A 60,832-nucleotide genomic window follows, 5' to 3' on the forward strand; every position below is an offset into this window, starting at 1 on the left:
AAGGGTTTGTAGATGCTGATTTTGTAAGTGAAATTTATCATCATATAAACACCATCAGGTATATATTCACTGTTGGCACGACAGCTATTAGTTGGATGTCACAGATACAAAAGATTGTTATTTTATCCACTATAGAAGCTGAGTATGTAGCAGTGATAGAAGCCAGTAAAGAGATTATTTGGCTTCAGGGTTTGTTAACAGAGCTTGGATTAAAGCAGGAGAGAAATGTTTTGTACAGTGACAGATAGAATGCGATACATCTGGTAAAGAACTCAGCATTTCATTCCAGAACTAAACATATTGGACTGCGTTATCACTTCATCAGATCTCTGATAGAGGACGATGTGTTGACACTTGAAAAAATCCAAGGTAGCAGAAATCCGCTAGATATGTTAACAAAGGTGGTGACTATAGAGAAGCTAAAGTTATGTTCAACTTCAGTTAGTTTTCATGCCTGAAGACATATTTTGAGTACATCATATATTCATATACTGATACTGGTTGAGGAGGCGTCTCCATCTCAAAGTGGGAGATTGTTGTGTAGCTGGAGTCAGGAGACGCAAGTTGGAGACATGGTAGCTGGAGCCAGGAGATGCAAGCTGGAGACCGCAGCTATAATCTGCATCCATTTATTGTAGATGAATGTAATTCCTCAATTTTTATTTATTGTGATTTACTCCAGCTATCTATAAATAGAGGAGCTATTGAGAGGTAGATATAGAGAGGAAGAAGAGAGTGTAGAGGAGTGAGGAAGAGAGAAGAGAGACCTGAGAGATTGTATTTTCTTTTCCAGTGGTTTAGTGAATTGTGGTATACTCTGTGGACGTAGGTCGATCTTAACCGAACCACGTAAATTTCTAGTGTCTCTAAATTTCTGGTGCTTGTTTATTGCTCACAGGGTTCTAACAGCTCCAACTTGATTTAATTTAAAGTACATATGTTCATGATCGATTGCTATTCAAATAGACTATAAATACAAGTGTTTAATAACCTTGTTAGAAATTAAATTATCTATGCTCATGCCGATTGATATTCAAATTGACAACAAACATGGGCGTTTGATAACCTTGCTAGAAATTTGTACTACGTAAAACTCAAGCTTGATTTGATTTGAGTTAGATAATAATATAGTTAAGTTATAAACTATAAGAAAGTATAATTAACCCACCAAGCTAAATTCAAGCCTAGTTTTAAACTATATTTAGCTTTGATTGTGTGTGTGTGTGTGTGTATTAGTTAAGTTACTTAGCTTAAGATTCAAACAAAATAATCTAATTTAAGACTTGAGTTGAACTTGATTTATGACTCGAATTTAGCTTAAAGCTTCATTGATTGAGTTGAATTATATTTTGGTTGAGTTGAACCTAAACTGCACACAAAACGATGAGAATTATTGAATGTCATTTTTTATAGTTTAAATTGAGTGCATTATCCATTATACTTGTAACTTAAACATTGCGATTACGAACCTTTTCTAATTTTTGACATTAAAATTAATAAATTTAAATTATGCGAGTCACTTAAAAAATAAAACTTTATGGATTTTATTGAATTGTTTTTTGGATGATCTTCTTTTTTTATCAAATTGATGTTACTGCATTATTTTGACTATAATAAGGAAATTATTTATGTATTAATTGCCATAAATTTATTTATACTCAAAATTGTCTTGTTCTTTAAAAAAAATTCATAAAATTTTAAGATATATTTATGAAACTTTGTGATGCAATGCACTTTTTATTTTCTCATAATATATTTTCTTTCATACAATGTACTTGAAACGAAATTCAATGTCTAGGGGTTAAACCGAAATAAATCCAAAATGGAAGGGAAAAGTGCAAATAAATATAATTCTTATGTTCCAAGATTTGCAGTCGCAGCCCCGTCGCCTCTAGGATAAGGCCTGCCGAGCAGAGAGAGAGAGAGAGAGAGAGAGAGAGAGAGAGAGGCGGAGAAGAAGACGTTCGATTCATGAAATAGCTTAATCGTCGACATTACACTCATACTCATCCAAGGTATCAGTTACACTCGAGTCCTTGACAATTTTTTTTTTTTCTTTTTTGAATTATGCACATATAGATTGATGCATTCATTGAGAAGGGTTTGGAATGATTTCGTCCAAAACTAGATTCTTATTTGGGTTCTTCTCAATTTACTCCTCTCCTTTCTAAATGTGTTTCAGATAGTTCTGCCTTTTCAATAAGTGGGATTGAAAAGAAATGAAAGTGATTTTTATCATCTATTTCCATTCCCGATAGTCAGAAGAAGCACATAATTTTTACTACTGTGTCTTCCAACTTCATTTTTCTTCATTGGACCTGTTTTAACAAGCATTTTTTTGCTGCCACACACTGTCTTAATATCAATTTGGCCATTATACACGAGTAATCTAAGAATAATTCTTGCCCGCTACATAATTTGCGTTTTTTCTTTTCGTTTGAAGTTGGATTGAATGGGTTGTATGTGGAAAAATGATTTGTGATCATACTAGGTAGCCCAAATTTATGACTGAGCTATTTAGGAACACAGAGCTTGGGAAGTACATTGAGTTGATTATGTTTGACTGATTGGGTAAGTAGCCAATTTGGTTATAAGTGACCAGAGTGGTGATATAACATTGTTGTATGTGTCTATATCCTGAATTATTTGGTTATAAAATAGGGATGTACGCTGTGGTAGACCGGTAGTGTAGCATTCTTGAACAAATAGATATCATATTAAGTATAGTCATTACAGAAATCTAAAACAATAAGATACAAAGTAGATACATTTTAAATATTTCACTATAAAATTTCTAGAACAACTAGAATTATCTCTCAATTGTCCTAGAATATTTGAGTTTGATCCCTGCAATTCACTTGGGTGGGGGAAATTTTAAAAATTTATGATACTTGTTTGTTGGGAAAGATACACACACACACACACACACACAAACTTGCCTATATCTGTACTATTAATTGAAGGAAGGCATGACAATTTTCAGTCTGCATTTTTTCCCATTATATTCCAAAAATGTTCTACAACAAATTTTATTGGAAATAAAATTTTTGTTCAATGGATAGTTTCTACACATCCTTATTGATATTCATGACTGCTGAAAAGTGCCTGTAACTAGTGTGTGTGTGGGTGTGCCAAAGAAAGATTTCCAAATAAGGCAATTGGTCACGTTGGGATACACTTAGCTGAGTAGCTCCGCCCTTGGTGCCTGAGATCTATTCTTGTGATATAGTCAACATTGGCTTTTCTTGCAATACAATCACTCTTCCGGCTAACTAGGGTTGGGCTTGATTGCATGACGGAATGAGAATAAAAACTGAAATGGGAGTGAGAATGTGAAGTGGGAGATTCATGTCTCATGATACTACCTACATTTTTATTACCATTACAAAATTTGCACCCACTAATTTGCAGTTCATTAAGATCCATCCATATTCTTTAGCTTAATTTAGTCCAAATTTTCAGGGGACATGGAAAGCAGCAGCAGTCAAAATGGTGGCATTTTGTGGTTCTTCAAAGATCGTGGTTTTGATGATAAAAGTATCTGTGAAATGTTTAAAAAGTGCAAGCGCTTAGAAAGTGTGCAGAGGGAAAGGGCATCTGAGAACTGGGCTTACTTGAGAAGCATTGGCGTTCAAGAGAGAAAGCTCCCTTTTGTTGTCTCAAAGTGCCCAAAGATCCTCACTCTGGGCCTGAATGAGAAACTTGTCCCCATGGTTGAGTGCCTTGCGACGCTGGGAACAAAACCTACTGAGGTTGCTTCAGCAATAAGCAGATTCCCTCATATACTTGCTCATAGTGTTGAAGAGAAGCTTTGCCCACTCCTAGCTTTCTTTCAAGCACTGGGTGTCCCGGAAAAGCAACTCGGGAGGATGATATTGCTCAATCCTAGGCTAATCAGCTACAGCATTGAATCAAAGCTTGTACAAATTGTGGACTTTCTTGCTAGTCTTGCCTTTGATAGAGAAGTGACAATTGGGAAAATTCTGGCAAAAAACCCATTTATTATGGGGTATAGTGTTGATAAAAGGCTACGCCCCACAACAGAGTTCTTGAAATTACTGGGCCTGACACAGCTGGATCTTCAAAGAGTGGCAATCAACCACCCTGAAGTTTTGTGTAGAGATGTAAACAAGATTCTGAAGCCCAATTTTTCTTATTTGAAGAGATGCGGGTTTGAAGATAGACAGGTAGCGACTTTGGTGACAGGGTATCCACCTATCCTGATCAAAAGCATCAAGAATTCTTTAGGGCCTAGGATCAATTTTTTGGTAGATGTAATGGGGAGACAAATTGATGAAGTTGTTGATTATCCCGACTTCTTTCGTCATGGTTTGAAAAAGAGATTGGAATTTAGGCAAAAACTTCTAAGCCAGAGGAAAATAGATTGTAGCTTGAGTGAAATGCTGGACTGTAATGAAAAGAAGTTCTTGTTGAAGTATGGTCTGATCGAAGGAGTTGTCTAAGGCATGACAATTGCATCCTTCTCTGGTTGCCTTTTTTCCCCTAGTCTGTAGATCAAATTCTATTTATCAAAAGCATATAAAGACTGTATTTCTCCAGATGCTGTTCAAACATTTATATATCATGGGTTTCAGGGAATGCAAAAATCTTTAGGTCTATGAAACTGAACTTTCTGACTGATGATGTCTTATCCTTGATTGCATATTTTGGAGGTGTGGAATTTTAAGTGTGACAGTGGGGATGTCTGATGTCCATTTGACTACTTTCTGGTTGCTTTGCTATATGATACTCGGTCACACGAGTTCTGGATCAGGAATTGATTTTGAGAAAATATCATGCTCATTTATGCCATAGATGAGAATGGACAGGAAATTTATCTTAGAACCTAATGAAATTTCACAATCAAATTGATTTTTGTCTAAGCTATTTGGGAATTTGAGTAAAGACTTGAAGGTGCACCAATTTTGGTCTATAAATTTCCCAAATAAGGATTCCTTTTGGTCCTCCCAAGCATATGAAACCAAAAAATGAATTTAAAATGTACGTAGAGTTGGTAATTTCTGCTTTACAAATTTGTATTGCTTAATTGGTGGTTTCTGCTTTACAAATTTGTATTGCTTGTAACATATTTTGTCTCCTTTTTCTCATAAATATCAATCTAAATGTGAAGTGGCATCAAATGATAATGTCTTATCTGCAGGGAATTGTGAGGCCACCCAGAGGATGATTGAACCCAAATTCATTTAGCATGTCTTGAAATCAGGGCTGCCCCAAAATAATATATTGAAATCATAATTCACTTCTGTTGGTTCCCCTTCCAACATAAACTGCAAACAAACCTTTGGGAACACCTTGCTGAAAGCTGCTTGGATTAGACTGCTGTTGAAAACGGATTTGAAGAATTTTCTTTTCATAAAAAATGCTAAGCAAGTGGATAACCATGATTTTCTATGGATGGATGTATTTAATTAGATGATTAAATAAAATTGGAAGCTTTTTGCTGGTTGGATGGCAGATGAGAGGATATATCGGAAATGCTCCAAAAGATGAAGCAAGTGGTAAAGGCGCATACGGGTGCAATCTACTTGGAGGGATCGCATGGTTCTGTTTTCCAACTCAATATCACAGGACCTTGAGAAATTGAACAGACATGCATGGGAGGAAGCCTTCTGTGATCTGCCATAGAAACACATAATGATCTTAGGCATTCTTGAAACATTTTATCTGAGTGTTAAATGGAGGGGTAAAATCATTGGAGCACAACATTTTGTTGGCACACGATGAATAATTCTGTAACTGAGGGCTTCTAAGGATAATCAAGCTTCTGGTTATGAGTTAGAATTGAGGGTTTCTAAGAATTTTCTTTGCCACTATTCTAAGACTGATATTCTTAGTCATCATGACCAACATTTAGCATGAGCATGAAAAAGAAAAAAAAAATTAAAAAAATTTGAAGGGACAGTATGCAAGTCTCCTCAGGATTGTATATGGAACCTAGATTGCAGCTTAGAAAACATAAAGTTGATTCAATTGTGAGCTTTTTTGACAGAACATCAGTTTATGTTTGAATTTTTACTGTGACTGTTAATTTGAAGCTTTTCCTGTCTTTCTGATGCTTCTTGTTCCTATGGAACCTCATGCATAAGTTCAAATTGTTCCATCAGTTTACATTTAAAGTTTTACTGCGACTGTTATCTTGATAGCTTCTTCAGCTAATAACATATTGTTCCATAATTTCACTCTTTTAAAGTGAGCTTTTTGAAGCTGATGCCTGATTATGACTAGTCTAAGAATCTTTGATTTTAGATCCTGCTCTCCTTTCTCGGTGCAGTTTAAGACAAAAGCTTTGGAAACGTAATCAGACCACCAGTATCATCTTCATCAGAGCATTGTATAAGAAGAGAATTAGTATCATCTTTGTCAATTCCTGAGACCAAAAGTTTCATTTCTAGTAGCTGTTGATGGAGAGAATTTCCTCTCTGACCATCCATTTACATGGGAAAAGTATATGCACAGAAGTTCTGATGGGACAAAAAACCCCAACAGAAGTTCCGATGTGGGACAACCAACCCCCACCCCCCCCCCCCCCCTCTTTTTTTTCTCCAAGAAAAAACCACAATGGATGAAAAAAAAAACATTCAAATTAAGAAGGCTTATATCTGCACAGTAGAGAAGATGTTCTTTGTTCTTCATGTTTCAGGCCTGACTCAACTGAGAAATGAGTTCCAAAAAGGCATCTTCTTTGCATGGAATCGTTAGACCTCCCATTGGATGGTCAAACCCAAATTCTTCCTCAGCTCGATTAAGCAAGTCCAGGAAGGAAGGATGGTTCAGGTAAGTTATTGGAACCACAAACCGCTTCCTTTGGATTTCTCCTACATAAACCACAATATGGCCTTTTGGAACGCTAGCTTGGTTTCTAGTGAGAGATTGTAGTTTGAGACTCTGCTTGGCACCAAGAATAATGGAAGGAAAATGGATACCCATGATTATATATACTGAATTGTTTCAAAGGAAAGTTAACGAAAGGATCGAATTGGTTTGTGCTGATGTAGAACTTGTAGTGAAAATGCTAGAGCCCTATATGAAGATTTTGGACCTACCGTTTCTAGTTTTCATATTTATAGAGAGAAGTTACTACATCTTCAGTAGAGCTAAATGGGTCAATGTGGTCTGGGGGCTGGTAAGCAAGTGGATGTGCTGTGATCCTGTGAGGGTCCTCATCCCATGAATGCTCACATGGGTTTGCCCATACAGCTTAGTAACTCTGGTTCTCTCTCACTATCTCATCCATTCACCGGCCAACGGTGCAATTGCCCCACATGTGCCCTGCAAAAAAACAAACAGGCAATTTTCCACTGCTTATGATCTGGCTTTTTGCCTATGATGATGGTAAATGCAGCTGAGAAGATGATAAAACTTTGGAACAACTGCGTAAGGTGTCACAGTCCGACTATTTTCATACCATTGTAAAAGAGCTGTGGGACACTAGCTAAAACACTCTTGTTTAACTAGCCAGTCTATCGTTTATCAACATTCATGCACGAAATACTTTCATTAGCATTCAATCAAATGACAGTGAAAATAATAAGCATTCATGAAAGCAGTAACAAGCAAGCAGTAAACATTGAATCTAAGCAATTCATTAAGAATACCTCTGTTTACATTGTGTGTTTAGCGAGGGAGACAAGTATGCTAAACACGTTGACAATAGCTAGTGAGTTTTACAATGACTGATGAACACTCACCCTCCCTTAAAAGTGCTTTCTAGGACATTCTCACTCTAGCAATAGGAAATATCAAAGTGATCGAAGAGTCATATTGCCTTATTTGGCATACAAAGACACTACTAGTAGAAAATAACCCTACACTAGTATTTACATGATGGAAACCCATCCCAATCACATGAGACAAGCAGTCACAGGCAAGCATAATGCCCTGAACAAGCTTAACTTGTGACACAAGGCCAAGGAGACGAGTGGCAAATGCAGAGGTGGACCGTTTTGGGTGATGATTTGTTTGAAATATTCATCGGTCCATGCATGATAGTACTACCATCTTATGAGAAATGGAAGGTCAAATTGTCCAGCAGGTAGATCAATGTGTAGTTTTAACTATTGATCTATGTTGTTAGCCTACTAAATATTCCAACACTACATCACTATATGCCTTTATATCTTCTATAGGGTCAAGAGTGGTTACCAAAAATCCATTTCTCCCCTCAACACAAGATGAAATGTAAAATAAAGAATCATCCAGTGAGAATTTTTTCGATTTTCCCCCTTTTTTCGCTAGGATAATAGCTAATGTGTTTAACCTGCTACAATCCTATAATGTCATAAAGGTCAGTGCCTTAGTCCATTAAAAAAGAATTTATATGATAAATCTTGAAAGGGGAATTGTTACACTGCACTATTTTAACCAGCACCAAATCTTAAAGGCGATCCGGAATCAATCATCCACCTTAAGGTTAATATAATTAAAGGTGGCTCTCCTTTAAGGTTAATATCTATTAACACAAGCGATCTTGTAAAGTCGGGGATGAAGTTGAAACTTCAAGTTCAACCTTTTGATGGCTTTGTTTAAAAAAAATTTCGTTCTAATTACAAAATACATTTAGCCAGTCCTAAAAGACTACCCGGAGTTTGAAAATTACCTGAATGCTTTCTTTCCCATTTGTTGTTAATTGTAAGAGATTACAACATATGTCAAAATGCTAAAAAAGATTGATTAGTGGAATCACAACATTAATTATTACTGCCAGTGACATCAATCTCAACTTTAATGACTTTAATATTTATCACATTCAACTTCCTTTTTAGCAACTCCCAATAATATAGATAGGACATTTAAGAGGTGCAATGGCCTAAGGCTTCCTACTAGAAGTATATCTTGCCCTTAAAGAGAATAGGTGAACATCTTGACTCAAGTGGCTAATGGGTCAAGTCACATCTAGAAGGCTTCTTAAATTGAGGGGGAGACTCTAGAAGGATGACATTTTTAGTTCATTTCAATGAGGACTAGGTTACAATCGGGTCTAATCAAGTTTTAACATATTTAGATTTGACTTATCTACTAAATGAGCTTTAAGATTAATCCTAAATAAGGCTCATTAATTAAATAAGTCGAGCTCATCTTTATTTAGGTTTCACTCATTTTCAAATAATTAAGTTTAACCTTGTTTAAATTCTAATTGTTTATTCATGAACTTTAAAATTAAATCCAAAATTGCTCATTAATATAAACTGACAAACAACTTATCCTATGTTTAGGTCCATGGATATCAAGTCAAAATATACTACAAAATTGTATTGAATTTTTTCTAAATCCATACAAATCTAAATTTAAATCCTAGAAACTATGCTTCCAATACCTTAGATTATTTACAACTATGAATATAATGCTTTCTTTTCTAACTTATTGTGTTATGAATTTTTTTTCTTAAAGATGGTCAAATAGATATGATTTGTGATGCCTTCAAAGAAAATACTTTAAATATATATATATATATATATATATATATATATATATATATATGTCAAACTATGTAAACTTAAAATTACTTATAAAATAGATCGACAAGTGAGCCTCTTAACGATTCAAAAAGTGAGTTAATTTTTTAGTTTATTACACTAACAAAAAACAAATTTATGAACTTAAATGGGTTAGTTCCAGGTCCTATGAACAAGTACATTTTTTTTTACTTATATGCCAACCAACTTGCAAACTAATTAAATGAGTTAATTTATGAGCTTGAGAATTCAAGTATCCCTCAACTCAAGGTTGACTTTTTTTAATTATTTTTTGAGATTTAAGTCTAAATTGTCTATGTTAGTGAAGAGTTTAGATGAGCAATTAATAAGTTGAGCATTGAGCCAACATTTAGGTTTATTTCCAAGCTCAAGCGATAGAATGATTAATCAACTAGATTTCATTGCTCTAATTTTTTGGTGATCAATGTTACGATAAAAGATGATGATTGCTGAAAAGAAAAATAATAATAATTTGTAAACACCCCAATTTTAACCAAACCCACCTAAAAAGACCCGACATAATGAAGCTGACTTTAAATCCAAGCACTGGTCATTGGAAGCCCGCTTTGTTTTCAAGTTGAGTCCTTTATTTTGTGCATTTCTACATACTTTTTGAAAGGGAGCAATTTCAAGGGATTATTAAATTTAATTTTTGGGATAATTTTTTATTAATTAGGTACCGTTCATAAAAACGGACATGTAGAGGGTGCTAATACCTTCCCTTACGTAACCGAACTCCTGAGCCCGACTCTGGTATTACAGATCGATTCTACTGTTAATTTGGTAGTAATCAAGTGTTCTAACCACACTCCAAAAGGTTAGTGGCAACTCCATTACACCATTATTTTTTCACAAAAATATCATTTTTAAAAACACTTCTGTCCAAGTTTGCGTCCGGAAACGTCTCAACATAATTGATGATTAACAAAAAAAAAAGACAAATTAAGAAATAACTGATCATACAATAACAACAATGTCAGCGATGTGAAGAGGCTTAAATGGCTAAAAGTCCATAAATTAGTAGTAACTGCAACTAGAAAGAATAGGCTAATGAAGACTTGTGACATGAAACAATAGCAATGAAGAACTAACAATGGTAAGAGAAAATTCGTGACTAGTCGATGTCCGTGTGATTAATAATCGTTAAGAAATCACGACTAGTCGTGATGGTTAAATAGTGATTTGTAAAAATCCTAACCTTATTTGAGATTTGGCCAATATATATATATAAATTTTTTAAGTTCTAAAATTTTCATAAACCTTCCTTAAAATTTGAAAAAAAATATCTTAACTTCCATTAAAATCTCGAAGAAAGTCACATGAATCTCACTTAAAACTTTAGTAAAAAATTGTGAATTTCCTTAATATTCAAATAATAATAATTTTAAATTAAAATTAATTTCAAGAATCACATAAATCTCACTTATAATTTAATAAAAATATAAAATTTTCAAAATTAAAAAAATGTTAATTTCAAATAGAAGATATAAAATTATATTTGAGAGTACAAATTTTAAACCTTAAATTCAAATTTGGATAAATTTAAATAAATTCTAATATAATTTTATATTATATTATATTTAAATTTAATATAAATTAAAATCCAAAAATCCTCCAAAAAAAAATAAATATAAATATTTCAGTTCTATGGTTTTAACAATGACCAATGACCAAAGCACGTATAAAAATTACTCTAATCTATTGACAAATTGCTAAGAAATAATTACTAAAACTTCAAATTTAACATTCAGTGTGAGGCTTCTTTGGAAGCCTCCTCCAAAAATAGACGTATGCCGCTATAAGCGATGAGCACACGGTATTCTTTAGTAAAAGGCGAAAGAATAGTTCGCTTTGTGCTCATCGCACGACTTCGTGATTTTTTAACATACCGCTTGTATGCTTTTATATTCACTCTGGCGTCCTCAGTCTTCTTCTCTCTCTCAATGTGGGACTCCTGCTTTGTCACTTTCCCAGCACTTCTCGACGCTTCTCTACCTTTGTATCCTTGCGCAGGACCATGCTCTTCCAATAGATCATATGCGTGGTTGCACAAAGATATCCAGATTTATTTTTCGTTCGTTTTCTGGAACTCACAAGTTAGGGAGAGATTATTGAGAATTCTACTTGTGAATTTGACTCACATTGAAAAAATTGAGTGAATGAAAAGGTTTAAAATGTCAAGCCCATGTGGGGCTCCTTTGTTGCTAACAATTTTTTTAAACTTATATGCTAGCCAACTTACAAAGTAATTAAATTAGCTAACATACGAGCTTGAGAAGTCTAGTATCCTTCAACTTAAGGTTGACTTTTTAAATTATTTTTTGAGATTTAAGTCTAAATTTAAGTTTTTTTTTTTTTTTTGTCTAAGTTAATGAAAGAGCTTAGATTAGCAATTAATAAGTTAAGCATTGAGCAAACAGTTAAGTTCATTTCCAATCTCAAGCGATAAAATGATTAATGAATTAGAGTTCATTGCTCTAATATGTTGGTTATCAATGTTACAAGAAAAGATGATAATTGTTGGAAAAAAAAAAATAATTGATTATTAACTATGCATATACCAAAAAATGAAAATAAAAACGGACAAATTAAGAAATAATTAATCATACAATAACAAAGACGTCAGCAATATGAAGAGGCTTAAATAACTAACAAGCCCATAAACTAGTAGTAATTGCAGCTAAGAAAGAATAAATAGTGATTTGTAAAAGCCCTAACCTCATTTGAGATTTGGCAAAGAAAAAATACAATTTTTAAAGTTCTAACATTTTCATAAACCTTACTTAAAATTTGAAAAAAATATTTAAACTTCCATTAAGATCTCCAAGAAAATCACATAAATCTCACTTAAAATTTAGCAAAAAAATGTAAATTTCCTTAATATTCAAATAACAATAATTTCTAATTAAAATTAATTTCAAGAATCACATAAATCTCACTTATAATTTAATAAAAACATAAAATTTTCAATATTAAAAAAATTGTAATTTCAAATAGAAGATATAAGGTTATATTTAAGAGGACAAATTTTAGAACTCAAAATTGAATAAATATGAACAGATTCTAATACAAATATTACATAATTATTAAATTTAATATAAACTTCATAAAAAGTGCAGAAACATTTACAAAAATTTCTCCGTCTAATTTTCATTTAGATATGATATTACTAAAATAAACTTCCACATTTAATATTTATTGGGAGGCATTCAAAGAGAAAGCCTCCCTCCAAAAATAGGCGTATGCCGCTGTATGCGGCGAGCACACGGTATTCTTTAGTAAAAGGCGAAAGAATAGTTCGCTTTGTGCTCACCGCACGGCTCCGTGACTTTTGAACTCCTCACTCGTTTGGTTTTATATTCACTCTGGCGGTCTCAGTCTTCTTCTCTCCTTCGATGTGGGACTCTTCCTTTGTCGCTTTCCCAGCCCTTCTCGACGCTTCTCGACCTTCGCATCCTTGCGCAGGACCATGCTCTTCCAATGGACCATATGCGTGCTTGCGCAAAGATACCCAGATAGATTTTTCGTTCGTTTGCTGAATGGAGCAGCGACTAGGATCCCTCCCTCTCCCTTTCTGTTTGGTTGGTGAGATTTTCTTTTTCTCCGTTACTCTTCGGTTTCGCTTTCTGTTTGGCGATAGTTCATCGGTTACCTGGCTCGCTCGTGTTGTGTTTCATCTGAATTTTTGTTCTCGTTGTGATTAAGCACAGGAATTGTGTGATTTTTCTCTGTTCCCCAGTTTGCTCGGCACATATTTATCATATTATCTTCATTTTCCCCTGTGATGCTGCTCTGTGGTAGTTATTTGGTTCCAATTATTATTAGAAAAAAAAAAAATGAAACAATTTGAATTTAGAATACCCACAACATTGAGTGAATGGGCTGTCGAGAAACTCAATTGAGTTTCTCCCTTCCTAATGACAAGATTGGTCAGTGTGGGTGATGAAAAAGAAGAAAAAAAAATTTGTGGCAGTTGACATTTTTGCCGGCTTCTGTTTATCGATTTTTTTTTTTCTTTTGTGTTTATCAAACTGAATCCAGATAACAGAGAACATAAATATTAAGGCTAGTGAGAACTCCTGTTTCTTTTCTGCACACCAAGTCATCCTACTAACTAGTTTGTACTAGATTCAAACGATATAGCACTCTTGATTTCAGGTACTACTTCTGCTACGATTTTTTCCCAATTACGCTTTTAAAACTCAATGACAGTAGTATGGTATAATTGTAGTACAAGAAATATTCTTGATCTTATGGTCTTTTTCTCCTCTCAGTTTCCTTCAATCTATTGGGCAGCCCTGCCTTTTATTTGGCCATGAACTCTCAGTGTAATGCTCGTATTATTATCCGTCATCCTACATGCCCTCCTAACATGATCCATCTCATTTACTACACTGTTTCAATCTTGTCGTATACTTGTTGCTCCAGATGTAGCTCATCTTTTCTCCTCTAAACTCTGTTCCACGAATATCTAGTCATCAAACTTGATTAGTTACTTGGTTTATTTAATTGTGTCGGTGTATTGAATTCTACTCTAAACTTATAACACTGTCAAGTTTTGATCCTGCAAGAAGATGGGGATAGTCTCCAGCCATGGGGTTGCTTGCTTGAATTTGAAATGTACATAACATTCAAAGAATCATTTTTTAAGGTACTATAGAATACTGAAGACATATACCCCAAAATAACTGGATGATTTTCACATACCAAATCTTGCCCTAACTGACCCAGCAATTGCCTGGTACTTCTGATAATCCTTTCAGGAGAGTGAAAAACATTATTCTGCCACATTCACAAAGCAGTATGCTTGTGAGAGTTTCCTGATCATGAGAGCAGATATATCAAATACCATAAATTTGGTGTATTTGTGATGCGAGAAACTGGCGTGAAAATGTAGGGTTATAAACTTTGAATACGCAGGTATTGTTTCATTATATGCTTTCCACACATTTAGTTCAAATTTATTGTTTAAAAATAAATTAGAATACGCAGGTACTATTTTGTTATATGCTTCATACACAATTAATTCAAATTAATTATTTAAAAATAACTTAGAATAGGCAGGTACTATTTTGGTTACATGCTTCAAATGTTTAATTCAAATTAGTTATTTAAAACTCTGCTTGTATTATGGTGATTGGTTATCAGAAAAGTTAGAAGGATTTTAATCAATTATTGTTTTTATTATTTTTTGGGCTGCTGTTGGGGGGGGGGGGGGGGTGGTTAAGAGAACTTCATTAAATGATCAGGAACAAATACAACAAGGAAGAGCTACAGATATTAGGTATTCTATATGTGACAGGTTTTTTTTTGTTATTCCAAGAATGATAGTGGCATGAGTTATATTAATTATGCCCAGAAAAAGAAAAAGAAGCGACGGCATTGCAAGGTTTCAAAAGGTCCCAGAATTTGAAGATGAATGCACAAAGGATCCTAGGTTGCAGGTTAGAAAACATTAAGTTGATTTTCTCCTACGGGGGACACATCAATGGTTTGACCATGGGACTTCTGTGTTAGACGGTTCAAGTTCAAACCTTAAAATGGGCTAGGGAAGAGTTTCAGGAGGGGGATGGCCTACCTCCCATTATGCACCACAGACCCTGATGACCTGCACCTCTTTCCTCCCTCCAATGAAAGAAAAAAAAAGGCTCAAGAGTCTGCTGGTCGACCCATGAGTTTATGTTCACAACATTACTGTGACCATTCATTTGATGGCTTTTTTGGGCATGTTTCTAGTACCTAACCACGTGGATGTGTTCAAAATTTCCCATTGCCCGTCCATAGAGACACCCTGTAAGATTATATCACATTTACTTCCTGTCTAATTTCTGTAAGTCTGCTTAAAACCTTATCATTTTCGCATTATCTCTGGTACCCCATGGATGTGTTTAAATTTTCCCATCACCTACTCACAGAGACATAAGATAACATCCCAAGATACTTTCTCTGTTAATCTGTCTACAGTTTACTTAAAACCTTACCATTGTGCCCTAAGGTTACATTTGGTTCACATAATGCCTATTTCTAGAAATAAAATGGAACTAATGTTGAAAATGTAAGAAAATTGTTTAGGGATTAATAATTTGGAAAAAGTCACTCATACAAAAACTTGTGTTACTCCCTCATGCTAAAATAGACATTCTCATGCTAAAATTTAGAAATGGTCATTCATTTTATATTCCATGTTATGGATTAATAAAAATTTTTGTATTGTCATTTGCTTTATGATGACAATACATCTTCTTTTATAGACTATCAAACTCGTATATTATGATCATTCTATTCCTACAAATAGACATTTGGCAAACCATACATAACCTAACAATATTCTCTAACAATGACTTTTTTGAAGGTGACTGCCTAATCATTAGCGAGTCAATTACTTTTGGAGACAAAGAGTTTAAGAGTGTGTCAGGATGACTTGGGAAAATAGCTTATGCGACTTCTAACTAAAGTTACTTTTTAAAATAAAATAAAAAAGGGTAAGTGAAGCTTGTTTTAGCTTTTACCAAAATAACTTATTAAAATGATGTAAGAAATTCCAACTTGTGAGGGTCAAAAGTAGAATTTTGCATAAGTTGTGCCAACCATCCTGAAGAATCTCTGCTGTTAATTTCCTGTCGCCTTTTCTCCTGTGCAGTTTCAATTATACTTTTCATGAACAAGTCAGAGCAGTTTATTTGGGTAGAATTATTATCATCTGCATCAACTGCTGAAAACTAAAAATGTCATTTCTAAAATCTGTTTTGGCGGAGAGGATTTTTTCTCTCTGCTCACCCATTTCCAGAGATGGGGGAGGGGTGGGGGGAGATATACACATATTTGGATAGGGTGTAAAATCCCAAAGAAAAAAAGAAACAAATGGTGAAAGAGGGAAAAATGAAATTAAGCAGGCTCCTATTAAAATTTTTGAAGCTACTTCTCTTTGTTCTTCATGTTTCAAGATTGATTCAATCGAGAAGTGAGATCGATGAAGGTGTCTTCGTCGCATGGAATTGTTAGACCTCCCATTGGATGGTTGAAGCCAAACTCTTCCTCTGCTCGGTTAAGCAAGTCCAGGAATGAAGGATGCTTCAAGTAAGATATTGGAACCACAAACCGCTTCTTCCTCTGGGTTTCTCCTACGTAAACCACTATGTGACCTTTCGGAATGCCAAACTGGGTTCTAGTGAGGAGAGACTGCAGTTTGAGACTATGCTTGGCACTAAGAAGCATGGATGGCAAACGGATACCCATGATTATATATTCTGTGAATTGGAGGGGAAGTTCACTGAAAGGATTCAAATGCTTTTTGTTGATGTAGAACTAGTAGTGTAAGTTCTAGCTAGCAATGTGATGTGGGTCATGTCAATTTCTTCATTCTTGTGTTTGTATTTATAGAGAAAGCATTGCAATTTGAAGAAGAGAGCAAAGCAAGGTCTATGACAATGCTCAGATGACTGGAATGCTGTTGGGTGTGCTGTGGAGGGACCCCATCCATTGAATGCTCACATGGCTTTGCTCATACAGCTCAACAAGCCCCTCTCTCTCTCACATATATATTCATGGCAAGTAGCCCCACATGTACCCCTACAAATAATCAAATAGGCAGAGGCAGTTTTCCACCACTGTTTCTCAAGAAAACAGACAGCCGAACACTGGAAAGCATAGCAATTGAATGTTAATGCAAGTAGAGAAGAAGACGATATGAGATTTAGACCCTCTACTCCAAGAAGTAAACAAAGAGTGACCTTTTGTTGTAGTCTTGTTCTGTCCGTGCATGGTTTTGTCTGATGAGAAATGGTAGGGACGCAGGTCAATTAGTCCAGCTGTGTTTGATAGATATTTGCTCAACCATATTGCGTTCTATCACCAATTATCTTTAGTATTTCTTGTTTTTGTATAAGAAAGAAGGTACGGCCAAGAGTACCTGTGATCTATGTACAGCCCGTATTTTACAGCTTGGTTTTTGGTATGTGTGCATGATGATCTGTGTGTGGTTGGGGGTGTGTAGTCCTGCTGGGTTTGATAAATATGTGGTATAACCATATTACGTTGTATCACCAATTATCTTTAGCATATCTTGTTTTTGTTTAAGAAAGAAGATACAGCCTACAGCCAAGAGTACCTGTGACCTATGTACAGCCCGTAGTTTACAGCTTGGTTTTCAGTACGTGCGCATGATGATCTGTGTGTGGGTGTGGGTGTATGCAGGCACACAATTATTTGTGTCATTGGTCAATCATTTATGGAAATCTACGGGGTACAGTATAGATAAGAGGCTACATTGACAGCTGAGTTTTTTAAATTACTTGTCTTGAGACAGCCAGCTGGATCTTCAAATGTTGGCATTCAACTGTCCTGAGGTTTTGTGTAGAGATGTAATGCCCCATTTTGCTTCTTTGAAGGGATGCAGATTTTAATGACAGGATATCCTCCTATCTTGATAAAGAATATCAAGAATTTTTTTCACATAGGACCAAATTTTTGGTAGATGGAATGAGGAGACAAATCAATGAAGTTGCTGATTATCTCAGTTTCTTCCAGCATGGTTCAAAGAAGAGATCTGAATATTTTCTATCGAAAGAAAAAGGAAGAAGGATTGTCTCTTGAGTGAAATTCTGGAACTGAAAATAACTTGTGGTTGAAGCTCTGTTTGATTGAAGTTCTTACCAAGTTACCATGGTTGCATATCTCTGTTTGTCATTTGACCCCTAAATCTGTATATTAAAGTCTATTTATCAACATCATATGTGGAATGTTAGCTCTCTCTTGGGCTGATGTTCAAATAATTATCTTTAGGATACAAGCAATGCAAAAGTCTTCACCTCTATGAAGCTGAACTTTCTGTGCTACAATTGCCTTGATGACAAGTCATCCATGTGACTGGGTTCTAGATTTTTTATTTTTATTTTTAGGTGTGGGAATTTAGGCTTGCAGTTTGAAGACATTTGAAAATTTTTAATCTGAAATGCAAACACTATAATCGAAAGTTTTTATACTGATGAAAGTGTATACTGAAGAAACCAAAACCCCAATCTGAAAGTACAGATAATGCATAAGCATTTATACCAATGATGCCTTGCTGATGTCCACGTGACTAATTTTTGGTTGCTTTGGTATATGATTCCTGATCACACATCTGCAAAAGCATGAGCCTGTTCCCCATTCTCCCATTTTTGTTAACAAATGATTGACCATGATCAATTAAGGGCTGCAATATAGAATTTTGAGAGATGAACCACCATTTTGAAGAAATTCTTGTTTCATTTGCACAAACTGTCCCCTTTTTTTTTTTCATTCAAGGTTTATCAACATTCTTGAAGAACTCAAGCATTTTTCTCCTTTAAGAACAAGACTTGTCCCGAGATGGAATGATGAAACGACCATAAATTTTTTTATTGCACTGCCCAAGGAACAACGGGGTGAAGAAGAATTGATTTGAGAAAATCACTTCTCATATTAATTTATATAAAACATGAAAAAAAAAATTCATATTTTGTTTTAAAGTTGAATGTCATTGAGGGGCTGTTTGGTTCGGTTCCCAAATAAGTTTATCATCTTGTGGGAGTATGTTTGTCCGCTTCACTCGTGATTGGAATATAAGATGCTTGTTGTTCCTCGGATGTGCTCAAATTGTTCCTTCGATTGTCCGTGTAGACACTTCTTAAGATTAAATCACATGAGACATCAACAATTAATCCCCCCATCTAATTCATTATGATTCCATATTAACGCTCTTTAGCAATGAGATTATTTAAAGCAATTGCCTCGTCATTAACTAGTTAGTATTTTTGGGGCACATTACAGTGCTATTAGATCCCACCCTTTTTTGTCCAATTCTGTTAAAGAGAAAGTGTCAAAAGCTAGTTGGAGAAATTAGTCAGAGCAGGATATCAGAAGAGAATTACTAGCATCTGTATCAGTCACTGAAGATCAACAATTTCATTTCTGAAATTTGTTTTGGTGGAGAGGATTTTCTCTGTGCCTACTGATTTACATAGAAAAAAAATTATATACACAGAAGTTTTTATGTGGGACAGAAGCCCAAAATAAAAAAGAAAAGGGGAATTGTGGGGGAGGAAAGAATGAATCAGAGGATCATGTCAAATCTGTGGAGGGTGCTCTTTGTTCTTTATCTTTCATGAGTGACTCAACCGAGAGGTGAGTTCTGAAAACGCATCTTCTTCGCATGGAATAGTCAGACCTCCTGTTGGATAGTTGAAGCTGAATTCTTCCTCGGATCGGTTAAGCAACTCCAAGAATGAAGGATGATTCAGGTAAGATATTGGAACAACAAACCGCTTCCGCTTGATTTCTCCTACATAAACTGCAATGTGGCCTTTTGCAACACCAACCTGGTTTCTATTGAGGGATCGTAGTTTAAGAATCTGCTTGGCACTAGGAATCATGGAGAGCAAATGGACGGCCATGAGTATATATTCCGAATTGTTGCAGAAGGAAGTTCACTGAAAGGATCCAAGTAGTTTATGCTGATGTAGAACTTGTAGTGGAATTGCTAGAGCCCTGTATGTATGGAAATTTTGGACCTGCAGTTTCTGGTGTTCATATTTAATTATTTATAGAGAAAAGGTAGTTGGATCATCAGTAGAGCTCAATGGGGTCTATGTGGTCTGACTGATGTGTAGTTGGGTGTGCTGTGATCCTCTTAGGGACCTCAGCACATGAATGCTCGCATGGGTTTGCCCACGCAGTTTAGTAAGTCCAATTCTCTCTGCTATCTCATCCGTTCACTGGCCAATGATGCAGTAGCCCTACATGTTCCCCTGCAAACAAACAAACAGAGGCATTTTCCACAGCTAATGATCTGGGTTTTTGCCTGCTGAGATGATGATAAAAGCTTTGGACCAACTACACAAAGAACAGGGAGACCATAGTGATAAATGCAGAAATGGAACCTTCAGACAGTGCTTTATTTGTAATATTCATCAATCCCTGCTTCCAGTCATTACCATTGTCAATCACCCCAGTGATTTCCTGACAGTCACCATGGTAGCTAGCTTGAGGAATTGTCTCTATATAATAAATTATTGTCTCAAAGGAGAAACTCTGTATAGAAGGAACACATTTGGTTTTGTTTAGTGTATACATGATTACTTTTTTTTTTTCCCAACTTTCTTTACAAATGGAGGGGCAGGGGTAAGGGCAAGTGAATTAAAATGTGCCCTTAGGAGAGGGCGACAAGTTACATGGCCTGCCCTTTGACACTCCTCACCCCACAACATACCTTAAAGAGAATTGAACTTTGCCTCAAGCATGGACATGATGAAAAACCAGCAGGCCAAATGTTTCGATTTACGAGGATCACAAAAGGATTAGGCCATTAAGAACTAGCTTCGTCTTCACTATCTTATCGTATGTTAGTATGATGCATGGAAAATAATGCCAACTAATGATGAGGAACCTGCACACTTCTTATTTTGAAACTGTTAATTGGGTAGGGATCGAGAGGCCGAAGTTGGAAATGTTGAGGTTGCTATCGTGGTTGACAAGGTTGCTACGGGGCTCGACATCTAGGCGAGTGACGGGTTTTCAGTGGCATATTGTAACAATGTCTTTCAATATCTCCACTCACTCAATACCATTTGAAACCAAAAACCTATTAAGAAAAAAAAATCAAAAAATTTACATTTTCATATTTGATTATAAAGAAAGTGAGAAATAAGACAAAAAAACATACTAAATTTATAATTTTATACACTTACAAGTTTAATTTTTAAAATTTTTTATTTTCAATAATATTTAGCATAGAAAATAATTTTTTTTCCTATTCCTCTTATTTTATCTTTTGCTTTAGCAACATTTTCTCTTATTTTTTTTATTTCTCTTGACCTTTTTCTCACCCAAAAAAATTAAAATTATTTTTGACAATAGAAAAAATATAATTTCAATATTAAATTAGCATATATTACAATACCCTGATATTTAATTGACAAAATAAAGTAATTAGCTTAATCTCTTGAACACATCTTCTCAAACCAAATTGCTTTTGAACTTACCAAACGGTATCATATTGCAAACTTACAGGCAACAATTAAATGGCATTATGAAAATTTTGTTTTCCCTTAATGGGAGGCTTTCAAAGAGAAAGCCCCCTCCAAAAATAGGCGTATGCCGCTGTGAGCGGCGAGCACACGGTATTCTTTAGTAAAAGGCGAAAGAATAGTTCGCTATGTGCTCACCGCACGGCTCCGTACCTTGCACACTGCCCACTCGTTTGGTTTTATATTCACTCTGCGTCGTCATCTTTCTTCCTCCTTTCGATGTGGGACTCTGGCTTTCTTCCCTTCTCCGCCAAACTCTCTTCCCTTGCTCGACTCTTTACTGCGCGAAATCTTTCTTTCTCTTCCTTTGGTTGCTTCGATTTTAGCTCCCTTTGTATGTATGAGCACAGCGATCCACTGCCATATGGTTGGTTCGTTGGCTGGATGGCACTGAAAGTAGGGTCCCTCCCTCTCTTATTGTTTGGTTGCTGACAATTTTTTGTTTTACTCCTAGGTTTTTCTTTCTGATTTGTATGTGTTACATGCTTTGTTCTGATTCTTTGTTGCCGTCGAGATTAAACACTGAAAATAAGAGCGTGCCTTTATTCTGTTCTTCCCCTGTGCTCCGCCACAATTTATTATATTATCTCCATTTTCCCTGTGGTGCTGCTCTGTGGCAATTATTTGCTTGCAATTTTTAAATGATGGTGTCAATTTGATTTTTTTGAAATACCCAGAACGTTGAGTGAAATGGGCTGCCAAGAAACACACTTAAATTTCTTCCAGTGCACCCTCATGACGCCCTCGCAGATGCCAAGGTTAGGCATCAATGATGTTAAAATGTTACAAACAGAAAAATGTGAAACGAAATAAATTTGGGTCTGTTAGCATTTTTGCTGCTCCTGATTACTCATTTTCTGTTCTTTGAATTGATGAGAGTCTGCATTCAAAATATACAGAATGGAACTAATAATAATAGGGAGAACATCAGTTTCTATGTGCACACCAAGTTTAGCAGACTGTTTGTGGCCGCATTCTTGGTTTTAGGGACTACTACCATTGTGATTTTTTTTTTCCCTTTGTGCCTTGTGAATCGGCAGGCTCCTCAGTTTATGCTCTTCAAACTCAATAGTAGGAGTATGGTATGTATTTTTTTCCTCATAGTTTCCCTCCATCTCTTGGACAGCCGTGCCTTCCGCAAACTCTTAATCTATTACTCATAACAATTTTTCTTCTCATCCTACATGCCCTCCCAACATGACCTATCTATATTCAATCGCCTCATCTGTTTCTTCCTCCAAATGTAGCTCATCTTTTCTCCTCTAAACTTCATTCCATATATAACTTGTTGCCACACTTGTTTAATTCCTTGATTTACTTAATTACAGCAGCGTGTTGGATTCTACTCTAAAATTGTAATGCTGTTAAATTTTGTTCCTTTAAGCAGATGATGGATAGTCCTTGGCCATAGGTTGCAAGCTTAAATTTCAAACATGCATGACATTCAAAAGAATTTTTTGCCCATATTCTAAAATAACTGAATGATTTTTGCTATTCAAATTTTACCCAAATTGAACTAGTACTTGCCTGGTACTACTGATAAATTTACTAGGGAGAGTGAAAACCATCATTGCTACAATTGCAAAAGCAGTGTCATCATTGAGTGTTCCTCAATCATGAGAGCGGATTTTTGAATATCCTAAATTTGGTGTTGTTAGATTACCACTTTACCTAAAATCATTGCTTGATTGTGCGTGAAGAGATGAACAGACAATGAGTAACACCCATATTGGGAACACTATAATTTTAACAAACCTACATTGAACTTGAGTAACAAGACTAGAACCTAGGACCTCCTAACAACCATGACTTTGATACTGTTATGATATGGATGAGATAAATACGAAGCACAGCGGAATATATATATACAACAAGTAAATGAAACACAACCAGAAAAAATAAGAACAACAAGAAGATTTACGTGGTTCGGCAAAGTCTGCATCCACGGAAGCAATGGCACAAGAATTTCACTAAGAAAATCTCAAAGTACACAATACACTTCTCAAATGATCACTCTCTCTATCAATATATGCCTAGAATGACATATATAATAGTCCCTCGGAGGTTTCCCTCCGAATACCCAACCACTCAACGTTCAAATTCAAAATTTAGAAAAACTGCTCACAGCCCAAACACATTCGTCAATGAGTACAGGGGATTCGTCGACGATCCATAGAATACCACTCGTCGACGAGAACAGGGCATTCGTTGACAAGTCCAGAACTCTGAGATTTTCCTGCACTCAAGATCTACTCGTCGACGAGTCCCTGCTGTGTTGCCCCTTTATGTTTTTCTTTTTTTTGTCTTCTTCCTTCTTTATTTAAGAAAACCAAAGTATAAAAGTCACATCTCAAACAACAATCTCCACTATGGCGATTATACGCCCATTAGGAGAATCCCAAAAATATGTCTAATTGCTCCACCTTGAACTTGAAACGCTTGGTTGGATTTGTCTCCCTTCTATCAATTGGAGACATGGAACAAGTCCAAGCAATGCTTGAACTTCTCAGAAGTAACTGATTTTGTCAGAATATCAGTTGTATTTTCAGACGTGTGAACTTTTTCCAACACAAGCTCACTCGAAGCAATCAATTCCCAAATCCTATGGAACCTCACATCAATGTGCTTGGTTCTAGCATGGTATATTTGATTTTTTGCCAAATAAATGGCACTCTGACTATCACAATGCAGCAGCACTCCATCTTGTTGTAACCCCATCTCTCTGACTAAACTAGTAAGCCATAAGACTTCCTTTGCAGTTTCAACAACTGTCATATATTCCGCCTCAGTCGTGGATAATGCTACTAGAGACTATACCATGGATTTCCAACATACCGATCCTCCTACAAAGGTAAACACATATCCCATTGTAGACCTTCCGTTATCTATATCTCCAGCATAATCAACATCAACAAACCCCATAATTGAAGGACAACCTTGTTGCTTGCCGAACATGATGTCATATCCCGATGTACCCCGTAAGTATCTAAGTATCCATTTGATGGCTTTCCAATGTTGTCTTCCTGAATTAGAGAGAAACTTACTTACCACGCTCACCGCATGAGCCAAATTTGGCCTCATACATATCATGGCATACGTCAAACTCCCCATAGCACTAGCATATGAGACCTTTGACGTGTTCCAGATTTCCTCATTCATACTTGGGCAATCTGCAGTGGACAATTTGAAATGATTTGCTAGAGGTGTACACACCGATCTTGCATCAGTCATGCTAAACCTCTCCATCCTTAGATAGCCATAATCTCCCTACAATTCTGTCACGACGAATCTCCATCCCAAGTATTTTCTTGCCCGAGTCAAGGTCTTTCATGTCAAATTCCTTATACAACAAGTCCTTAAACTGATTCACTTCAATTAAATCTTTTGCAGCTATCAACATATCATCGACGTACAATAACAAGAAAATAAGAGAACCATCCTCAAGCTTGTTCACTTATACGCAGCAGTCATACTCACATCTCTTGTAGCCAATCTTGATTATGTAAGAATCAAACCATTTATACCATTGCCTTGGAGACTATTTTAGCCCATAAAGAGATTTCTTCAACTTGCAAATTAAGTTTTCTTTTCCTAGTTCAATGAATCTTTTCGACTGTACTATGTAGATTTGTTCCTCCAAGTCACAATGAAAAAATGTCATCTGTACATTCATTTGTTCCAAATGAAAAACATAATGGGCTATCAACCCCAACAAAATTCTGATAGAAGTATGTTGGACTAATGGAGAAAAGATCTCATCATAATCTACTCTTCTTTTGTGAGTATCCTTTTGCTATCAACCGTGTCTTGAATTTCTCTTTTTTTTTTTTTCTGAAATTGCTTCCTTCTTCCTATATACTCGTTTGCAACCTATCGGTCTCTTCCCATTTGGAAGTTCCACCAAATCCCAAGTTTGGTTCTTATGTAGTGATTTCATCTCCTCAATCATCGCACCCATCCACCTATCTTTCTCCTGGCCATGCACTACCTCTTGAAATGTAGTTGGATCGCTGCAACTAGTAAGGAAAGCATAAGATACTAACTCTTCAAATCCATACCTTGGTGGAGGCCTGATAGTGCATTTGGATCTTCGTATAGAAATATCGTCGACTTTCTAGTTTTCTGAGCTAGAACTCCCTGCAACCATAGGACCATGATCATTTCCGTTGCCTTGAGCTTCCACTTCCATACACACAACTTGTTCATTACTGTCCCAGCTTTCTGGCTCCTGTTTCTGTTCATCATACTCTTGAGTTCGCTTCACCATAACCTTTTCATCAAAAACTACATCCCTGCTTGTTACGCCCCGTACTCGGAAATGGGACCCGGGGATGAGAATATAATCTAACCTGTCCCTGTATCCGATAAAACATCCAAAGATACAGTACAATGGATGAGGGTCCGCCCCCGTGGGGTTCCCAGGCACCCTAAACACATCCAATCACAATCATATACGCAGCAAAAAAAGTCATTTTATATAAACATATACAGTACCATACCAGAGTCTATACAAGAGCAGAACATGACTCTATCAAAACATACAAACTGGGTGCCCAACACATCCCAAAATGGCAACCCATCAAAATACAGTCCTAGCACTTACCCAAGCGCTAAACGCAGTACACCGACCACTACGCTCCCTACATCAGGACGCTAGTTCCGGTTACTCGAAGGACCTGTAAAAATGTACGTATAGCAGGGGTGAGACACCTCTCAGTAAGGAAGAACACAGGTTATATCGGTGTGTGACATTTGAGTGTTATCATGATACAACATACACGCAGTTAAATGCATTCCAGTACTAGTTTCCACAGTGCATACACGCACCTATACACATACACATGATCAGTAATTCTCGGTGTCGTCACACCCTTCGCCCCGAAGCCGGCCCACGACATATGGCGTTGGCTCTTAGCCAACCCGCGAACATGGTGCCACCGGCACATGGCTAGTCCCCGACTCCCATGGCATCGTACCGGCGCATAACTGGTGGATCAATACCCTTCGGCTTGATCTGCCGAAATAGGCTCATGCCCTCGAATATAGAGCCGGACACTCTTGCCCACATGGCAGGCGGTAAAATACATGCCCTCGGATATAGAGCCGAACACTCTCAGTACCTGGAACAATTTCGGAACCGCGTTCCTACTAGCATTTCAACAAATCACACACACATGCATGCTCATATAACCAAACAAACCACACCCATTTGGTAATCTAAATCATGGTTTTTCAAAAAAATATAGTTTAAACAAGTCAAGGCATGGTCATCCCAATATAACAGTATAAATCAACATATACATAGGTTTTCAACAAAACCAGGGATGTAGCCCGTCGCCCCCTTTTACCAAAATTGTAATAATGAAAAACCCATAATTTTTCTCGTTAGATCCCCCCAAATGAGTAGCCAAAACACACACAGGATCGTGAACCACAGTTCCACCGTGTCCGATTTTAAAAATAACTAATATAAACATAGTTCTCCTTACCTTTTCCCCGAAAAGCAATTTCGAACTCCAAGGTCCCTAAATAGCGAACCGAGTTTTAAAACCTACAAATCACAGTATAGAATATGCTCACAAGACAGTTATCTACAAAACTACCGGATCAGAATTGAAAATCGAGTCTTACCTTGATTTTTTGACAAAACCCGAAAATCTCTGAAACGAGATTCCGATCTGTAGAAATCGTAGAGAATCCTTCCACGATCCTTGTGGTAACTTCATATTTCCGATTCCATCAATGATCGGCGAAGAAATCTAGAAAAAGAGAGAGTAGGGAGAGTTCTAGAGAGAGAGAGAGAGAGAGAGATAGAATTGAGTTTTCTTAATAAAGAAGTAATGAAATTTCCTTTTTATAGCCCTTTGACCCGACCCACTTTGTCGACGAAATGGTGCCTTCCTCAACGAATCTTCCGCTGACTTCGTTGACGAATCTGAGATCACCGATTTTTCCGAGACTCCTCGGCTTCTCCTCGTCGACGAGTTTTTGAATTTCGTCGATGAGAAGAACGAAGGCTTCGTCGACGAAATATGCCAAATTCCAAATTTACTCATCTCTTATTTATTTAAACCCATTTATCATGATTCGGGTTCTTACAATCTCCCCTTCTACAAAAATTTCGTCCTCGAAATTTGTCATCTCTCATTCACAGAATCATACATACAATCACACACATATATACCACTCTTAAGAACACTGGCGACCACTACAGCGTAGTCCCATCATGCACATACATATACATACCCTCACTTATGGCGGAAAAATACCGTGGTTACATATACAACTGTCTCAGGAGTTCACAATACAAACACTCCCGACAACTAACCACCTATCCCAACCCACAGTAGGATCATGTACAAGTGCTCAAAACAACCGTGGATACTTCCGGCGTATTTTCGTTTCCAATTCCCAAGAAGCTTCCTTAACCTCGTGGTTTTGCCACAATACTTTCACTAACAGTATCTCTTTGGTACGAAACTTCTGAACTTTACTATCCAGAACTTGAACAGGTATCTCCTCATATGCTAAAGTATCCCCAATTTCCAACTCATTATAACTAATAACATGTGAAGGATCCAACACGTACCTCCTCAACATGGATACGTGAAACACATCATGGACCCTCGAAAATGCTAGAGGTAATGCAACTCTGTAGGCTACTGGACCCACTCGCTCAAGCACCTCGAATGGTCTGATATACCTCAGGCTCAACTTGCCCTTCCTCCCAAATCTCATCACCCCTTTCATCAGAGCGATACGTAGAAATACCTTACCTCCCACTTCAAACTCTAACTCACGGCGGCGAACATCCGTGTAACTCTTCTGTCGACTCTGAGCTAATCTAATCCTCTCTCGGAGCAAACCCACCTTCTCAGACGCCTGCTGCACAAGTTCAGGTTCTAACACTTGACGTTCACCAACCTCATCCCAACACAAAAGAGATCGACACCTCCGACCATACAAAGCCTCGAACAGTGCCGTCCCAATACTAGACTGGAAGTTGTTATTATAAGCAAACTCCACAAGTAGCATAAACTGTATCCAGCTACCACCAAAGTCTAACACACACGCTCGCAATATATCTTCCAATATCTGTATCGTCCTCTCCGACTGTCCATTAGTCTGGGGGTGGAACGCGCTGTACTAAAAGTAAGCTTCGTCCCCAGTGCCTCCTGTAAACTCGTCTAGAATCGAGAAGTAAATCTCGGATCTCGATCTAACACAATGGACGCCGGTACTCCGTGCATTCTCACAATCTCCTGTACATACAAATCTCCTAACCTACTCAAAGGATAGCCAACTTTCATCGGTATGAAATGGGCAGATTTCGTTAATCTATCCACGATCAGCCAAATAGCATTCTGCCCGTGAAGTATTGGCGGCAATCTGGTCACAAAATCCATGGAAATATGCTCTCATTTCTACACCGGAATAGGAAAAGGATGCAACGGCCCTACTGGCCTTTGATGTTCAGCTTTTACCTATTGACACATTAGACACTGCTCCACGAACTGAGCAATCTGCCTCTTCATACCAGACCACCAGAAGGTCTCGCGCAAGTCCCGGTTCATCTTTGTACTACCAGGATGTACCGTATACATAGAACAATGCGCTTCCTCTAGAATCGTCTTTCTGATCTCGTCATCGTTCAGAACACATAATCTGGTCCCAAACCTCAGCACACCTCCCTCAGAGATGCTAAACTCTGTAGCTAGTCCCTGCTGTACCTTTTTCCTAACCTCTGCCAACTTTGCATTACTAACCTGCGCGGCTTTCATACGCTCAAACTAAGTCGGTTGGATCACCAAGCCAGCAAGATAAGCCTGATGACCACAAGCTACCAACTTTATACCTGAGCTCTCCAAATCTCGTCTGATGTGACACTGAATTATAATTGCAGATACAGCCGTAAGCCCTGACTTACGACTCAACGCATCAGCCACCATATTAGCCTTCCTCGGGTGATAACTGATCGTGTAATCGTAGTCCTTAATCAACTCTAGTCAACGCCTCTGTCTCATATTCAACTCCTTCTGTGTGAAGAAATATCTAAAGCTCTTATGGTCAGTGAAGATCTCACACTGCACCTCGTACAGATAGTGTCACCAGATCTTCAATGCATATACCACAGCAGTCAATTTCAGATCATGCGTAGGGTAATTCTTCTCTTATTCTTTCAATTGCCGAGAAGCATACGCTACTACCTTACCCTGCTGCATCAGCACACATCTCAAGTCTTTCAGAGAAGCGTCGATAAAAATCACAAACCTGCCATCCCTTGAAGGAATGGTCAACACTGGAGCAGTAACCAGCTGGTGCTTCAGCTCCTAAAAGCACTGCTCGCAATCACTGGTCCACTCAAACTGGACTCCCCTCCTAGTCAATCGAGTTAGAGGTCCAGGCAGTTTAGAGAAACCCTCTACGAACCGACGATAGTAACCTGCTAGCCCCAGAAAACTCCGAACCTCCTGCACATTCTTCGGCCTTACCCAGTCGACCACAGCTTCAATCTTGCTAGGATCAACTGATATACCATCCCCAGTAACCACATGGCCTAAGAACGCAATCTGACTCAACCAGAATTCACACTTCTTCAATTTAGCATACAACTTCTCCCGCAAAATTTGTAACACTAACCTCAAATGTTCCATGTGTTCTTTCGTACTCCTCGAGTATACCAGAATGTCGTCAATGAATACTACTACGAAACGATCTAGGTACTCATGGAAAACCCTGTTCATTAGATCCATGAACACCGCCGGAACATTTGTCAACCCAAAAGGCATGAATAAGAACTCATAGAGGCCATATCTGGTCCGGAAAGCAGTCTTCGCTACATCCTCCGCTCTAACCCTCACCTGATGATATCCTGATCGCAAGTCGATCTTCGAAAAGACCTGTGTCCCCTGCAATTGATCAAAGAGATCATCTATACGAGGTAAAGGATAGCGATTTTTCACAGCCACCTTATTAATCTCACGGTAATCAATGCACATCCGCATCAACCCGTCTTTCTTCATAAACAATACTGGAGCTCCCCAGGGCGAAACACTAGATCGAATGAATCCCCTATCCAGTAATTCCTACAACTGCTCCTTCAACTCCCGAAGTTCTGTTGGAGCCATCCGGTATGGAGCTTTAGAGATCGGTGCCTTATTGGGCAGCAATTCTATCGCAAACTCCACTTCACGATCTGGAGATAAACCAGGTAAATCATTTGGAAACACATCCGGAAACTCGCTAACCACCCGAATGTCCTTGAGTCTCAACTCATCCCGCGGAAGTTCCTTTATACAAGCTAGGTACCCTGACATCTGTCCAAGAGTAGCCTCCTCGCCTGTAATGCCAACAGAATCTGTGGCACTAAACGCACACACTATCCCACGAATCCATACTCCTGCTCCCCAGGAGGTCTGAAAACTACCACTTTCCTACGACAGTCGATCACAACATAACTGGAGAACAACCAATCCATCCCCAGAATGACATCAAACCCCAACATGTCATATACCACAAGATTCGCTAGTAGCAGCTTCTCCTGAATTTCTACTGGGCAGTCTACCAACATCTTCCTACAGAAAGATACACTCATAGATGGCGTAGTAATAGATAACACCTCATTCATGTTTCGGTCTCAACCCCACACCGTCCCACAAAATTCACAGACACAAAGGAATGGGTTGCACCCGAATTAAACAAAACATAAGCTTTATTTGAAAGCAATAATAAGGTACTTGTCACCATGTTACCTGCATGCTTAGCGTCCGCTAGAGTAAGAGAGTATACTCTGGTCGGAGCTATATTCGTCTGAATGGTTCCTCGAGGTATCTGATTGCTCCCTCGATCCCCACTAACTGTAGGTACGTCTCGCCTCAATGCACGACAATCACGAGACATGTGGCCTGGCCGGCTACAATTATAGCAGTTACCCCAAATGACTAGCACTCACCCTCGTGCCACCTGTGACATCTGGTACAACGACCACCAGTTTGGCTCATCTGAGAATCCTGATGCTCGGTATTCTGACGATAACCCGAGCCTTTGCTCCTCTTCTTCCACGATCCCTAACGAGATCCCGTCTGAGGACCAGAAGGTACTGTCCTCTTCTTCGATTCCTGATCCACCTCGTCCTCTCGGATACCAGTCTCAATCACTGTGGCTTTATCCACCAACACCGAGAACTCACGGATCTGAAGCATACCCACCAGTCTGCGGATATCCTTCCTCAAACCCTTCTCGAACTTCCGAGTCTTCTCATACTTGCTCGAGATCATACATGGTGCAAAGCGGGACAGCTCTATGTATCGAGCCGCATACCCCTGCACCATCAACTCCTCAGCGCAGAAAACTCATCTGCTTTCGCATCACGTATGGAAGCCGGGAAGTATCTGTCAAAGAACACCTCCTTGAAACGGTTCCACGTTATCTTCTCAAGACCACCCCTCTGCTTCTCCAGCAGATTCACTGCAGTCCACCATCGACCCGCCTCCCCAGATAGTTAGAAGGTGGCATAAAGGACTCGCTGCCTATCCGTGCAGTGTAGGACCTCCAAGATCATCTCAGTCTTCTCCACCCAGTCCTCTGCTGTCGTTGGATCAGGTCTTCCAGAGAACGTCGGAGGATGCATGGGTGTGAACCTCTCAATGGTGCACCCCGCAGTAGTAGGAGAGCGCTCACGTCTCCTCACACTTCAACCGATCTCCTGTAAAACCTGCCTCGTCAAACCTTGAGGCACAGAAGGAGACTCATCACTCGCAGTCTCCTCGGAGCTACTTCCCAAGTTATTATCCTTGGGCTCCATTGTGCAACACAATAAGAATCTATCAGTATCCCTATAACACATACAGTTAACACAATGATCTACACTAATCGTGTTAACTACTCCTTGCCAGGTCTAGGTCTGTCCTATCACACCTACACGAAAGTCATCAATTATCTGCCCTGCTTTTACTGGAATCGTCACACCAGGAAAAACACGGAATACCATCGACAAATCTCAGTCTAGCAACCAAACAACCCTCAACCAACTCTACCCATATCCACATCCTATACTCTGGTATGCACTCATAACTAAGTCTAACCAAGTCTACAAGATCTAATAACCTAGTTAGCTCTGATACTAAACTGCTACGCCCCGAACCCGAAAATGGTACCCGGGGGTGAGAATGTAATCTAACATGTCCCTGTATCCGATAAATCATCCAAAGATACAGTACAATGGATGAAGGTCCAACCCCGTGGGGTTCCCAGGCATCCTAAATACATCCAATCACAATCATATACGCAGCGGAAAAGTTTATTCTATATAAACATATACAGTACCATACCAGAGTCTATACAAGAGCAGAACATGGCTCTATCAAAACGTACAAACTGGGTGCCCAACACATCCCAAAATGGCAACCCATCAAAATACAATTCTAACACTTACCCAAGCGCTAAACGCAGTACACCGGCCACTACACTCCCTACACCAGGACGCTAGTTCCGGTTACTCGAAGGACCTGTAAAAATGTACGTATAGCAGGGGTGAGACACCTCTCGATAAGGAAGAACACAGGTTATATCGGTGTGTAACATTTGAGTGTTATCATGATACAATATACACGCAGTTAAATGCATTCCAGTACTAGTTTCCACAGTGCATACACACACCCATACACATACACATGATCCGTAATCCTCGGTGTCGTCACACCCTTCGCCCCGAAGCCGGCCCACGACATACAGTGTTGGCCCGTAGCCAACCCACGAACACAGCGCCACTGGCACATGGCTAGTCCCCGACTCCCATGGCATCTTGCCAGCGCATAACTAGTGGATCCACACCCTTCTGCCTTATCTGCCAGAATAGGCTCACGCCCTCGAATATAGAGCCCGACACTCTTGCCCACATGGCAGGCGGTAAATACACGTCCTCGGATATAGAGCCGGACACTCTCAGTATCTGGAATAATTTCGGAACCGCATTCCTACTAGTATTTCAACATATCACACACACATGCATGCTCATATAACCAAAAAAATCATACTCATTTAGTAATCTAAATCATGGTTTTTCAAACAAATACAGTTTAAACAAGTCAAGGCACGACCATCCCAATATCACAGTATAAATCAACATATACGCACGATTCTCAACAAAACTAGGGATGCAACCTGTCGCCCCCTTTTCCCAAAACTGTAATAATGAAAAACTCATAATTTTCCCCATTAGATACCCCCAAATGAGTAGTCAAAACACACACAGGACCGTGAACCACAGTTCCGCGGAGTCCGATTTCAAAAATAACCAATATAAACATAGTTCCCATTACCTTTTCCCCGAAAAGCAATCTCAAACTTCAAGGTCCTTAAACAGCGAACCGAGTTCCAAAACCTACAAATCACAGTATAGAATATGCTCACAAGACAGTTACCTACAAAACTACCGGATCGGAATTGAAAACTGAACCTTACCTCGATTTTTTGATAAAACCCAAAAATCTCCGAAACGAGATTCCGATCCATAGAAATCGTAGAGAATCCTTCCACGATCCTCGTGGTAACTTCAGATTTCTGATTCCATCAACGATTGGCGAAGAAATCTAGAGAGAGAGAGAGTAGGGAGAGTTCTAGAGAGAGAGAGAAATAGAATTGAGTTTTCTTAATGAAGAAGTAATGAAATTTCCTTTTTATAGCAATTTGACCTGGCCCACTTCGTCGACGAAATGGTGCCTTCGTTGACGAATCAGTGGCCTCGTCAATGAATCTGAGATCATCGGTTTTTCCGAGACTCCTCGGCTTCTCCTCGTCGACGAGTCTCTGAATTTTGTCGATGAGAAGAACGAAGGCTTCGCTGACGAAATCTGGCTTTGTCGACGAAATATGCCAAATTCCAAATTTGCTCCTCTCTTATTTATTTAAACCCATTTATTACGGTTCGGGTTCTTACACTGTTGATCACCACCTTGTTTGTCATTGGATCTCATAGCTTGTACCCCTTTACACCCTCTGGATATCTCCAAAAAAAATGCAACGACGAGACTTTGGGTCAAACTTAGACCTCTCCTCACTAGATAAGTGAACATAGGCTGGACACCTGAATACTTTCAATTTGGAGTAATCTACTACATTTCCTGTCCAAACCTCTTCTGCCACTCTACCCTCTAATGACGTCTTTGGTGATCGATTCATCAGAAAACAAGTCATACTTACTGCCTCGTCCCATAAGTTCTTTGGTAGCCCTGCATTTAATTTGAGACACCGAGCCCTTTCAGAAAGAGTATGGTTCATCCGTTTTGTTACACCATTTTGTTGAAGTGTCCGGAAAATTGTAAAGTATCTCTTGATGCCCTGCTCCGCAAAAAACTCCATAAACCCGAGAATCAGCATACTCGGTCCCATTATCCGACCTTAAGTATTTGATTCTCCTCCCTGTCAGGTTTTCCACTTCAACTTTCCAAATCTTAAACTTGGCAAATGTATCTAATTTGTAATGCACGAAGTAAACTCAGACATTCCGTGAGTAATCATCAATGAAACTCACATAATACACATGTCTACCCTTTGATGCAACTCTAACCGGACCCCAAACATCTGAATGCACATAATCAGTAATACCTTTTGTCTTGTGTATAGCTGATATGAACTTTATCCTGTTTTGTTTTCTAAGAACACTAATCCTGTCAAATTCTAGTTGACATGATTTTAAGCCCTTCAATAATTTCCTCTTGTGTAGTTCTTTCATGTCGTGTTCCCCCATATACCTAAGGTGCATATGCCTCAAGACGATCTCATCTGATTCAGCATCTATGGCTGCAGCTCCACCTACAACAGTAGTTCCCTGCAATGTGTAGATATACCCATCTAGTTTCTGCCCTTTCATTACTGTCAGATTACCTTTCCATACCGTCAGAACTCCACCTTTGGACTTGTAATTAAATCCATTACAATCCAACGTTCCAAGTGATATCAAACTCTTCCTCAACTCTAGTATATGTCTTACATTACACAACGTTCTTACAATACCATCAAACATTTTTATCTTTACATTTCCTATGCCAATGATTTTACAAGAAGCATCATTACCCATAAGAACTGATCCATAATTCACTAACATGTAAGGGCTGAACCATTCCTTGTTTAGAATCATGTGATAAGAACATACCGAGTCAATTATTTAAGAGTCTGTTAGATTATCCGACCCCATTGAAACTGATAGAACATCACCGTCACTACACGCTAAACCTTCTTGTTGAATAACACTCACAAATTTTGAAATACCCTCATGTTTCTTAGAATATCCCTTCTTCCAATCCAGACACTCCGGTTTCACATGCCCCTTTTTACGGCATTTATAAAATTAGATTTCTTTCTTCTTCTTGAATTGCTTTCAGGATTTTTGACTTGATCCATGTTTGGATTTTCCTTTGCCTCGCTCGTTATTATCTTTTACTACAAGTCCTTCTCCTTCATCACATATCTTCAATCTTTGGTGAAAATTTAGCAAAGCACTAGTTACCTCTTCTAGATCAAGAGTTTCTTTTTCCCACGTAAGAGTGGTCACAAGATTTTCATAGGTATGAGTCGAGGGCAAAGAGTTTAACAATATCAAAGTTTTGTCATCTTCATCAAACTTAACATCAACTCTCATCAAATCACTAATAATTTGATTGAAAGTATTAATGTGTTGATATAAGTTTGATCCTTCAACCATCTTAAGTCAATACAAACGTTGCTTAAAAAAAAGTTTATTATTGAGAGATTTGAACATGTATCGGCTCTCTGACTTTCGCCATATAGCTGCTGGAGAATTCTCCTCCATCGCCCGATAGAGTACTTCGTCGGCTAAACATAAGCGTATTGTAGAAGCAACCTTTGCTTGCAATTCTCCCCATGTTGCCTCATCCATTCCATCCGGTCGAACACCAAGTAACGTCTTTCACATTCCTTGTTGTACAAGAATGTCTTTCACTCACCTTTGCCATAATCAAAGTTCCCGGTTCCATTAAATTTGACGATGTCAAATCTTGCAAAAGACAATCCCAATGACATAACAACAATCTCTCTGATACCAATTTGTTGTGATATGGATGGGATAAATACGAAGCACAGTGGAATATATATACAACAAGTAAATAAAACACAATCAGAAAAAACAAGAACAATAACAAGATTTACGTGGTTCGGCAAAGCCTACATCCACAGAAGCAATGACACAAGAATTTTACTAAGGAAATCTCAGTACACAATACACTTTTCAAATGATCACTCTCTCTATCAATATATGCCTAGAATGACATATATAATAGTCCCTCAGAGGTTTCCCTCCGAATACCCAACCACCTAATGTTCAAATTCAAAATTTAGAAAAACTACTCGCAACCCACGCGCATTCGTCGACGAGTATAGGGGATTCGTTGACGATCCATAGAAGACCACTCGTCGACGAGAATAGAGCATTCGTTGACGACTCCAGAACTTTGAGATTTTCCTACTCTTGGGATCTACTCGTCGATGAGCACAGGGCACTCGTCAACGAGTCCCTATTGTGTTGCCCCTTTATGTTTTTTTTTTTTTTTTTTTTTTTTGTTCCTTTGTTTAAGAAAACCAAAGTATAAGAGTCACACCTCAAACAACAGATACCATGTTAGATTACCACATTATCTAAAAGTTTAAGCTATTAGCCTGTGGGTCAACATTGTAAATCAAGCCTTACCTTTTAAGAGTAATACTTAGAAATGCAATGGTACATTTTCATTTTCAACTTTGGACACATTTAATTCAAATTATTAATACACTGCTCATATTATGCAATTGGTTATATGGTGAAGTTATAAGGCTCTTAATTGTTTTATTTTTTATTTTTACTTTTCAGGCTTTCGTGGGGATTCAATGACCAAAAACAAATACAAGAAAGAGCTTCAGATCTTAAATCCTTCAATGGCTTGGAAAACATGAAAACTGGGCATCTCCTAGGGGAAACATCAATGGTTGTGTTTGAGATTTCAAGTTCATGAAATCTCAAACCTTAAAATATGGTACAGAGGAATTTTGGAAGGGGGATGGCTACATCCTCTTATATACCTAAGGCCTATGGTCATTAACTTCCCTCAAACAAAAATAAATAAAGTTAGTCCAATTGTGGGCTTTGTTGACTCTAGGGGACTACTGGTAGAACCGTGAGTGTATGTTCCCAAATTTCACTTTCACTGCTCATTTGATGCCTTGTGTTAGCTTCCTGATTATTATGGTTCCTCTGGTGGTACAGCATGGATGTGTTCAAATTTTCCCATCACCTATCCACAGGAGAAAAGATAGGTCCTCCCCATCACGCATCCTGTAAGATTACATTACATGTTACCCCCACTGTAAATTTGTCTTCTTATAACCTTATTATTACACATAACAGTCTAAAAGTGACTTTTTTGAAGGTAACTGTTCAATCATTAGCTTTGGGATGGCTTATGATAGGTTATGTGACTTTAACTGAAGTTACTTTACGAAAAAAAAAATTAAGTGATGCCTGTTTTACCTTTTAATTGTGAAAATGACCTAGTAAAAATAACTTAAGAAATTTTAACATGTGAGAATCAAAAGTTGAAATGTGCTGCGTCAAAGTCAAACATCCCTAAGAATCTCTACTTTTAGATCCCACTCTTCCTTTTGCAGTTCAGTTTAAAGAATACTTCTTCAAAAGCAAGTCAGAGCAGTTTATTGGAGGAGAATAATCGTGGTTTGCATCAACTGCTGAAGACCATCAATTTCATTTCTAACAGCTGATTTGGTGGAGAGGAATGTTTTACTCTGCCCACCCATTTACAGGGGAAAATATACACATATTTGGTTGTGGGAACTGGAATTACTGGCTCCTGTCAAAATTGTTGAAGTTACAGCTCTTTGTCCTTCATGTTTCAAGAGCGTCTCAATCGAGAAGTGAGATCAATGAAGGTGTCTTCGTCGCATGGAATTGTTAGAGCGCCCATTGGGTGGTTGAAACCGAATTCTTCCTCAGCTCGGTTGAGCAAGTCCAGGAATGATGGATGCTTCAAGTAAGATATTGGAACCACGAACCGCTTGTTCCTCCTGATATCTCCTACGTAAACCGCGATGTGGCCTTTTGGAATGCCAGACTGGGTTCGAGTGAGGAGAGACTGCAATTTGAAACTCTGTTTGGCATTAAGAATCACAGAGAGCAACCGGATACCCATGACTATATATTCTGTGAATTGGAGGGAAAGTTCACTGAAAGGATCTAAATGCTTTGTGTTGACTTAAGAGCTGGTGGTGGAAGTTCTAGCTAGCACTTGTGAAGGGAGTGTGTGTAAAGATTTGGGATATATGAGTTTATTCATTATCATGCTTGTATTTATAGAGCATAGCAATTGAAGAAGAGGGCCAAATAGGGTGACCTAGGGTCTAAAAGTACAGTGAGAAGGCTGGAAAGCAGTTGGGGTGTGCTGTGGAGGGACCCATCCCTTGAATGCTCACATGGCTTTGCTGATACAGCTCAACAAGTCCCTGTTTTTCTCTTTCGCACACATCTATTCATATTGAGTATCCCCACATGTGCCCCTGCAATTAAACGAACTGGCAGATGCAGCTTTCCATATCTGATGTTCAAGAAAACAGACAATGCACCGGAATGTAAATGCAAGCAGAGAAGGAGACGATATGAGATTTCCTCTTTTCCAAGTAAGGAAAGCAAAAGAGTGATGAGTGATAAATGGTTGTATCAACTTCTTGAGAGTCTGTTTGCTGTAGTCTTCTATTGTCCACACTCAGTTTTATTGTCTTGTGAGAAATGGTAGGAATGCAGGTCAATTAGTCCAGCTGGGTTTGATCAATATATTATATGACCAGATTACATTAATAATCATGTGTCAAGAACTAATCACGCAATACTACTTAATGTCTTATATATATATATATATATATCATGTTTTTTTAAGAAGAAAGGTACAGTCAAGAGTACTTGATATCTTGCTTTGAGCTCTGTATAGCTTGTACTCTACGGCTTGGATTCTGGTACTTGCACATGGATTGACCCCTGTGCATGTGGCATGTGTGGGTGCGCGCATATGCCGGTGTGCACACGTCAATTTCTGTGTCGTTGATCAATCATTTGTGAAATACCCATTTACTGTTGATAGAAATTACCAAGGCCTGACACATCTGGATCTTCAAAGAGTGGCTTGCAACTACCCTAAAGTTTTGTGTAGGCTGTAGAGATGTAAACAAGATTCTGAAGCCCGGTTTTGCTTATTATGAAAGAATGCGAGTTTAAAGATAGGTTGCAACATTCGTGACCAGCTATCCACCCATCTGGATCAAGAGCATCAAGAGTTCTCTTGAATCTAGGACCAAATTTTTGGTAGATCTACTGAGGAAACAAATTAAGGAATTGTTGATTATCAAGAGTTCTCTAGAGTCCAGGAAACAAAATTTTGGTAGACCTATGAAACTGAACTTTCTGTTTTATGTGACTGGGTTCTAGATTTCCTTGCATTTGGAGATGCAATTTTTTGTTATTTTTTTAGGTGCATGAATTTAGGCTCGCAGTTAGAATACACTTTAAATCTGAAATACAAGCACTAGAATCCAAGAGTTTTTATACTATGGAAGTACAGATATGCAAAAATTGTTTATACTGAAGAAAGCAAAACCCTTATCTGAAACTCCAGATAACGCAAATGCATGTGAGCCAACGAAGGCAAATGGATACCCATGATTATATAGTTGGTATACATTTTAATCTGAAACACAAAACACCATAACCCAAAAGTTTTTATGCTGATGGAAGTACAGATATGCAAGAATTGTTTATACTGAAGAAACCAAAACCCTAATCCTAAAGTGCAGATAATGCAAATGCATCTGAGCCAACGAAGGCAAAGGGATACCCATGATTGTATCTTCTGAATTGTTGCAAAGAAGCTCACTGTCACTGAAAGGATCCAAGTGACAGTTGTATGTGCAGATATTTTTGGACCTGTCTGCAGATATGTGTAGAGAAAGCATTGATGCATCTTCAGAAAAGCTAAATGGGTTCTCTGTTGTCCCTGAATGCTCACGTGGGTTTGCTCTTAGACTCTGGTTCTCTCACAATCTCTCCTCCATCATCCATTCACCTGCCAATGGTGCAGCAACCCCACATGTTTCCCTGCAAAGTGCAAACAAACAGATATGAATCTGATGGTAATCTTATTTTAGGGTTCTACTAGTGCTTGAAAGATTGCACAAGAAAGCATAGAGCAATTTGCTTGTGATGGTAAATGCAGTTGACGATGATAAAAGCTTTCCGGAGTGGTAAATGGATGTATTGACTGTTTGGATGATGATTTGTTTGTAGTTTTTTGTCTATGTTTAATATATAGTGTCTTAACAAATTCCAAAGTCTAAGAACAAAAGTTACTGAATAAATTACAACTTTATCATTTTGAAATGACTAGATACAATTTTTTTTTATTTTTGGAGAAATATTCTTTACGAAAAAATAATAAATAATCCTCTAGTTTGATCTCCATGGATGTTTGTCGCTGGCTTCGATAATTCACTCTTCGATCATATTTGCATGAACCAACTTGCACAAAAGTTTGCTTGGTTCACAGCATGCTTGTTTTTTTTTTTTTTTTCCCACTCTCTCTCTCTCTCCCTTGAAGAATGCTTTTTGTTTGATATTTAAACTCTTATATTGAAAGGAAATTCATTTTTCTTTATATTCTCTCTCTATATCACATTTTATTTAAAATAAAAAATACTTTCGTATGATCAAATTTTTTTAAAAATCAAATATTAATGATGCGTTGTAAAATCAATTTTCTTTTTGTTTATTAATTTGGTATATTTTAAAATTGGTTCTCAATTTTCTTAAACATAAGAAGTGAATTTTTTTCATATTTTCTTTTCTTTTTCATAATATTTTTAAATTTTCAAATAGAGTCTTAAAAAAAGATAGAATATACTATGTGTGTGTGTATATATATATATATATAATCACGACTTAAAACCACATAATCGTATTAGAACTATGAACATGATATGTTTAATGAAACCCAAACAAAGCCTTGATTTATGTTGACCTAAAGCTTAATTATTTTGGAACTAACATAATAAAAACTACACATAATCTAATAATTTGGGCTTAGGTAACACTTTTAGTCGAGTCTTGTAAATTTGGGATTAATTTAATTAAACGCAAAATAATGCCCCTCGAGCTTTGGGCAATAAGGTCGAGTTTTTTCCCGTTTTATTATTATTTTATAATAAAATATAAAATAATATTTTGTTTGGGAAAATTTTTTCTAGTTTAATGTTTACGTAATCTCGCAACTTTATCCTGCGAGATTTGTTTAAATCTCGCATCACCAAGTTGCGAGATTTGCCACGTGTCAAAACCTAATAGTCATGGTCATTTAAATTTCACAGAACCAAACTGCGAGATTTACCATGCCTCAACCAAATTTAGGAATACGGACACAACAGCTCGTTCACCCATTGCTGGTTTTGATTTTTTAAAATTCTGTTTGGATGTCTTGAAATATATACACGCACATATAATGTGTCACGCCCCGAACCCCGAAACGGGACCTAGGGGTGAAAATGTAATCTAACCTGTCCCTGTATCTGATAAAGCATCCAAAGATACAGTACAATGGATGAGGGTCCGACCCCGTGGGGTCCTAAGCACCCTAAACACATCCAAATATAATCATATACGCAGTGGAAAAATGTCATTCTATAACAACATATACAGTACCATACCAGAGTCTATATAAGAGCAAAACATGACTCTATCAAAACGTACAAACGGGTGCCCAAATACATCTCAAAATGGCAACCCACCAAAAATAAAGTCCTAACACTTACCCAAGCACTAACCGCAGTACACCGGCCACTACGCTCCCTACACTAGGACGCTAGTTCCGGTTACTCGAAGGACCTGTAAAAATGTACATACAACAGGGGTGAGACACGTCTCAATAAGGAAGAACACAGGTTATATCGGTGTGTGGCATTTGAGTGTTATCATGATGCAACATACATGCAGTTGAATGCAATCCAGTATTAATTTACACAGTGCATACACACACACACAACACATGATCAGCAATCCTGGTGTCGTCACACCCTTCGGCCGGAAGCTGGTCTGCGACAATCCGGCGTTGGCCTGTAGTCAACCCGCGAAGCATGGCGCCACCGGCACATGGCTAGTCCTTGACTCCCATGGCATCGTAGCGGCGCTAACTGGTGGATCCACACCCTTCAGCCTGATCTGCCAGTATAGGCTCATGCCCTCGAATATAGAGCCGGACACTCTTGCCTACGTGGTAGGCGATAAACACACATCCTCGGATATAGAGTCAGACACTCTCAGTACCTGGAACAATTCGAAACCCCGTTCCTACTAGCATTTCAACATATCACACACACATGCATGCTCATATAACCAAACAAACCACACTCATTTGGTAATCTAAATCATGGTTTTTCAAACCAATACTGTTTAAACAAGTCAAGGCACGGTCATCCCAATATCACAGTATAAATGTCACACCCTGAACCCGCAGGTGGGTCCCAGGTGTGAATTTGAGTAACCTAATGTCACGACCTGCTCATTTTCCACATTTTTTTTAATAATAATAATATCAACGTCATACATCCCAACTCAGCAGGTCACCATCCACCTGGACCCGTGGGTACCAAGGATTTAACAGAATATATAGTAGAAGCCTAAGCAGCAAAAAGCATATAATCATATACATCTCACCATAACATGCATTACAATATACCAGAGTCACTATACCACAGTATTTCTTTATATATACATCCTGAAAATCATATCTAGGGACATTTCCTACAAAATCTAACTGTCCCTACAAAAACTTACCCTTCATAGAGGGCAGATAAACAACACTAGCTCAGTGGGGCTTTTCCCGCTCTTCTATCTGGGGCTCCTGAAAAGTTTATAAGATTTAGGGGTGAGACACCTTTCAGTAGGAAATAAACTAATACCAGTATGTGACAACATGAGTATTATGTGTTCTACATATTTCATATATAACATATTCAGTACTGTTTATCAAATCTGGGAAAACATATGTATATCTAAACATGGCAGAACATACTGCGTTTCATAAGCATATCTCATCTCATATCATAATAATAATAACATAAAAACATTCCTAGTAGGTTAGCTGGCTGTTGTCATGTATTATCCCCACATGACTGGGTTGTGTGGCCCGAAGGCGGGACCTGACAATGGTTAGCCGACTACCGTCAAGTCAAATAGTAGTTTGTAGGTCCGATGGATCTACTAGACTTGGTCCGTACACCAAGGGCGATCACAGTACACTTCTTTAATAACCACATCGACGATCCAATCTCACACCACTCCGTACAGCGGCGTTAACACAAATATCATGATCACGAAGACCATGGACACATAGCAACGGTATCATGCAAGTGCTAGCCTAGACCAAGTCAACCAAATTCTGATATCATATATATATACTAAAATTGTGATACATGAATATCTCATATCATAAATTATTAAATCAATCATATCATTTGCACATATACATATATCATGAAAATGATCGGTCCGTATGCCGGTATTATACATTTTATCATAGCTCGGTCTGTACGTCGGCAAATCATAGCACAACCCGTAGGCTGGCAAATCACATCACATAGCACGGCTCGTATGCCAGAAAATCATAACACAGCCCGTACGCTGGTTTTCCATCATAAAAATTCATATCATCCACATTTCCAGAAAACAGTATTTTACAACATTTTTACTCATGCCACACAAATGGATTTTTACATATTCAACATACGATCATTTTCACAGTATTTTGCAAATATAAATCATATATATATAAATATATTTATTTTTCTTGAAACCAGATGCTATATATACATATACATGCATTTTCTCAAAACGAAACTAGCTTAGTTTATCCCCTTACCTGCTTCTTGAAAAGCCCCTAAGAAAATTCTACCCCACACCCGTAGGGTTCCCAACTTAACACCCTGAAAATACAAACCCCCAGTATTAAACTTCAATATTTCTACGTGCATAACACTTCTTATAACTACCGTTAAGTCAAATTCGGCTTAAAAAGCCTTACCTCAACTTAGGGATGATTTCCAACGTTCCCAATTCAACAACTCTGGAAATGAAAACTCTCAGTATTAAAGTTCAGTATTTTTAAACGTATAACACTTTTCTCAATTGTCACAAATCCAAATATTAAGTAAAAAGTCTTACCCTGATTTTGGATGGTTTCCACCTAACTTTCACCAATGATCCGCTCCAGCAGATTTGGAGAGAACTTCCCCAGGAGCGTCGTGGTGACTTCGGATTGTCGATCTGATGAAGATCTGGCTCGAAATCGACGAAAGAAAGAGGGAGAACCGAAGGGGAGAGAGAGAGAAAAGAGGTGGCTTCCTCTGTAAGTTAAAAATCAGGATTTCTTGTATTTATAGAACAGGATTCGTCGACGAGCCACGTCCTTCGTTGACGAATTCTTATTAATTTCGTCGATGAAATTCAGTCTTCGTCGATGAAATTCAGTCGGCTCAAAAACCCCTCTCGGTATTTCTTCGTCGACAAATCCCCTATGTTCGTCGACGAATCTTCTTAAGCCTTTGTCGACGAATCCCCTATATTCGTCGACGAAGCCCTAATGATCCCCTTTTCCGTTATTCCTTCCAAAATGCAATGTCGTCGACTGCCTCCTTCTGCTTCCGATTCCCATTCCCTTTTTTTATTTATTTAAATATCATTTTAAATTCGGGTCGTTACACCTAACCTATCTCTGTATCAATTTAAAACATACATGATACGATACAAAAGATGGTTCGACCCCGTGGGGTGAACGGATGCCCACATACATACACATAACCATCCATACTCATCCAAAATGTAAGAAGTGAAATACAGTCTTTTATACATAACCAGTATCATACCAGAGTCTATACAAGTTAGGATATATGTTCCCATAATACAAAACATATCCCAGGTGTCTACAAAAACCGTCCCGACAACCTGGATACCAAAACCTGTACCTAGTAGGTAGTAGCAGTAGCTAACGACACCCCTGCTCCCAGATGCTAGGATGCTAATTATGGCTACCTGAAGGACCTGAAAAATATTGTACGTACATTCGGGGTAAGACACCTCTCAGTAAGGAAGAAAGCAGATTATATCAGTGTGTGGCATACCAATGCTATTTTACATACTTCATAACACTATAAAATACGATACAGTTCAAAACATTTACATACAGTTTCATACAGATACATACAGTTTCAGTATTTCCACAAAAACCATTCCAGTACATACGATACCCAAAACATACAGTCAGTGTCGTCACACTAGTTCGCAACTACACAAAGTTACCTCGTCTCACAGCGATTACATTGCTACATACGCAACTACGCTGCGACGACCGAGGCCCACAGTGATTACATTGCTCCATACGCAACTACAAAAGGTCACCTAGTCTCACATCGATTACATTGCTACATACGCAACTACAATGCGACGACCCAGACCCAATAGTGATTATATTGCTACATACGCAACTACACAAGGTCACCTAGTCTCACATCGATTACATTACTACATACGCAACTACGATGTGACGACCCAGACCCAATAGTAATTACATTGTTACATACGCAACTACATAAGGTCACCTAGTCTTTCATCGATTACATTGCTACATACGCAACTACGATGCGACGACCCAGGCCCACAGTGATTACATTGCTACATACGGTGTAGAACACACCCTTCGATGACCAGCCGAAACATACTGGTGATATTTCACACCCCCGATATAGAGCCGGCCACTCTTGCCCACGGTAGTTAACCGATACATGGCTAGTTTACAAATCCCTGGAATCATTTTGGAATTAACGTTCCTATACATTTCAGCGTACAGTAATTAGCCGCCACATAACTGTTTTACAAATACCTGGAACAAATACATATAACCATACATACCACACTTATTTGGTTTACGGCAAATCATATCATTTACAAATTCAATTACACAGTTTATAAAAATATGGATTACGGTCACCTCAATAGTACAGTTTTAACAAGACCAATAATTTTCCAAACAAAGTAGAGATGATACCTGAAACCCCCAATCTTCCCGAAAACTGTAACCCAAAAATTTCGTATTTTTACCCGATAGATTTCCCCAAATAAGTAGCCATAACATACATACGATCGTAACCTACAAGCTTACCGATCTTGATTTCAAAAATAAACTAATATAAACTGAATCCCCTTACTTTAACCCGAATTCCAACTACGAACTCTACGGTCCTCCAAACTACAAACCGAAACTCTAAAACCTACAAACCACAATACAGTACATGCTTACATTCCGTATTACTACACATATACTGAATCAGAAATGAAAACCGAGCCTTACCTCGATTTTAGCCCGAAACTCGAAATCGCACGAAACAAGATTCTGATCCGCTAGAAACGTAGAGAATCCTTCTCTGATCCTCGCAGTAACGTTGGATTTACGAATCAAGCGACAAACAGTGAAGGAATCGAGGAGAGAGAGAGAGAGAGAGAGAGAGAGAACTTCGAGTTCTATAGAGAGAGAGAGAGAAAGAATTTAGGGAAACTTAGCCCCAAAGCAACCAAAAATATCTTTTATAGCACCTTTGGCTCGAGTGGATTCGTCGACGAATTGGTGTCCTCGTCGACGAATTCTCCATTAGCTTCGCCGACGAGTTGACTACCTTGTCGACGAGCCAAATATTTCAATTTTCCTGAACCTCTCGGCATTCACTCGTTGACGAGCTTCTGAATTTCGTCAACGAGAAGCATTCAACCTTCGTCGACGAATTATGGCCTCAATGACGAAGTCTATGAAATTCCATTTTTACCCCTCTTTTACATAATTAACCCATATATAATGGTTCGGGTTCTCACAATAAATCAACATATACCCTCGGTTTTCAAGAAAACCAAGGATGCAGCTCATTGCCCTCTTTTTTCCAAAACTATAATAATGAAAAACCTATAATTTTCCCTATTAAATCCCCCCAAATGAGTAGTCAAAACACACACAGGACCGTGAACCACAGTTCCACCGAGTCCGATTTCAAAAATAACCAATATAAACATAGTTCCCCTTACCTTTTCCCCGAACGATCAATCCCGAACTCCAAGGCCCCTAAACAGCGTACCGAGTTCCAAAACCTACAAATCACAGTACAGAATATACTCACAAGACTGTTTCCTACAAAACTACCAGATCATAATTGAAAACCGAGCCTTACCTCGATTTTACGCCAAAACCCGAAGATCTCCAAAATGAGATTCCAATCTGTAGAACTTGTAAAGAATTCTTCCACGATCCTCGTGGTAATTTCAGATTCCTGAATTCAGCAACGATCGGCGAAGAAATCTAGAGAGAGGGAGAGTAAGGAGAGTTCTAGAGAGAGAGAGATATATGTTTCAAGTCTCTTAGTGAGGAAGTAAAGGAAAATGATATTTATAGCCCTATGACTCGGCCCAACTCATCGACGAAATGGCGCACTCGTCAACAAATCTTCCATTGCCTTCGTCGACGAATTGGTGGCCTTGCCGACGAGTCTGAGATCACCAATTTTTTCGAGACTCCTCGGCTTCTCCTCATTGACGAGTCTCTAAATTTTGTCAACGAGAAGAACAAAAGCTTCGTCGACGAAATCTGGCTTCGTCAATGAGGCTTGCTCTTTTACCAAAATATCCCTCTCTTTAACTATTTAAACCCATTTATCACGGTTTGGGTTCTTACAACCTCCCCTCCTTACAAAAAATTTCGTCCTCAAATTTTTCCATCTCTCATTCACAAACTCATACATACAATCAAACACGTATCTACCACTCTAGAGAAAAATTGGCGACCACTACAGCGTAGTCCCATCATCCATATACACATACATACCCTCACTTATGGCGGAGGAATACTGTGGTCACATATACAACTGTCTCAGGAGTTCACACACACACACACACACTCTCGACGACTAACCACCTATCCCAACCCACAGTAGGATCATATACAAGTGCTCAAAACAACTATGGATACTTCCAGCGTGTTTCCGTTTCCAGTTCCTAAGAAGTTTCCTCAACCTCGTGGTTCCGCCACAATACCTTCACTAACGGTATCTCTTTGGTACGAAACTTCTGAACTTTACGGTCCAGAACCTGAGCATGTATATCCCCATACGCTAAAGTATCCCCTATTTCCAACTCATCATAACTAATAACATGCGAAGGATCCAACACATACCTTCTCAACATGGATACGTGAAACACATCGTGGACCCTCGAAAGTGCTGGAGGTAATGCAATCCTGTAGGCTACCGGACCCACTCGCTCAAGTACCTCGAATGGTCCGATATACTTCGTGCTCAGCTTGCCCTTCCTCCCAAATCTCATCACCCCTTTCATCGAAGCAATACGTAGAAATACCTTACCTCCCACTTTGAACTCTAACTCACGGCGGCAAACATCTGCATAACTCTTCTATCGCCTCTGAGCTGATCTAATCCTTTCCCGGATCAAACTCACCTTCTCAGACGCTTGCTGCACAAGTTCAGGTTATAACACCTGACATACACCAACCTCATCCCAACACAAAGGAGATCGACACCTCCGATCATACAAAGTCTCGAACGGTGTCATCCTGATACTAGACTAGAAGTTGTTATTATAAGCGAACTCTACAAGTGGCATAAATTGTATCCAGCTACCACTGAAGTCTAACACATAAGCTCGCAACATATCTTCCAATATCTGTATCGTCCTTTCCGATTGTCCATCAGTCTGGGGGTGGAACGTTGTACTGAAAGTAAGCTTCGTCCCCAATGCCTCTTGTAAGCTCATCTAGAATCAAGGAGTAAACCTTGAAATCTCGATCCGATACTATGGACACTGGTACTCCGTGCATTCTCACAATCTCATGCACATACAAATCTGCTAGCCTACTCAAAGGATAGCCAACTTTCATCGGTATGAAATGCACAGATTTTGTCAATCTATCCACGATCGCCCAGATAGCATTCTGCCCATGAAGTACTAGAGGCAATCCGATCACAAAATCCATGAAAATATGCTCCCATTTCCACGCCAGATAGGCAAAGGCTGCAACAGCCCTGCCGACCTCTGATGTTCAGTTTTCACCTGCTGACACGTCAGACACTGCTCCACGAACTGAGCAATCTGCCTCTTCACACCATACCACCAGAAGGTCTCGTGCAAGTCCCAATACATCTTTGTACTACCAGGATGCACCGTATACATAGAACGATGAGCCTCCTCTAGAATCGTCCTTCTGATTTCATCATCATTCGGAACACATAATCTGGTCCCAAACCTCAGCACTCCTCCCTCAGAGATGCTAAATTCTGTAACCATTCCCTGCTATACATTTTCCCTAACCTCTGCCAACTCTGCATCACTAGCCTGCGCGGCTTTTATACGCTCGAACAAGGTCGGTTGGACTTCCAAACCAGCAAGATAAGTTTGATGATCACCAACAACCATTTCTATACCTGAGCTTTCCAAATCCCGTTTGATGTGACACTGAGTTACAATCACAGATACAACCGCAGGTCCTAACTTCCGACTCAATGCATCAGCCACCACATTAACCTTCCTTGGGTGATAACTGATCGTGCAATCGTAGTCCTTAATCAACTCTAGCCACCGCCTCTGTCTCATATTCAACTCCTTCTGGGTGAAGAAATACTTAAGACTTTTATTATCTGTGAAGATCTCACACTGCACACCGTACAAGTAGTGTCGCCAGATCTTCAATGAATACACAACAGCAGTCAACTCCAAATCATGCGTAGGGTAATTCTTCTCGTACTCTTTCAATTGCCGAGAAGCATACGCCACTATCTTACCTTGCTACATAAGCACACATCTCAAACCTTTCAGAGACGCGTCGCCATAAATCACAAATCCACCATCCCTCGAAGGAATGGTCAACACTGGAGCAGTAACCAGCCGGTGCTTCAACTCCAGAAAGCACTACTCGCAATCACTAGTCCACTCAAACTGGACTCCCTTCCTAATCAATCATGTCAGAGGTCCAAAAAGTTTAGAGAAACTCTCCACGAATCGACGATAGTAACCCGCTAGTCCTAGAAAACTACGAACCTCCTACACATTCTTCGGCCTCACCCAGTCGACCACAACTTCAATCTTACTAGGATCAACTGATATACCATCACCAGTCACCACATGGCCTAAGAACGCAATCTGACTTAACCAGTATTCACACTTCTTCAATTTAGCATACAACTTCTTCTTCTAGAGAATCTGTAACACTAACCCCAAATGTTCCACGTGCTTTTCCATACTCCTCGAGTAAACCAGAATGTCGTCAATGAATACCACTATGAACCGATCTAGGTACTCATGGAAAACTCTGTTCATCAGATCCATGAACACTGCCGGAGCATTCGTCAACCCAAAAGGCATGACCAAAAACTCGTAGTGGCCATATCTGGTCCGAAAAGCAGTCTTCACTACATCCTCCACTCTAACCCTCACCTGATGATATCCTGATAGCAAGTCGATCTTCGAAAAGACTCGCGTTCCCTGCAACTGGTAAAAAAGATCATCTATACGAGGTAAAGGATAGCAATTTTTCACAGTCATCTTGTTAATCTCATGGTAATCAATGTACATTCGCATCGACCCGTCCTTCTTCTTCACAAACAATACTGGAGCTCCCTAGGGCAAAACACTAGGTTGAATGAAACCCCTGTCCAGCAATTCTTGCAATTGCTCCTTTAACTCTCGAAGTTCCGCTGGAGCCATCCAATACGGAGCTTTAGAGATCGATGCCTTACCAGACAACAACTCTATCACAAACTCCACCTCACGATCTAGAGGTAAACCGGGTAAATCATCTGGAAACACATCTGAGAACTCGCTGACTACCCGAATATCCTCGAGCCTCAACTCATTCCACGACGGTTCATGTATACAAGTTAGGTACCCCTGACATAACCTCCTCACCTGTAGTGCCGACAGAGTCTGTGGCGCTGGACGCACACACGATCCCACGAATTCATACTCCTGCTCCCCAGGAGGTCTGAAAACTACCACCTTTCTACGACAGTCGATCACGGCATAACTGGAGAACAACCAATCCATCCCCAGAATGATATCGAACCCATACATGTCGTATTGATAGCAGCTTCCCCTGAATTACCACTGGGCAATCCTCCAACATCTTCCTACATAAAGATACACTCCCAGATGGCGTAGTAACACATAATACCTCATTCATGGCTCAGGTCTCAACCCCACATCGTCCCACAAAATCCACAGACACAAAGGAATGGGTTGCACCCGAATCAAACAAAACAGAAGCTTTATTTGAAAGCAATAATAAGGTACCTGTCACCACGTTACCTTCATGCTCAGTGTAAGCTAGAATAAGAGAGTATACTCTGGTCGGAGCTATATTCGCCTGAACGGTTCCCCAAGGTATGTGATTGCTCCCTTGGTTCCACTGAATATAGGCACATCTCACCTTGGTGCTTGACAATCACGAGCCATGTGACCAGCTCGACCATAGTTATAACAGTTACCCTCAAATGACCGGCACTCACCCTCGTGCCGTCTATGGCATCTGATACAACAACCACTAGTCTAGCTCCCCTGAGAATCCTGGCCCTCGGTATTCTGACGGTAACCCGAGCCCTTGCTCCTCTTCTTCCACGATCCCTGACGAGATCCTGTCTGAGAACCAGAGGGTATTGTCCTCTTTCTCAATTCTTGATCCACCTCGTCCTCTCGGATACCAGTCTCGATCACCGTGGCTTTATCCACCAACACCGAGAACTCACAAATTTGATGCATACGCACTAGTCTGCGGTTATCCTTCCTCAAGCCCTTCTCGAACCTCCAAGTCTTCTCATACTCGCTCGAGATCAAACATGGTGCAAAGTGGGAGGTAAGGTATTTCTACGTATTGCTCCGATGAAAGGGGTGATGAGATTCGGGAGGAAGGGCAAGCTGAGCCCGAGATATATCAGACCATTCGAGGTACTTGAGCGAGTGAGTCCGGTAGCCTACAGGATTGCATTACCTCCAGCACTTTTGAGGGTCCAAGATGTGTTTTACGTATCCATGTTGAGAAGGTACGTGTTGGATCCTTCGCATGTTATTAGTTATGATGAGTTGGAAATTATGGATACTTTAGCGTATGAGGAGATACCTGTTCAGGTTCTGGACTGTAAAGTTCAGAAGTTTCGTACCAAAAAGATATCATTAGTAAAGGTATTGTGACAGAACCATGAGATTGAGGAAACTTCTTGGGAACTGGAAACGGAAATACGCCAGAAGTATCCACAGTTATTTTGAGCACTTATACATGATCCTACTGTGGGTTGGGATAGGTGGTTGGTCGTCAGGAGTGTGTGTGTGAACTCCTGAGACTGTTGTATATGTAACCACGATATTCCTCCACCATAAGTGAGGGTATGTATGTGTATGTGTATGATGGGACTATGCTGTAGTGGTCCCCAGTTTTCTCTTGAGTTGTGTCTATGTGTTCAACTGATGTATAAGTTAGTGAATGAGAGATGGCAAATTTCGAGGAGAAAATTTTTGTAAGGAGAGGAGATTGTAAGAACCTAAACTGTGATAAATGGGTTTAAATATTAAAGAAAGGGGCAAATTGGGAATTTGGCAGATTTCGTCGACGAAGCCAGAATTTCGTTGACGAAATTAAGAGACCCGTCGACGAGGAGAAGCTGGAGAGTCTCGGAAAAACTGGCGATCTCAGATTCGTTGACGAGGCCACCAATTCATCGACGAAGTTAGTGGAAGATTCATCGACGAAGGCACCATTTCGTCGACGAATGCGCCCTAGTCAAAGGACTATAAAAGGAAATTTTCATTACTACTTCACTAAGTAACTTAGATTTTCTCTCTCTCTCTCTCTAGAACTCTCCCCACACACTCTCTCTCTAAGTTTATTCACCGATCGTTGATGGAATCGAAAATCTGAAGTCACCACAAGGATTGTGGAAGGATTCTCTACAACTTCTACGGATTGGAATCTCGTTTCGGAGATTTTTGGGTTTCGGCGTAAAATCAAGAGAAGGCTTGATTTTCAATTCTGATCCGATAGTTTTGTAGGTAACGGTCTTGTGAACATATTTTGTACTGTGATTTGTAGGTTTTGGAATTCGGTTCGCTGTTTAGGGGCCTTAGAGTTCAAGATTTGTGATTCGGGGAAAAGGTAAGGGGAACTATGTTTATATTAGTTATTTTTTGAAATCGGACTCGGTGGAACTATGGTCCACGGTCTTGTGTGTGTTTTGACTACTCATTTGGGGGGATCTAACGGGAAAAACTATGGGTTTTTCATTATTACAGTTTTTGGGAAAAATGGGTCGACGGGCTGCATCCCTAGTTTTGTTGAAACCGTGGGCATATGTTGATTTATACTGTGATATTGGGATAGTCGTGCCTTGACTTATTTAAACTGTATTTGTTTGAAAAATCATGATTTAGATTACCAAATGGGTGTGGTTTGTTTGGTTATATGAGCATGCATATGTTGTATCTTAGTAAAATAGGAACGGGGTTCCAAATTGTTCTACGTTTGAAAATCTAGTTTTTTCTGAACTAGATTGGCCGGCTTTCGAGCCAAAGGGTGTGCGAACACCAAATCTGCACCAGTTTAACGCTGATGCTATTCCAGGTTACCGGGGGCACCGGCGTTTGCCGAAGGGTGTGAAATTTCACCAAACTGCCGGCGTTGGCCGAAGGGTGTGAAATACCACCAGATCACCGGTTTTTATCAAAGGGTATGAAATACCACCAGACAGTCCGGCTTCAAGCCAAAGGGTGTGATGACACCAGATTGTATTGCTTGGTTTGTGAAAATACTAGAACTATTTTGATTGTTTTGATTATTGATTCATGCATGTTAGTGTATCATGATAACACTTAAATGTCACACACCGATATAACATGTGTTCTTCCTTACTGAGAGGTGTCTCACCCCTGCTGTACGTACATATTTACAGGTCCTTCAAGTAACCGGAACTAGCGTCCTGGTGTAGGGAGCGTAGTGTCCGGTGTACAGCGTTTAGCGCTTGGGTAAGTGATAGGACTGTATTTTGATGGGTTGCCATTTTGGGATGTGTTGGGCACCCAGTTTGTACGTTTTGATAGAGCCATATTCTGCTCTTCTATAGACTTTGGTATGGTACTGTATATGTTTATATAGAATGACTTTTCCGCTACGTATATGATTGTGATTGGATGTGTTTAGGGTGCCTGGGAACCCCACGGGGTCGGACCCTCATCCATTGTACTGTATCTTTGGATGTTTGATCGGATACAGGGACAGGTTAGATTACATTTTCACCCTTGGGTCCCATTTCAGGGTTCGGGGCGTGACAGCTTGGTATTAGAGCTAACCAGGTTATTAGATCTTGTAAACTTGGTTATGCTTAGTTGTCAGTACATACTAGAGTATAGGATGTGGATATAGGTTGAGTTGGTTAAGGATTGTTCGGTTGCTAGATCGGGGTTTGTCGATGGTATTCCGTATTTTTCCTAGGATGACAATTCCAGTAAAAGTAGGGCAGATCATTGATGACTTTCATGTTGGTGTGATTGGACAGACCTAGACCTAGCAGGGAGTAGTTAACACGACTAGTGTAGATCATGGTGTTAACTATATTTGTTGTAGGGATACTAATAGATTTATATTGTGCTGCAGAATGGATCCCAAGGATAATGACCTGGAAAATGGATTCGAGGAGACTGCAAGTGATGAGTCTCCTTCTGTGCCTCGAGGTTTGATGAGGCAGGTGTTACGGGAGATCGGGCGGAGTGTGAGGAGACGCGAGCGCTCTCCTATTGCTGCGGGGTGCACCATTGAAAGGCTCACACGCATGCATCCTCCAACGTTCTCTAGAGGACCTGACCCGACAATAGTAGAGGATTTGGTGGAGAAGACTGAGAGGATCTTGGAGGTCTTGCACTGCACGGATAGGTAGCGAGTTCTTTATGCCACCTTCCAGCTATCTGGGGAGGCGGGTCGATGGTGGACTGCAATGAATCTGCTGGAGAAACAAAGGGGTGGTCCTGAGGAGATGACGTGAAACCGATTCAAGGAGGTGTTCTTTGACAGATACTTTCTAGCTTCAGTACGTGATGTGAAGGCAGATGAGTTTTCTGCTTTGACTCAGGGGAGTTTGACGGTGCAGGGGTATGTAGCTCGGTACATAGAGTTGTCCCGCTTTGCACCCTGTATGATCTCGAGCGAGTATGAGAAGACTCAGAGGTTCGAGAAGGGTTTGAGAAAGGATATCCGCAGACTAGTGGGTATGCTTCAAATTCGTGAGTTCTCGGTGTTGGTGGATAAAGCCACGATGATCGAGACTGGTATCCGAGAGGAGGAAGTGGATCAGGAATCGAGGAAGAGGATAGTACCTTCTGGTTCTCAGACAGGATCTCGTTAAGGATCGTGGAAGAATAGGAGCAAGGGCTCGAGCTGCCTCCAGAATACTGAGCGTCGGGATTCTCAGGGGAGCCAAACTCGTGGACATTGTGCTAGATGCCACAAATGGAACGAGAGTGAGTACCAATCATTTGGAGGTAACTTCTATAACTGTGGCCAGCTAGGTCACATGTTTCGTGATTGTCGTGCATCGAGGCGAGGCGTGCCTGCATCTAGTGTGAACCGAGGGAGCAACCATATACCTCAGGAAACTGTTCAAGCGAATACAGTTCCGGCCAGAGTATACTCTCTTAGTCCAACAGACGCTGAGCATACATGTAACATGGTGACAGGTACCTTATTATTGCTTTCGAATAAACTTCTGTTTTGTTTGATTTGGGTGCAACCCATTCCCTTGTATCTGTGAATTTTGTGGGACGATGTGGGGTTGAGACCTAAGACATTAATGAGGTGTTATCTATTACTACGCCATCTGGGAGTGTATCTTTCCGTAGAAAGATGTTGGTAGACTGCCCAGTTGAAATTCAAAGGAAGCTGCTACTAGCAAATCTTGTGGTATACGACATGTCGTGGTTCGATATCATTCTGGGGATGGATTGGTTGTTCTCCAGTTATGCTATGATCGACTTTCGTAGGAAGGTGGTAGTTTTCAGACCTCCTGGGGAGCAGGAGTATGAATTCATGGGATCATGTGTGCGTCCAGCGCTACAGATTTTGTCGGCACTACAGGCGAGGAGGCTACTCTTGGACGGATGTTAGGGGTACCTAGCTTGTATAAAGGAACCACTGCGGGATGAGTTGAGAGTCGAGGATATTTGGGTTGTCAGCGAGTTCCCGGATGTGTCAGATGATTTACTTGATTTACCTCTGGATCATGAGGTGGAGTTTGTGATAGAGTTGCTGCCCGATAAGACACCGATCTCTAAAGCTCCGTATCGGATGGCTCCAACAGAACTTCGAGAGTTGAAGGAGCAGTTATAGGAATTAATGGACAGGGGATTCATTCGACCTAGTGTTTCACCCTGAGGAGCTCCAGTATTGTTTGTGAAGAAGAAGGACGGGTCGATGCGAATGTGAATTGATTACCGTAAGATTAGCAAGGTAACTGTGAAGAATTGCTATCCTTTACCTCATATAGATGATCTCTTTGACCAGTTGCAGGGGACGCGAGTCTTTTCGAAAATCGACTTGTGGTCAGGATATCATCAGGTGAGGGTCAAATCGGAGGATGTAGCGAAGACGGCTTTCCGGATTAGATATGGCCACTGTGAGTTTTTAGTCATGCCTTTTGGGTTGACGAATGCTCCGGCGGTATTCATGGATCTGATGAACAGGGTTTTCCATGAGTACCTGGATCGGTTCGTAGTGGTATTCATTGATGACATTTTGGTATGCTGGAGGAGTACGAAAAAACACGTGGAACATTTGAGGTTAGTATTACATATTCTGTAGGAGAAAAAGTTGTATACTAAGTTGAAGAAGTGTGAATTCTGGTTGAGTCAGATTGCATTTTTAGGCCATGTGATTACTGGTGATGGTATATCAGTTGATCCTAGTAAGATTGAAGTTATGGTCGACTGGATAAGGCTGAAGAATGTGCAGGAGGTTTGGAGTTTTTTAGGACTGGAAGGTTACTATCATCGATTCGTAGAGGGTTTCTCTAAACTGTCTGGACCTCTGACATGATTGACCAGGAAAGGAGTCCAGTTTGAGTGGACCAGTGATTGCGAGCAGTGCTTTCAAGAGTTGAAGCACCAACTAGTTACTGCTCCAGTGTTGACCATTCCTTCGGGGGATGGTGGGTTTGTGATTTATAGCGACGCATCTCTGAAAGGCTTGGGATGTGTGCTCATGCAACAGGGTAAGGTAGTAGCGTATGCCTCTCGGCAATTGAAAGAGTATGAGAAGAATTACCCTACGCATGATCTGGACTTGGCTACTGTCATATATGCACTGAAGATCTGGAGACACCATCTGTACGGGGTGCAGTGTGAGATCTTCATGGACCATAAGAGTTTCAAGTATTACTTCACGCAGAAGGAGTTAAATATGAGGTAGAGACGGTGGCTAGAGTTGATTAAGGATTACGATTGCACGATCAATTATCACCCAGGGAAGGCTAATGTGGTAGCTGATGCGTTGAGCCGGAAGTCAGGGCCTACGGCTGTATCTGTGGTTGTAACTCAGTGTCACATCAGACGGGATTTGGAGAGCTCGGGTATAGAGTTGGTAGTTAGTGATCATCAGGCTTTTCTTGTTGGTTTGGTGGTTCAGCCGACTTTATTTTAGCGTATAAAAGTCGCGCAGGCTAGTGATGCAGAGTTGGCAAAGTTTAGGAAAAAGTTACAGCAGGGACTGGCTACGGAGTTTAACATCTCTGAGGGAGGTGTGTTAAGGTTTGGGACCAGACTATGTGTTCCGAATGATGATGAGATCAGAAGGACGATTCTAGAGGAGGCGCATCGTTCTATGTATATGGTACATCCTGGTAGTACAAAGATGTATCGGGATTTGTGCGAGACCTTCTGGTAGTCTGGTATGAAGAGGCAGATTGTTTAGTTCGTGGAGCAATGTCTGATATGTCAGCAGGTGAAAGCTGAACATCAGAGGCCGACAGGGCCATTGCAGCCTTTGCCTATTCAGGTATGGAAATGGGAGCATATTTCCATGGATTTTGTGACCAAATTGCCACCAGCGCTTCACGAGCAGAGTGCTAGTTGGGTGATCGTGGATGGATTGACGAAATTTGTTCATTTCATACCAATGAAAGTTGGTTATCCTTTGAGTAGGCTAGCAGATTTGTACGTGCATGAGATTGTAAGAATGCACGGAGTACTTGTGTCCATAGTATTGGATCGAGATCCGAGGTTTACTTCTCAATTCTGGATGAGCTTGCAAGAGGCATTGGGGACAAAGCTTACTTTCAGTACAGTGTTCCACCCCCAGACTGATGAACAGTCGGAGAGGACGATACAAATATTGGAAGATATGTTGTGAGCATGTGTGTTAGACTTTGGTGGTAGCTGGATACAATTTATGCCACTGGTGGAGTTCGCTTATAACAACAGCTTCAAGTCTAGTGTCGGGATGGCACCGTTCGAGGCTTTGTATGATCAGAGGTGTCGATCTCCTTTGTATTGGGATGAGGTTGGTGAACGTCAAGTGTTAGGACCTGAACTTATGCAGCAAGCGTCTGAGAAGGTGGGTTTGATTCGGGAGAGGATTAGATCAGTTCAAAGTCGACAGAAGAGTTATGCAGATGTTCGCCGCCATGAGTTAGAGTTCGAAGTGAGAGGTAAGGTATTTCTGCGTATTGCTCCGATGAAAGGGGTGATGAGATTCGGGAGGAAGAGCAAGCTGAGCCCGAGGTATATCGGACCATTCGAGGTACTTGAGTGAGTGAGTCCGGTAGCCTACAAGATTGCATTACCTCCAGCACTTTCGAGGGTCCATGATGTGTTTCACGTATCCATGTTAAGAAGGTACGTGTTGGAACCTTCGCATGTTATTAGTTATGATGAGTTGGAAATTGGGGATACTTTAGCGTATGAGAAGATACCTGTTCAGGTTCTGAACCGTAAAGTTCAGAAGTTTCGTACCAAAGAGATACCATTAGTAAAGGTATTCTGGCGGAACCACGAGGTTGAGGAAGCTTCTTGGGAACTGGAAATGGAAATACGCCGGAAGTATCCACAGCTATTTTGAGCAGTTGTACATGATCCTACTGTGGGTTGGGATAGGTGGTTAGTCGTCGGGAGTGTGTGTGTTAACTCCTAAGATTGTTGTATATGTAACCACGATGATCCTCTGCCATAAGTGAGGGTATGTATGTGTATGTGTATAATGGAACTACGCTGTAGTGGTCGCCAGTTTTCTCTTGAGTTGTGTCTATGTGTTCAATTGTATGTATAAGTTTATGAATGAGAGATGACAAATTTTGAGGACGAAATTTTTGTAAAGAGAGATTGTAAGAACTCAAATCGTGATAAATGGGTTTAAATATTAAAGAGAGGGGCAAATTGGGAATTTGGTAGATTTCGTCGACAAAGCCAGAATTTCGTTGATGAAGCCTTTGTTCTTCTCGTCGACGAAGTTCAGAGACTCGCCAACTAGGAGAAGCCGAGGAGTCTCGGAAAAATCGATGATCTCATATTCGTCGATGAGGCCACCGATTTGTCGACGAAGTCAGTGGAAGATTCATCAACAAAGGCACCATTTCGTCGACGAATGCGCCCGGGTCAAAGGGCTATAAAAGGAAATTTTATTTACTTTTTCACTAAGTAACTTAGATTCTCTCTCTCTCTCTCTCTCTCTCTCTCTCTCTCTCTCTCTCTCTCTCTAGAACTCTCCCTACACACACTCTCTCTAAGTTTATTCGCCGATCGTTGATGGAATCGAAAATCTGAACCCACCACGAGGATCATGAAGGATTCTCTACAACTTTTACGGATTGGAATCTCATTTCGGAGATTTTTGGATTTTGGCGTAAAATCGAGGTAAGGCTTGGTTTTCAATTTTGATCCGGTAGTTTTGTAGGTAACGGTCTTGTGAACATATTCTGTACTGTGATTTGTAGGTTTTGGAACTCGGTTCTCTGTTTAGGGGCCTTGGAGTTCAGAATTTATGATTCGGGGAAAAGGTAAGGGGAACTATGTTTATATTGGTTATTTTTGAAATTGGACTCGATAGAACTATGGTCCATAGTCCTGTGTGTGTTTTGACTACTCATTTGGGGGGATCTAACGGGAAAAACTATGGATTTTTCATTATT

General features: G+C 39.5%; 4 protein-coding genes, 1 long non-coding RNA gene and 3 other non-coding genes across 9 annotated transcripts; 2 read left to right on the plus strand and 6 right to left on the minus strand.

Annotated features, from left to right (window-relative positions):
- Nucleotides 1-1,872: 1,872 nt before the first annotated feature.
- On the plus strand, nucleotides 1,873-4,619 carry LOC131154937 (transcription termination factor MTERF6, chloroplastic/mitochondrial). The gene is made up of 2 exons (XM_058107780.1): nucleotides 1,873-2,015; nucleotides 3,463-4,619. Exon 2 carries the CDS (start codon nucleotides 3,468-3,470, stop codon nucleotides 4,461-4,463), a length of 996 nt encoding a protein of 331 aa, XP_057963763.1. The 5' UTR covers nucleotides 1,873-2,015; nucleotides 3,463-3,467; the 3' UTR covers nucleotides 4,464-4,619.
- A 6,630-nt stretch (nucleotides 4,620-11,249) lies between these two features.
- Nucleotides 11,250-11,364, minus strand: LOC131156905 (U5 spliceosomal RNA). Its single transcript, XR_009137169.1, has one exon. It is a non-coding gene; the product is annotated as a U5 spliceosomal RNA (small nuclear RNA).
- A 1,333-nt stretch (nucleotides 11,365-12,697) lies between these two features.
- Nucleotides 12,698-12,816, minus strand: LOC131156903 (U5 spliceosomal RNA). The gene has a single exon (XR_009137167.1). It is a non-coding gene; the product is annotated as a U5 spliceosomal RNA (small nuclear RNA).
- Nucleotides 12,817-12,861: 45 nt separating this feature from the next.
- On the plus strand, nucleotides 12,862-39,395 carry LOC131154943 (uncharacterized). Of its 2 annotated transcripts, none has more exons than XR_009136706.1 (2): nucleotides 12,862-13,079; nucleotides 37,401-39,395. It is a non-coding gene; the product is annotated as an uncharacterized LOC131154943 (long non-coding RNA). The 2 variants fall into 2 exon arrangements; XR_009136705.1 differs by lacking the exon at nucleotides 12,862-13,079 and adding an exon at nucleotides 21,274-21,934.
- On the minus strand, nucleotides 16,196-18,390 carry LOC131154940 (auxin-responsive protein SAUR21-like). The gene has a single exon (XM_058107782.1). The coding sequence runs from the start codon at nucleotides 16,728-16,730 to the stop codon at nucleotides 16,434-16,436; it is 297 nt and encodes a 98-aa protein (XP_057963765.1). The 5' UTR covers nucleotides 16,731-18,390; the 3' UTR covers nucleotides 16,196-16,433.
- On the minus strand, nucleotides 19,384-19,997 carry LOC131154942 (auxin-responsive protein SAUR21-like). Its single transcript, XM_058107784.1, has one exon. It carries the CDS (start codon nucleotides 19,904-19,906, stop codon nucleotides 19,616-19,618), a length of 291 nt encoding a protein of 96 aa, XP_057963767.1. The 5' UTR covers nucleotides 19,907-19,997; the 3' UTR covers nucleotides 19,384-19,615.
- Nucleotides 21,568-21,685, minus strand: LOC131156902 (U5 spliceosomal RNA). Its single transcript, XR_009137166.1, has one exon. It is a non-coding gene; the product is annotated as a U5 spliceosomal RNA (small nuclear RNA).
- LOC131154938 (auxin-responsive protein SAUR21-like) lies at nucleotides 38,260-40,939 on the minus strand. Its single transcript, XM_058107781.1, has 2 exons — nucleotides 40,426-40,939; nucleotides 38,260-38,691 (listed from the first exon to the last, which is right to left on the minus strand). Exons 1-2 carry the CDS (start codon nucleotides 40,549-40,551, stop codon nucleotides 38,437-38,439), a joined length of 381 nt encoding a protein of 126 aa, XP_057963764.1. The 5' UTR covers nucleotides 40,552-40,939; the 3' UTR covers nucleotides 38,260-38,436.
- Between the last annotated feature and the right edge of the window lie 19,893 nt (nucleotides 40,940-60,832).

Source organism: Malania oleifera, chromosome 5, assembly GCF_029873635.1.
Source record: "Malania oleifera isolate guangnan ecotype guangnan chromosome 5, ASM2987363v1, whole genome shotgun sequence".
NCBI lineage: Eukaryota > Viridiplantae > Streptophyta > Magnoliopsida > Santalales > Ximeniaceae > Malania > Malania oleifera.

Excerpts from the sequence above, each read along its gene's own strand:
- LOC131154938 (XM_058107781.1), bottom strand. The coding sequence starts at position 40,551 with ATGCATCAATGCTTTCTCTACACATATCTGCAGACAGGTCCAAAAATA. Across the intron at positions 38,692-40,425 it reads TTCAGAAGATACAATCATGG|AGTTTCAAATTGCAGTCTCT; the intron begins GTATCCCTTTGC and ends AATGCCAAACAG.
- LOC131154937 (XM_058107780.1), top strand. The coding sequence starts at position 3,468 with ATGGAAAGCAGCAGCAGTCAAAATGGTGGCATTTTGTGGTTCTTCAAA.
- LOC131154940 (XM_058107782.1), bottom strand. The coding sequence starts at position 16,730 with ATGGGTATCCGTTTGCCATCCATGCTTCTTAGTGCCAAGCATAGTCTC.
- LOC131154942 (XM_058107784.1), bottom strand. The coding sequence starts at position 19,906 with ATGGCCGTCCATTTGCTCTCCATGATTCCTAGTGCCAAGCAGATTCTT.